General features: G+C 45.9%; 2 protein-coding genes across 2 annotated transcripts in view; one reads left to right on the forward strand and one right to left on the reverse strand.

The window, feature by feature from the left end:
• The window catches only part of DHCR24 (24-dehydrocholesterol reductase), a 36,038-nt gene extending 23,911 nt beyond the window's left edge, over positions 1-12,127 (forward strand). The window contains exons 6-9 of the mRNA XM_036755239.1: positions 4,771-4,914; positions 6,187-6,384; positions 8,168-8,346; positions 8,916-12,127. Coding sequence (XP_036611134.1) covers positions 4,771-4,914; positions 6,187-6,384; positions 8,168-8,346; positions 8,916-9,069 — 675 coding nt within the window. The 3' untranslated portion in view covers positions 9,070-12,127. The remainder of the gene's footprint in view (positions 1-4,770; positions 4,915-6,186; positions 6,385-8,167; positions 8,347-8,915) is intronic.
• Positions 12,128-18,499: 6,372 nt separating this feature from the next.
• LEXM (lymphocyte expansion molecule) lies at positions 18,500-60,311 on the reverse strand. The gene is made up of 10 exons (XM_036753277.1): positions 60,259-60,311; positions 56,055-56,145; positions 54,630-54,794; positions 49,306-49,427; positions 41,048-41,192; positions 35,941-36,084; positions 26,921-27,082; positions 23,938-24,066; positions 22,786-22,919; positions 18,500-20,740 (listed from the first exon to the last, which is right to left on the reverse strand). The coding sequence occupies exons 1-10, from the start codon at positions 60,309-60,311 to the stop codon at positions 20,602-20,604; spliced, it is 1,284 nt and encodes a 427-aa protein (XP_036609172.1). The 3' UTR covers positions 18,500-20,601.
• Between the last annotated feature and the right edge of the window lie 637 nt (positions 60,312-60,948).

Raw genomic sequence — 60,948 nt, forward strand, 5'->3', positions numbered from 1 at the left:
CAGTGTTCTGTGAGGATGATGTGAGGTCATACACAGAGGCCTTTGGGGGGTCACGTCACCAGCAGCCATCACTAGTAACTTTATCTGGGGGGCAGTGGGGAGCCCCGGATGATGCCTGAGCACCAGAGTGACATGGCTGCCTCTGCATGGAGAGAGGGAGGTTCTCAATGGCAGACAAGAGGCGTGGGCTAAGGGGGCTACGAAGCATTTATTAAGCACCTACTGTGTGCCTGGCACTGTGCTAAGCACTTTATTGCATTTGAGAAGTGCCGCGAGAGATGTTACTGAAATGGAGTGCAGGACCTGGTGGACTGATGGAGGATTTGGGAAACTGAGTGAATGGTGGTGACTACAGGCAGAGTGATGCCAGGAGGAGGGGCAGCAGCTGGAGGCTCAGGAAATGGGACAGGGCTGTCAGGAGCATGCAGGCGGTACTCAGAGGCCCAGGAGGGCAGGGGAGGGGATCAGGGATGGGGGGGGCCTGAGGACAGCTGGAGTCTGGGTGTGTTCTCCTGGCTTCTTCTCTCCCTCCACAGCAGGAGAGAGAAGGAGGTGAGTGGGGGCAGGGATGGAGAGTGTGTGTGTGTCTGTGTGTGTCTGTGTCTGTATGTGTGTGTGTGTGTGTGTCTGTGATGCTGTGTGATGCTGTGTGAGAGTGAGCAGGGACCATTGGAGGGCCTTAACTCACATGTCTCTGACTTAGTGACAGGGCCAGGCCTTGGACCAAGGTCTCCTGGCTCCCAGCAGTCTCCAGGGCCACCAGTTTGGATCCCTGTCCTCCTCCCTTCAGCCTCCCTGGGGACGGAGCCTCGGCCTTCCCAGCCCCCTCTGACCTCGCTCCACCAGCCCCAACTCCAGCCAGTGGGACAAACAAGCTGGGCATTCTTTGCTGCTGACTTGGCAGCTGGCGGTGATTGCCTGGGATGTGTTAACAGACAGCTCAGCGCAGGGTGTGTGAATGCCGGGGGAGGCAGGGGTCACTGCAGGGAGGGGGCAGCAGTTCCCCTGGGCTCTGGCTGGGGCTGCAGCTATGAGGAATCCTTCCTGTCTTTTGTTTCACTTCTTGTATTCAGAAGTGGGGGCAGGCTTGGCACCCTGGCTCTCTGGATGGAACCTTGGAAGTTAGAATGTCAGGGCTTAGAAGGACCTGAGAATGGGGAGTGTCAGGGCTGGGAGAGCACGGAGAAGGAGGAATGATGAAGCATGAAAAGCTAGACTGTTGGATTTGGACCTTAGAGGCCTCCCTCTAGCTCAGAACTGACCCAGAGGATGATACCTGCCCAGAAGCCACCAGACAAACACTGTCAGCTCCTTGGCCCCGGGACCTCCCTTGGAGAGTCTTGGTGCATGAATAAATGAGCATCCAGACAGGCTTGTTGCCTGTGAAGTGGTGGCTCGCTGCCAGCTCCAGTGGGCGCCGCCCAGCCCAGGGGGAGGGGGTCAGCACAGTGCTGAGTGGGGGAGGGGGGGTAGGCCAGCCCCCAGGCTTCCTGCAGACTGAGCTGAGGTCAGAGGGGCCCCGCACCCAGCCGGCACAGCCCGCATTTTATAATTGGGAAAGCAGGTAGGGGTGTGAATTAGCAGGCGCTCCAACAATCTAGCCTTTGTAGTCAGAGTTGGGGCCTCTGTTTCTCCCTCTCCATCCATGAGCATTTATGTTTTTTTTTACCATGAGCCAAGCACTGTGCTAAGCCCCGGGGACCCAAAAAAAGGTCAGAGCGGGCCCTGTCCTCCAGGAACTTCAGTCTAATGGGAAGACAGCCTGCAAACAGCTATGGACAGTCAAGGAGTAAGACAGGGTGATCTTAGAGGAGAAACGGTGGCAGGAGGTGGGGAGGAGAGGAAAGCCCCCCACCCCCAAGCTGCAGACGACAGACTGGGGAGCCTGTGAGCGATGGTCTGAGCTCCACTTCAGTCCATCTCTTCTGACCCCCAGTTCTGAGTGCTTCCCACTCTGCAGTAACTCAGCCGGCAGTCTCATCTCTAGAACCGAGTGGTATTTATAGATACCTTTCCTTTGTAATGGTGGCTGGTGGGTGCTGTGGGGCACAGAGCTCAGGACTGGAAACCAGGAAGATTCATTTCCCTGAGTCCAAATCTGGCCTCAGACACTTCCTAGCTGTGTGACCCTGGGCAAGTCACTAACGCTGTTTGCCTCAGTTTCTTCATCTGTAAAATGAGCTGGAGAAGGAAGAGGCATACAACTCCAGTATTTCTGCCAAGAAAATCCCCAGATGGGGTCATGGAGAGTTGAACATGACTGAAATGACTGAACAGCATTCCTTTGTAATGACAGTAATTATAATTTGTAATAGTGGTCATATTAACTGACATGTTGCATTTGGAGGTTTGCAAAGTTCTGTGTGTGTGCTTTAAAAATCTGATTCCGACCTAAAGATTGCTCCTGGCAGGGCCTGAGGGCCGCCTGTCTGGGTTCTTGGTGGGCTCAGACACCTGTCCCTGCCATCATGTCCCCCCACCTCAGAGCTGTGGTGCTTCTGGAGCTCATCTACTGTAGTGATTAGCGGTTAAGCCTGGACTGTTCCTGGGGGTTTGTGCTGGGGCTCGTGGGTGACACAGAGAACAAAGCCAGGTCTGATCAACATGTAAGGTGTGAAGCGCAAAGGGGCCTGAGAAGCCCTGGCCAGACTCTGGGTTCCGTGGACACGAGTCAGGACCTCAGGGCTCGGTGTTCCCGCTTTGCTCATGCCCCCCTCTCTCTGTATTGGCTTACGTGGATCCTGCCTCTTGTGCCCACTCTGTATTCAGTCCATTCCCCTGTCAGGCAACTGTGGCCTGAGTGACCCCTGATACTACTGTCTGTGGCCTGAGTGACCCCTGATACTACTTCCTGATGTACCGACATACCCTGCCCAGAATTACAGGCAGGGTTATGCTGACTGTCTCCCTTCACCCCTCCCCCATCCTCACAATGTCCCAAATTCTAGACAGATACAGACCCGGTGTTACTGGGGGCATGATGGACAGTGTTGGGTTTGGGGGTCAAGAAACCTTGAATTTGAATCCTTTCTCATACTGTTACTAGCTGTATGACCCTGGGAACGTCCCTTAAGCCCTTTGAGCCTGGTCCCCATAATCACAATGACCTCTCACTGTTGTTGAGGGGAGCAAGGCCTTAAAGTAGGCCCAGCACTTTATAAGCCCACTTTTATCACTGGGGTTGGGAGGAAAGAAAGCTTCCTTCTAGCTGGGGGAAGCGGCCTGGCTGCCTGAAGTGGGGGGCTTCACGGAGCGCCTTCCATTTCTTCTGAGCTGGGTAATGCCTCCCTAAGGCTTGGCTCTCTCAGTTCAGAAACAGGGACCCTCCCATTCTACTTCCTGCTTCTTGGGACTCTGCTGAGGAGAGGTTCATCTGTAGACAGGCAAGCTGGTCAGAGCCAGGAGAGTGTCGGGTCAGCTCCTGGAGGGCGGGGTCTGCTTTCCCTTCGTCTTTGCATGGCCATGCACCTTGAACAGATAGAGGCCGAGCCATGGCCCTACTTGTTCGTGCTATGCTCCAGCCAGCCAGGGTGAGCGACTCTGCATTGGCCACTTCCAGCTGTGCCCCCTTCCCCTTTGTGCACACAGGGTGGGCTCTCTTTCTCCTTTGGCTCTAGGCACAGGAAGGCGGAGCTCCGACTCTTTACTTTGTTGTGTACATGCTTCCCATGTAGGACCTTGGCTCCTTGAGGATCCAGCGTCTGGCCGAGGTCCCTGTCACACAGTTGGCCCATAATGCAGCCTCATTAAATTGACATGTTTGGGAAATGGGCAAAGGACAGAGTTGGCCTGATACTTCTCCCTTTAGAATCCCCTAGCAGTTCTGGCAAGTAGGGCAGGGCATGTGTGATTCAGCTCTGGGGTTCATTGTAAATGTGCATTATTTCGAAATTTAGCCTTCAGCATCTGCCAAGCAGTCCTCTTGTGAACACGGGGAGGATTCAGTCAAGCAGCCAGGGTCACCAGGCCCTTAAGCGTCTAGTAGGGATATGGATGATGAAAATGTTCTGACTCCTAATGACAGGCGGGAGATAAGGAGTGTGGGAGACTGGGAATCCTGCCGCTCCTCTCCTACTCAGGAATGATCAAAGAAATTAAGAGAAATGAATGAAATTAAGAGAAGTGAATGTCCGAACAAGGAATGTCAGGGCTGGGAGCGGCCTTAGAACAGGGGATGTCAGGGCTGGGAGGGGCCTTAGAACAGGGGATGTCAGAGCTGGGAGGGACTTTAGAACAGGGAATGTCAGAGCTGGGAAGGGCCTTAGAACAGGGGGTGTCAGAGCTGGAAGGGGCCTTAGAACAGGGAATATCAGAGCTGGGAGGGGCCTTAGAACAGGGGATGTCAGAGCTGGAAGGGGCCTTAGAACAGGGAATATCAGAGCTGGGAGGGGCCTTAGAACAGAGGTTATTGGAGCTGGGAGGGGACTGAGAATAGGGAATTTCAGAGTTGGGAGGGACCTTAGAACAGGTGATATCAGCTGGGAGGGGCCTTAGAAGAGGGAATGTCAGCTAAAGCTGGTCTAATGCATCTTTTCCTTCATTTCGTGGTTAGAGCAGCAGGCCCAGAGACAGTGAGTGACTCGGCTTTGGTCACACAATATGGTGGGAAGGCCAGAGCTAGCCCCCTCCTCTGATCCCAGGCTCTTTCCACTTTGAAAGGATGTCAGGTGCCCAGAAGATACAAGTCTATGTGTCCCATTTTAACCTTCCCCACCCCTGTCCTCAGAAATCTGAGGAACCTCCTAGACTCCTGTTTTTCCCTCCCTTTAGCTGAACCGAATTGGTGACTACTACAAACCCTGGTTCTTCAAGCATGTGGAGGAGTATCTGAAGAAAGACCAGAAGGGGCTGGAGTACATCCCCTTGCGACACTATTACCACCGGCACACACGCAGCATCTTCTGGGAACTCCAGGTAGGATTAGGACCATGCAGTAGATTTCGCCCACCCCCCATCTTTTTACAGAACAGTTTTTTGCATCTTGTGAAGAGGTGGGATTCTCGAATTCATCCTCATCTTGGGGTTTTCTTCTTAGGTGGAGGGGGCCTTCCTTCTGAGGAAGGGATTCAATGAGAGCACTTTCCTTGGGCGCTTTGTCTTTAGGGTGACCTAAAACTTTAATTTTTATGTTTCTTTTTTTTTTGGAGGGGGGAAGGCAGGACAGTTGGGGTTAAGTGACTCGCCCAAGGTCACACAGCTAGTAAGTGTGTCAAGTGTCTGAGGCTGGATTTGAACTCAGGTCTTCCTGACTCCAGGGCCGGTGCTCTACTCTCTGTGCCACCTAGCTGCCCCAAAGCTTTAATTTTTAATAGCTTAAAACTGCACGAAGATTTTTGGGACACCCTGTATAATTATCTTGGAAGAAATGAATAGCCTGGGATTAGTCTATTACCTATGAGAGATACCTCAACAGACTGGAATGATGGAGTGAATTTACCAGGATCAGATTTGTTGAGGATAAGAAAATGTAAAGTCTAGCACCAAAGTTCAAAAAGTCAATTGTTTACTAGGTACAGGATGGGGAGAAAGGGAGAGGGCACGGGCTCGCTAGTGTGACTGAGCAGCCCCCAAAACATGGGAGTCTTCCTCTGTTAAGACAGGCATCGTGTCCAGAGGGAGGGCGGCAGCGAGGCAATCACCCTGGTGCGTTTTGCCCCAGCCAGATTGTGTGTGGCACATGGTGTGCACTAGAAGTCTCCACTTTTTAGGAGACGTGTTGATGAGGGAAGGGACCATAACCATGTGAAGATTAGTTGAAGGAACTCTTTCAGTTATCCCACATTTTTAAAAGGCCTACTATGTGCCAGAAACTGTAAGAGGCACTAGAACAACAGTTAGAAACTGGAGAGGTTGAGCCTGGTGAAGAGAAGCCTTTTGGGGTGTGGCCACATCTTCAGTTAGCCTAAGGGCCGTCCCTAGCAGAGAGCCAGGACATGGGGCACGAGTCAGAGAGCTGCTTCCCTTTGGTATGATGAAGACTTTCTCAGAATCAGGAAGTGGAGTTGGGACTTGATGGGGGGTGGCTGGCTCCCTGCTTGGGATGTCTCTGAGCAGACCGAATCTCCTCTGCTCTGAGATAGCATCCCAGGAAGGCCTTCACCCCATGGGAGGGTGGGCTGGCTGATCCTTGGGGTCCCTCCCAGCACTGAAGGTCTTCCCCTACCCCACCCATCTTTCCTGTTCCAGGATATCATCCCCTTTGGCAACAATCCCATCTTCCGCTACCTCTTCGGCTGGCTGGTGCCTCCCAAGATCTCTCTGCTGAAGCTGACCCAGGGCGAGACCCTGCGCAAACTGTACGAACAACACCACGTGGTACAAGACATGCTGGTCCCCATGAAGGTGCTGGAGCGGGCCATCCAGACCTTCCACAACGACCTCCACGTAAGCAGTCTTCCCCTGATACCCGCCTTCAGCTCCATGGGGGGCCCGGTGCCCTCAGGCAAGGCTCCTTGCCAGGTCCTGTGAAGGGACAGACTAGAAGTGATAGATAACCATGAGCAGCCATGCAAAGTGTGTGGTGGAAAGGGCCTGGGAGGAGAGGAGGGGTCTAGCTCCAGCCTTCCCACCATTTCCAGTTGCACGGTTACCTGCCATTCCCACGCCATCCCAGGGAGGAGCACAGGCTGGGCCAGGGATCTCAGCTAGAGAGAGGCTAGGCAGTGGCTTGTGGGAGAGCTGGATGCTTCTTACTGGCTCTTCTGGTGCCATATTCTGGGCTCCGTTCACTGACACAGCACGCAGATGATTTCTGCGTCTCTTGCGGCTCAAACGTCCCAGGAATCCAGTGTCACAGGAGCAGAGGCTCCTGAAGCTTCAGCTGGAAGGGACCGCGAGGCCATCTTGGTCAAACTCCTTATTTTACAATTGGGAAAACCTGGACCCAAAAAGGTTAACTTAGTTGCCCAAAGTCATACAGTCAGTCAATAAGCAGTGACTAAGCTCCTACTGTGTGCCAGACTCCAGATCTATTCCTGCACATGCCAAGAAAGGCAGAGACAGTGCCTGCTCTCAAAGACCTCACATTCTAATGAGGGAGACAACGTGCGAGCGACTTTGTCCAAACAAGGGAGATGGAGGAGAAATGGGAGATTCTCAGCAACAGAGGGAAGGCAGCAGCATTGGGGGATCAGGAGAGAGTCCTTATCAATGGTGGGGTACTGGCTCTGACTTGAAGGAATCCGGGGAGCAGAGATGAGGAGGGAGTGCTCCAAGCAGGGGGCAGCCAGGGAAGATGCCCCACGTTGGAGGCCCCAGCAGGGAGGCCGGTGTCCTGGGATTGCCGAGTGTGTCACAGGGTCAGGGGGAGGGGCGTGGAATAAGCTATAGGAAGGGACCAGATTATGCAGGGCTGGGAAAACCAAACAGGGTTTGATATTTGATCCTGGAGAGGATGGGAAGCGCCTGGAGTATATTGAATAAGGAGGTAACAAGGTCAGTTTGACAGCTTGAGCGGAGAATGGCCTGGAATGGAGAGAGATTTGAGGCAGAGAGGCCAACCATGAGGCTGTTGCAAAAGTCTGGGTGTGATGTGGAGACCGTATCACCTCGAGGGGAGGAGGGCCTGCCTCAGGGTGACAGCTGTGTCAGAGGAGAGAAGTGTGTAAAGGGAGACTCACCGGGCCTTGGCCATAGATCGGCTGAGAGGGGTGGAGAGTCTGGGGGACTGGGAGGATAGCGTTGCCTTGACATTAACAGGGGAGGTAAGCAGGAAGGTAGGGAGTTCCGTCTTGGACATACTGAGTTTAAAATGCCAGTGGGTCACCATGCTCCAGATGTCCACTAGGCAGTTGAAGATGCCAGACTGGAGCCCAGAAGAGGTCACTTTGAGAATCGTCTGCTTAGAGTCATTGTCAAATCCGTGGTTGCTGACGAGGTCGCCAAATGAGATAGTATAGAGGGAGAAGAGGGACCAAGACAGCCTTGGGGGCACCCACAGTTAGTGATCATGACCCGAATGAAGATCCAGCCTAGGGAACCAAGAAGGAGCTGATCTGGTGGGCCGATGAAGAGCCACAACAGGACAGTGTCTCAGAAACATAAAGAGAAGATTGTCAGGCTAAATAGACACCAGGTTTGGCAGGGCTCGGGTCCCCTCCTCTCTCCCACTCCCCAGTGAGCAACACCCGGCCTTGCCTGCCTTGACACCTTCCCCTCTCCTCTGCAGGTGTATCCCATCTGGCTGTGCCCATTCATCTTGCCCAGCCAGCCAGGCATGGTCCACCCCAAGGGCGATGAGACGGAGCTCTACGTTGACATTGGGGCCTACGGAGAGCCCCAGGTGAAACACTTTGAAGCCCGGTCTTGCATGAGGCAGATGGAGAAGTTTGTCCGAAGCGTGCATGGGTGAGTAGGTGGGTGTCCTGTCTGGGGCAGAGCTGGGTGTGAGGAGGCCAAGAGTTGGATGGAGAAGTCCAGTAGGGGACAGTTGGCAGATGGGCTATGTGCCAGCTGCTTGCTGTCCTCTGCCCTGCTCAGATGGAACCCGAGTGCTGGGTAAATAAATACTCTTGGAGTGCCGTCCTTTAGTGAAGAAGCCACACCCTCTGGTAGGGTTAGAGCAGGCTTTCTGGAAGGGAGGCAGCACCAGCCCCTTAATGGATAGCTCCTCTCCGGTTGAGGCTCTATAGAGTTCCACCAGGTGGAAATGGAAGGCCAACCCTGAATTTTCTGGGTGGTGCAGTGGCTAGAGCACCAGGCCTAGAGTCAGGAAGACCTGAGTTGAAATTCAGCCTCAAGCCATGGGACCCTGGGCCAGCCACTAACCCTGTCTGTCTCAGGTTATGATAGCAGCACCTCCCCCCCAGGATTGTTGGGAGGGTCAAGTGACATAATGATTGCAAAGCCTTCGCTCAGGGCCTGGCACTTAGTAGGAGCCATGTAAATGCTTATACTTGTCTCCATCCCCCCTCTAGGTTCCAGATGCTGTATGCTGACTGCTATATGAACCGGGAGGAGTTCTGGGAGATGTTTGATGGCTCCCTGTACCACAAGCTTCGGAAGGAGCTGAACTGCCAGGATGCCTTCCCCGAGGTGTTTGATAAGATCTGTAAGGCCGCCAGGCACTGAGCCTCCCCCTCCCCGAGCCCCAGCCCATGCCCTGGAACACACACCGGGCATTTCCCTGCCTGGGTCAGGTTCAGCTGCTCTGCCCACCTGCTCCGCCTTCTTTTAAACAGCCTTTCTCTTAGAACAAAGAGGATCCGCCTTTTCCTCTCAGCCCCTGCCAGCAGACTTATGGAAAGTCCCCAAAGCCAGAGTTCCATGGAAGCACTTTGGATTGCTCCTGACCGTGCTTACGAGGCTCAGGAAGGTGCCTTCAGGAGCTGCCCCTGCACATGCCTGGTGGCCTCTGGGCAAGTGGCATTTCCAGGAAAGGGAGGAGCTCCTTTGGGGCGTACACGGGTCTTTGCCAAAGTCCGTATCTCTCGGCTAGCTTCCTCCCCCCACCTTTCCAAGTCCTCTCTCACCCAGGCAGCATCGAATGAATGACCTTTCCACAGACCCCACTGCGGCCATGCCCGGCCCCATTAGGTAGAGCCGGCCATCAGTGCCTTGCACGTAGTGGGCACTTCATAAATGCTTTGCGAATCTCCAGTGGCTCTGGCTTAAGGGGACTGGGTGCTGAAGCCATTTCCCTCAGGGAGTGGGAGGCTCCAGATGCTGCCAGAGCATGCTGGAGTGTGGTGGTACTGCTCCCCACCGCCATCAGCCTGGCAAGGCCTTATGGGTCTGTGCTAGCCTTGCCTGTGGAGTCAAGAAGATGGCCTGGGGGCCTGAGTGACCACGATGCTTCACTGGGCTTGGGTGAGATGCGGTGTGACCCCAGCATGAAATCGACCAACAGTATTATCTTGCAGCTTCTCCCACCTTAAGTTGTCCCTCCTCCTGCCCACCTCCTCCTGCCCACCTCTTAAAAATGGCTGACCACGGTTCACTTCAGTGCCTTACAAAAATCCTACGCCTGGCGAGAGTTTGGAATGGTTCGTGTCTCCCCTTCCCTGGGGAGAGGACCCCTCCCAAAGGGGACCTGCCATTTGTCCTGATTGATGACTTCATCCTGATTTATGCAGAGCTCATTTTGGGAGCTCCCTGGTACAAACAGACTCCAGACTGGAGGAGGCTGAACTGGACTGCAAGATCGACTGGGGGTGCCCGAGCTGTGCCCAGGCCCTGGCTGTGGTCACACGGCCTCTCCGGGGCACAGTGTCTGTGTCTGCCAAACAAGGGCATCGGACCAGAGGACCCTCTTCACTGCTCAGCTTTTCAGAATTTCCTCTTCCTTAGGGTTGGGAAGGCTGCAAGAATCACCTCATTGTGTGTTGGCAGACCAGCCTGGCAGGATCCACTCGCTTTTTCTTAGCTTAAGTCATCCCCAAAAGGGCTTGTGGTGAAGAAGCCCAGACGCGTCGGCCCCCTCTAGTGGTCATAGCCAGAGGCTGCTGGCAGGCGGCTCCTTCCCAGCTCTGGTCCGATGCACTCTGCCATGTGTCTTAACCATACGTGCTATGCATTGCTTAGGGTATTGTTAGCTCTCTGGCGGGAAGGGATGACCCTGGCCCCTGGGAGGACTTCTGCCTCATGTTCCCTGCACGAGCCCATGATTCTACTTGGTGTAGAGGAGAGGTCATCAGCAGGAACTGAGCCCAGCCTAGTGATCCGGCCTCGGCCCAGCACCATCTGCAGCCTGGAGTGCATACAGGAAGAGGCCCGAGGTCTATGCGGAAGCCTCCAAGAGCCCTCAGATTTTGAATCCATGTAGCATCTAGAATCAGAAAGCAGTTTGTTTTAGAATTTGCCTCAGGTTTCTGCTTCATCTCAGTGTAACTCCTGGATGTCCTTGGACAAGTCACTTAGAGCATCTTCTGTAGCATGAGCGAATCAGACTTGGTGACCACCAAAGGCTTCTCCAGCACCAGTGTTTTGCAATGGAGTTTTCTCCCAGCTCTGACATCCCCTTTTCTCAGGCCCCTTCCAGCCCTGACATTCCCAGCTCTAAGGCCCCTCCCAGCTCTGACATCCCCTGTTCTCAGGCCTCTTCCAGCCCTGACATTCCCAGCTCTAAGGCCCCTCCCAGCTCTGACATCCCCTTTTCTCAGGCCCCTTCCAGCCCTGACATTCCCAGCTCTAAGGCCCCTCCCAGCTCTGACATCCCCTGTTCTCAGGCCTCTCCCAGCCCTGACATTCCCAGCTCTAAGGCCCCTCCCAGCTCTGACATCCCCTTTTCTCAGGCCCCTTCCAGCCCTGACATTCCCAGCTCTGACATCCCCTGTTCTCAGGCCCTTCCAGCCCTGACATTCCCAGCTCTAAGGCCCCTCCCAGCTCTGACATTTCCCTGTTCTAAGCCCTGCCTCCAACTCTGACATCCCCTGTATAAGGACCTTCCAGCTTTGGTGCATTCTATACTGTGAGGTAGAGATGTCAGTGCTTGAGGCAAATTAATGGAAAACTGGGTAGGGCCCAAACCAGATTAAAATGGAATTGGGAAATATTTAACAAAAGTAATACAAATACAACAAAGATGATGTTAATTTGTGTTTTTCTAAGTCTGTAATGCAGCTTGCTGAGTTTGAGGCTGCTGTCCTAAGGTCCCTCCCAGCTTTGACATTCGGTCTTTGTTTGAGCTCTGATATTTTATGCTCTGAAGGCCCTTTTAGCTCACATCCTGGTCTAATGTTTTGTGTTTCTAAGTTCCCTTTCAACTGTGACATTATATTTTCTGATATGTTACCTGGGAAGAAAACACTGCAGCATATTTGGTCCACCATAAGCCGCCCCTGGTTGGGGAGTTGCCTCCTATGACTTCAGCTGGAGTCCAGACCCAGGGCAGAAAGTGTGCATGTGAAGAGTGAAGCCGTGGCAGCCACAAGAGTGGTCTGGGTACCCTGTATCTTGTGACTGGTGTAAGAATTTTGATTTCTTTTGTGATGAACAATGAGTAACTGAATTGTGGGGGTGAGTGGGGGTAGGTACTGCTTAGACTACGGAGAGGAGGCAGGAGAGCTCGGGGGAGAACCCCTGGGCCCTCAGAGCCTGGGCAGCCCTGGTGAAGAAGCCATGACTGTTCTTTCCATCTCCTCAATGTGTTTGTGTGGCTGTTGTCAAAATAAAGTAACCCAGGAACCATTTGGTGTCGTTCCCATCTTTTCTGTACTGGGGAGCAGGGCGGACGATGGATGATGCATGGGAGAGTTTTCATGTCTTCCAGGCCCCGGCCCTGTTGCTACTATGACAGAAGGCAGTTTCCTCTGGTAGCTTGTCCTTGTCACCTGACCAAAGCAATTCAGCTCCCGGGATCATCTCCCCGGTACTAACAGATAGGGGACAGTGGGTCCCTTTCCAAGGAATCCCTGTTCTCCTAAGAGTACACAGATGTGAACAATATGGCTTCTTGGAGCAAAGGCCAAATTTCTTTAAGGGGGCCATGCAGACTCCTACAATCCATGGGGGGATCTCTTTCCCTGGGATGCTTGAGGGGATCTGGATTCTCTGGAACCTGCTGAAGCAGGCCAGCCCGTGGCTCAGATCCCCAGGATCAGGCGCTCTCAGTGCTGGGGCTTGCTCTCAGTCTCAAGGGCAGGGAGGGCAGCTCTGTGCATCACCTGTCTGTCCCAGCTGCTTCCTTTCTGCTAATTCCTGTCTGGGCCACATTCCGTCTCCAGGCTTTGACAGTCAATTTGGGTGGCTTCTTCAAACAAAGGGCACTTGATGAAAGCCAAACTGGCTGGTTAAACAACTTATCAAAGGCCTCACAGATACTTGGGGATGCAGTTGCTGACAATGGGCCAGTCAGCCCAACTATTTGGTAGGCAAGAGCTCATGCCATGACTAACAAAGCAGTGTTCCAGACCAGGACCTCATGCTATCACTAACAAAGCAGTGTTCCAGACCAAGACTTCCTTCCATGACTAACAAAGCAGTGTTCCAGACCAGGGCCTCCTGCCATGACTAACAAAGCAGTGTTCCAGACCAGGACCTCATGCTATCACTAACAAAGCAGTGTTCTAGACCAGGACTTCATGCCATGACTAACAAAGCAGTGTTCTAGACCAGGATCTCCTGCCATGACTAACAAAGCAGAGTTCCAGACCAAGGATTCCTTCCATGACTAACAAAGCAGTGTTCCAGACCAGGACCTCATGCTATCACTAACAAAGCAGTGTTCCAGACCAAGACTTCCTTCCATGACTAACAAAGCAGTGTTCCAGACCAGGGCCTCCTGCCATGACTAACAAAGCAGTGTTCCAGACCAAGACTTCCTTCCATGACTAACAAAGCAGTGTTCCAGACCAGGACCTCATGCTATCACTAACAAAGCAGTGTTCCAGACCAGGGCCTCCTGCCATGACTAACAAAGCAGTGTTCCAGACCAAGGCTTCCTTCCATGACTAACAAAGCAGTGTTCTAGACCAGGATCTCCTGCCATGACTAACAAAGCAGAGTTCCAGACCAAGGATTCCTTTCATGACTAACAAAGCAGTGTTCCAGACCAGGGCCTCCTGCCATGACTAACAAAGCAGTGTTCCAGACCAGGACCTCCTGCCATGACTAACAAAGCAGCATTCCAGACTGCCAAGCTGCTGAAGCCCACCTTCTCCCCCTCTAATCTGGTCCTCAGGCCTTGGGGCTGTGCCCATTCTGCCCTCCCTTCTTTCCTCCTGCTCTGGGAGCAGCCACTGCCTCATTTTGGGAGAGAGTGTGCCAGGCAGCTGTCCTGTGGGTCCATTCACTGTGCCCACGATTTCCCAGACAAACATCCGGCCTGGCCACCGCTCCCTGGGCAGCCCTGGCATTTTGTGTTTGTGTCCCCAGGACTCAAATGCGTAGTTCCTGTATCCTTATCCCAACTCCCATTCACCCGGAAGGGTCAGGCCCCCCCAGGCGTGTCTGCATTTCCCCTTCAGGGTTCAGGGGTACTTCCTGAAGGGTCAAGCCCCCATTTTGGTGTGTTCTCTCCAGTATCAATTGTTCTCAGTCACTTTTCAGTTGTGTCCAGCTCTTATGACCCCATTGGAGGTTTTCTTGGCAAAGATGATGGAGTGGTTGGCCATTTCCTTCTCCAGCTCGTTTTACAGATGAGGAAACGAAGACAAAGAGGGTGAAGTGACTTTCCCAGGGTCATCCAGCTAGTAAGTGTTTGAGGCCACATTTGAACTCATGAAAATGAGTCTTCCTGACACCAGGCCCGGTGCTCTGTGCACTCTGGCACCCCCTAGCCGCCTCGTGGAACACAGGGATTTCTCCAATTCTGAGGAGCCTCTCCCTTTCACCATAATCTTTCCAGGATCATGACGGGGCAGGCAGCATCACATCTGCTAAGTTAGCCAGAAATTCTAACATCCACACCCTCCCCAAGACATTGCTGCTAATTGCAATTTAGTTAGAGCACCATATTTGCAAGAGGCTGGAGAACTCGCTTTGTCCAACCCCTCCATTTTACAGATGTGGAAACTGAGACTGAGAGGGGTGAAAGAGAGCTTCAGCCTGCCAGGCCCAGCCTTAATGGGCAGAACTAAGACCAAGAACCTGTGAGGAAGCAGACCCTGGCTCTGTGTTCGGAAGGAGGGTCAGGGCCATCCACAAGAGGACCAAGGAGTTCCTCATCACTGGATGTCTCTGTGCTAGTCCATCATCAGGAACCCCAAGAGGACTTTGAAGGAGGATCAGATCAGTTATGAATACAAAGCTCTAAGCTAGGGGTTCTTGACCTGGGTTCCGTGGACCTCTAAGGACTCTGTGGAGAGATTTCAGTGGCATCCAGAACATTGATGGAGAAAAGAAATACATTTTCACTAACTTTTGGTTTCCTTCTTACTGCTGCGTATTTTGTTTTATATATTTAGAAATCTCATTCCAAGAAGGGGTCTCTGGGCTGTGTCGCCTGACTGCCAACAGAGTCCAGGACACAAAAACGATTAATAACCCTGTGGGAAGACAAGAATAAAACCAGAATCCTGGAGCGGGGCAAGACCCACCAGGTTTGGGATTTGGGCATCATCCTCCATCTGCTAGGGTCCTTTCTGCTAAATAAATGACCTTGGATTCATTTTGCATGAATCTTTTATATATTAATGTAGGCATACAAGCTCACTGAGGAAGGTGGTGTTTCACTTTTAGCATTATATATCTAGGGTTTGTTGATTGACTGATGGATAGGGTGTGTCTTCAGCTTCTTCAGTGGTATCTTCAGGGATCTTCAAAGCACATCACAGGGTTGAGGAGTCAAAGGACCTTAGAGTCTGCACATCAGTTGGCATTCTTTAAGTATCTTAGAGTTTCCAGAGCATTTTGGATATTTGAATTTTAGACTTCATAAAACATTTGTATTTTAAAAGACTTTAGAATTTCTAGAGCACTTGGGATTTTTCAAAATCTTTCATTTGTTTAATGTATTTTAAAGAGTAACTTAGAGCATATAGAGCCTTTTACATTTTTAAAGCACTTCAGAGTTTATGGACATCTTTGGATTTTCCAAATATTTGAGAGTTTACAGGGCACTTTACATTTTCTGGGAACTTGGCACTTTTAACTCAGTTTATTTTTTCCAAGCTCTTGAGTTTACCAAACACTTTGCTCGTTCAAGCTACCTTGTGTTTTACAGAGAACTTTGTTTCTTAGAGCACACGGGTATTTACATAATCCTTCGAATTCTGAGTTTACCAGATACTTTTCCAAGTACTTTGGAGTACCTCCAATGCATACAGTATTGGGCCTAGAGTCAGGAGGACCTGAGTTCAAATCCAGCCTCAAACACTTACTAGCAGTATGACCCTGGACAAGTCACTTAATCCCGTTTGACTCAGTTTTCTCATCTGTAAAATGAGCTGGAGAAGGAAATGACGAACCCCTCCAGTATCTCTGCAAAGAGAACCCCACATGGGGTCATGGAGAGCCAGACATGTCTGAAATGATACAGTAGCAACCACAAAGCATCCTCCAAGTACTCCAGAGATTATCCGGCACTGTTCATCGGGTTCTGAAGCAGGTACAACGTCAGCGTCTTCAATTTCCAAAGTGCTTTTCTTTATGCAAAGCTTTGGCAGCATCCCATGAGACCACAAATGGAAAATTGGGAGCCTGACATTTTACAAACGAGAAAACTCACCTGAAGAGGAGGAGCAAAGCCCCAGGGCACACGGGTAGTGACGGGAGAGCTGAGACGATCTCCAAGCCAAGCCCTGAGCGTTTTCCTAAGGGCACAGAGCTAGTTAAGAGGTCCAGCCCAGGGGCTTGGGATCCAAGCCTCCTAACTGCCTCCTGAGCATGTGGGCGTCCTCTGGAACCAAGATCGCAAGACTCGAAATTAGAAGACCTGAGTTTAAATCCAGGCTCTTCTGCCTACCCCCTCTCTGTTACTTTAGGTCTCACCCTTCTCTGGGCCTCAGCCTTCTCACCTACAAAAGGTGGTGGGCGGATTAGGCTAAATCCAAATAGCTACCCAACCCCCATCAGGAGATGGCAGCTGAGCTTGGTGTTGAAGGACACTTAGTATTGTTCAGCCTATGACATTTGTGTGGCCCCTGCAACATTCTCAAGCCTGGGGGAGGGAGGGACAGAGACAGAGAACATACACACACATAGAGAATATAGACATATATACATATGGAGAGAAAGATGTTTTATAGGCACTAACATATATATAGAGAGAGAGTATATATAGAGAGAATATCTACATATGGGGAGAGAGATGTTTTATGGGGACTAACACACACATATATAGAGAGAATATACATATGGAGAGAAAGATGCTTTATGGGGACTATCACACACACACAAATATATATAGAGAGAATATACATATTATATATACATATGGGGAGAGAGAGAGAGATGTTTTATAGGGACTATAAAGCAGACAGCTAGATGGATTGAGAGCTATACCTGAGGCAGGAAGAGCTGAGTTCAAATCTAGCCTCAGACTCTTAGTAGTTGTGTGTCCCTGGGCAAGTCACTTAACATCTAACTGGGCATAGTTATTGTGGAGCAGAGAGGGCCCAGGGCGGGTGGGGGGGGGAGGGAGGGACAACTGTCTTCCAGTACTTGACTTGATGGATGATGACACAGAAAAGGGATAGGATTTCTGTTTGGGGATTGTGAGAATCAGCGGCTAGTGTGTGGGTGGGTGTTGTCCCTGCCATGAGGAGGTACTGCCTGAGTTCTCTGAGGGTTGAAGGCTGGAGAGGAAGCTAACAAAGGTTGCCACATGTGTGTTGGATTGAGGAATATTTAATTTCCCTCAAAACCAAGCTGAGGTTCCACCTCCTACAGGGACCCTTCCTGATCCGCCTCCCTACCCCCCACTCCAACAATTTTCTCGTACTGCAGTATCTAGTCCGTTTTCACTGTACATGTATGTGTTGTCTGCCTCAACAGAATGACAGAAACAATTTCATTTTTCTCTTTGTACCCCCAGTGACTGGCATGGTTCCTGGCATATAGTAGGTGTTTTCAGAAAACCATGGCAAGACCTGTATGAACTGATGCAAAGTGAAGTGAGAAGAACTCCGAGCAGATTGTTCACAGTAACAGCAATATTGTAATGATGGTCAGCTGTGAAAAACTTAGCTACTCTGATCGATACAATGATTGTTTCCACAATCCGGCTAGCAGCTTCTGTGGGGGTGTAAGATCCACCCACAGCCAGCACCCAGAAAGCTGCCAGCATGCTGGGAAAGCACAGGTTCTTTTGATCTGCTTTAATAAGGAAAGCAAGGTGAAGGGGTTGACAAGTTTACTTTAATCCAGCATACAGACAGCATTCACTTAGTTCAGGGGAAAAATCCAGCACCCTGAAGTTCAGAACAAAATACAAACAAATTACAAACATCAACAGACAGACCCAATACAATTCATAGTTACCAACATCTAGGTTTAGCCAGGGAGCTCAGAACGAGGGCTGGCCCAGAGTCACATTTGCCACCATGGCTGTGGGTAAGAGCTCCAAAGAACAGACAGCCAACTCCTGGTTTTTATATCTTTTTCAGCATCAGGGGTGAGTCACACATGCGACTCACCCATGTGACCTAGAATCGTCACAAACAGGTGGACTTAAACCTGCATGGTCCAAAAGCCTCTGCTCTCCCGGACATGTAAACTGGGCCCTCCCTGGAGTTAGCCCCACCTTGGGCCCCACCTTAGTTGCCAATCCACACCCACTAAGGTTTTACACCTAATAGGGGTTTGGGCCTGGGTCTTAGCACCTAGTAAAACTCAATCAAAGGCACTGAATTAATCAAAGGAAACAAAGGCCAAACTCTGCAAGGGCACTTGTTGAACTAAGTGCTAAGGAGCCCATTTTGATTGCCAACACACTGATCCGAGACAATTCCAGAGGACACGTGGTAAAAAATACTATCCGCCTCTAGGGAGACAACTGATGAACTGAGTAGAAACCGCAGTATAGTCTTTTCACTTTATTTTTCTTGCTGTTTTGTGATATGGCTAATATGGAAATGTTTTACATGATTTCACAGTATAATTAATACATTGTTTGCCTTCTCAGTGGGTGGGAGAGGGACGGGATAAGAAAATAAAAGCATCCTGTCCCACTTTAGGACAATTATTAATCACTGAAGTTTTTCCGGCCATCAAATTGAAATTGGCCTCTTTGTGGCTTCCCCCTTGCTCCTGGTTCTGCTCTCAAACAAAATAAGTTCCAGTCCTTCAAGTTTTTGAAAACAGTTGTGTCCCTCCAGAGCCTTCTCTGCCCCAATCTAAATATACCCAGCTAGACAGAGGTTAAGTGACTTATTCAGGATCATACAGCTAGTACCTGAGGTTAGATGTGAACCCAGCTTTTTCTGCCTCCAAGGGTGGCTCTCTATCCACTCACCACCTACCTGTCTGCCTGATAACCTCTACAAAACGTCCCTCTTGCTCTCTGTCTACGTCTGTCTTATCTCTCTTTCTCTGTCTCTCTTGCAGCCCAGGTAGGTTGAACCCCAATAAATAAAAATAATCAATTTGTGTGTGTTTTTATCTAGGAACAAAAGAAGATCCCTAAGAGAACTGGTTCTTAGTTGATGTGGAGAGTTGCAGCCTTGATAACAATTTCTGGAAGAAGGATATAGATAGTGAGAAAATCAAATTGATATCATCTCCATTTTTAAAATTGAGTTTATTTTGTATCACTGTCAACATTTTGTATACTTCCTAAGTCAGGTTTCTTTGTCTCTGAGTTAAGTTCAGAAGTTCAGCTTTCCTCTCTGAGTTAATTGAGTTTAGAGGTTCAATTTTCCTGCTAATAACTACTCTATTTTTGTGTCAAGGAAATCTGTTATCCTTGAAGGATGCAGGTAGATGCCAGGGAGTCTGCTCTGTTAATCTCTGTGACACTGATTATGCTTCAAGAAAGTCTGGTCTGTTATCACTGTGACACGGTTAACTAGCCACGCAGGTGGACACCACCAATGAGCTTTCCATACTGAAAGATGGAAGAAGGGATTGTTGCTAGCCCTACATTTCAAATCTCTAGCCAGTCATATAGTTTTACTATTGGTGATGCTACAAGCTTTGTAGCCAGTCATACTGTTTTCCCCATTAATGGTGCTGCCTTTTCGCTTTTGGATGCTTCTCCTTTTGTCTGTTAAAAAATGATCTGTCTGCCCTCATTCTATGTCTTTTGGCTTGCTGAGGGGCTAAAGACCCTTTTATTGGGAATTGCTGTCCTTATGAATAGATTGCACTTGCTTGGAACTCTGTGCCTCAGTTTGCCTTAATTTCAATTGTGACAGTAGTCAGTCAGAAAATTGGTAGAGAGAATAGGAGAATATCATTTAAGAGACAGTATTAAGTCTCCACCCCTTCCTCCAGGCATCCCAGCTTGAAAATGGAGCAGCTGAATCAACTTGGACAGCTCTCTTGATTTCTCCAGGCCTTTTTCCAGATCTCCAGTTACTCATTTCTAGATAGCATCCTAAGGCTTACCAAGCACTTTGCTCACATGAGGTAGAGAGCATTAATATTACCAATTCCCCACTTTTCAGATGCAGATGCTGAGGCTCAGAGACAAAGAGATGACTTACTTGTAAGCCACAGAATCAGACTCAAACCCAGAGCTCTGACTCTAATTCAGCACAGGTTGCCTCTTGACACCTACCTGTGAAACTCTCTACCTCCTGTCTAGCCCACCCTTATCTACCTTTCTTCCTTACTTCCTTATCCCTCCCAGCCCCACTTTGGTCACAAGGCCCTAGCTAGGGGGTAGCATCTTAGGTTGAAAGCATCTCCAGACCACACTCATGAATTGCACACACCCACACACCCACACACCCAGAGCTTTGCCCGATGCTCTACTCACTTCCTGATACACCTGGCTCAGTCCTGACAGAGGCTCTATGTATTCCCCTTAATCTATACTTTAATGCACCAAAACCCAGAAAATCTTTTTTGAAAAGGTATAGCTAGGAGGCCTCTTCCCAAATGCCACCCACCTGCAGTTTGCTTGGGTTGGTTGACTCTTGAAGCAAAAGTGTGCCCCAGCCAATTTCTGGGGCTCACACCATGCTGATGTGCTGAGCTGAAATCCCAGCTTTATGGTGTCTTCTCTCCCAAATTCTACCCCACCCCGTGTTCCCCACATCCCTTGCTTCCCTTCTACTTTTAATTACTAGGCTTCTCTGGAGGGCATGGCTCATGCCATATTCTCGGACATCTTTGTGAGGAACTGGAGGGAGGGGGGTCCGAACTGTGATCAAAAGGCCGATAATCCTTCCCTTTGTTGAAGGGGGTGAGCCGCTGCCTAAAATAAATGAAAACAAAATATAGTGAGGGGGAAGAAAACATTGGCAGATTAAAACACTAAGTGATCATTATAATATCAATTATGTCACAGCTTTAGAGCTGGACAGGACCTTAGAGAAGTCCTTTTTCATGGTGTTGCAACAATTTGCTAGCAGCTGCCGTAGGGGTATAAGACCCACCAACAACCAGCACACAGAAAGTAGCCAACACAGGTTCTTTTGATCTGCTTTACTAAGGAAAGCAATGTTAAGGGGTTAACAATCTTACTTTAATCCAACATACAAATGTCATTCACTCAGCTCAGGGGGAAAAGCCAGCACCCTGAGCTTTGGAGCAAATACAAATTACAAACATCAACAGACAGACCTTGTCTGATTCAAATCTCAATTCATAGTTACCAGAGTTTAACACAGTCCGAGCATCCGGGTTTACAAGCTGGAGGGCTCTTAACTACAGCTGCCCAGAGTCTCTACTTCAACCCGCCTCCAAGAGTGAGAGCCCTTGCAAATAGCTCTGTTCTAGCTTTTTATACGCTCTTTAGTCATCATCAAATGTCATCTGAGCGACCAGAACTTAGGCTGCTACCATTGGCTCTGGTCTTAGGAACTCTGTTTAAGACCCTGAGGGCTTCCCCCCACATAGGCTTATCACCTAGTAGATAGGGATTTGGGCCCGGGGTTTAGCACCTAGTAAGACTCAATCAAAGACACTCAACTTAATTGACATTACACATGGATATTGAAACTGAGGCCAAAGAGAGATTAGCAGTGGTTCCCAAGTCAAACACCATAGCAAAAGGCTGAGCCAGGATTTGAACTGCATCCATTGTACCAAAGTAACTTCTAGCTCTGTCCATCCACAGTGCTTTATAGAAGGATATTGAGGATAATTATCCTCTTAGGAAAGGAGGAAAACAGAGATGATGAAGGCTGGAGAGAATGCTAGACTCAAAGAATGACAAGACCTGTGTGGCTTCAAGTTACTGTCCTTCCCGGAGCCTGTTTCTCCCTGTCAAATATAATTCAACAAATATTCATTAAGTGTCCATTAAAAGCTGCTAGGTGGTGCCATAGCACACAGAGTGACTGGGTTGCCAAGGGAAAAAGCAAGAAAGCAAGATGAAACTTCTCTGTGGCAGAGTGTGAGGCTCTGGGTAGTCTAGTCAGCTGGGTAGCTTCCTATCTATGTCTGTGTCTATGTCTGTGTCTGTGTCTGAGTCTGAGTCTATGTCTATGTCTATGATCCCCTCTGCTCTGTGTATGTTACTGGGGAAGCCTTCTGAGTTAAGCTGCTCTGTAATCTGAAGTATTATGCAGAAGGACCCTCAAAGCTGAATATTTGACATCTTCTGAGCTCTTCCTTATTCTCCCATTTGTAGGACCCTTGCAGTCAGAGGTCAGGGGACCCTGACGCTGCAAGTGCTGTAGATCCTCACCTTTAACCAAGAACAACTTTAGGCAGAGAATTCAAAAGAAAGCAAAAGCTAAGGTGAGAACTAGAAAAACATAGAGGTACCTAAGCCACTCAATTAGATGCTACAAAACTAAGGTACATCATAAAGTTTGCTAGACTGACTCATAGACTTTCGTTTAGACCTACCGACTTTTAGTTTCTATACAGTCTTAAGGACTTCAATGTTCTGTTTTCTCAGTCTGTAGGGAAAAGAAATGAGACACTTTCCAGTGCCCACAAAAACACCCAGATCTCTCACTCATCAATGTCTGCACCACCTAGAGGTGTGCCGAGAGCAATAGCCTGGGAGTCAGGAGACCTGAGTCTTAGGGTCTCTCTGCTTAAGTTGTTCAACCTCTCTGGGTCTCAGTGCTTCAGATATAAAATAAGGAGGTTAGACTGGGTGACCTTTTGACTTAACAGCTCTGATGTTCTATGTTCTTCCCTTGCTAGTCTAACATTCTATGACTTCAACCATCCTACCTAAAAGCTGATCTTGGGAACCTAGACCTCCCAATCTCCCCATCCATCCTCAGTATACCTGCCCTATCACCTGGGCCCTAATTCCCAGGGACTCTGGGCTTTACTTACTGTAGGAATGATTCCTTCTTTTGGTTTTCACACGGATAGCGGTCAGGTTTGGACAGGTAGAGTGACCGGTACCGTTGCTGGTGGTCCCTCGCTTCATGTTTTGTGTGGTTGTAGCGTCCAACACCCACTGGGTTCTGAAGGGAGCAAGACAAAAACAGGCATTTGCAACATCATTGGTTGTCTAGACTCACCAGTGCAGAGCTCCCCAGAATGACAGATTCTGAGATTTTGAGAGAACTCAGAGGGAAGAACATCTCTTCTGGCTATTGTTTGGCCCCAGAGGCAGAACTGGGAGCAATAGCTGTTCCAGTGGGGCAGGGGGGATGGGATTGCACAGAGGCAGGGGTGTGGATGGACTTCCTAACCCAGTCCTCCCATGGCAGTTATTTCATCTGTGGGCATCAAGCTTAAGTCTAACTCTCTACAGGAAGCCTCCCCAGCCCCTCAATCCTAGGGCCTTTCCTCCCTTAATTATTTCTTACTTATCCTGTCTGTAGCTTGCTTTGTCTATATTTGTTTGCATGTTGTCTTTTCTTTTAGATTGTAAATTCCTTGAGAGCAGAGTTTACCTTTTGCCTCTTTTTGTATCCCTAGAACTTAGCACAGTGCCAGGAATACGGTGGGAGCTTAATAAATGTTTATTAACAGACTTAATCTCTGCAATTTTCATGCTTTTTTCTGGTGTGTCTGAGGCCAAGCAGGACAAATCCAAACCCTCTTCTGTATAACAGGTAATCAAGCAATCAATAAACATTTAGCGGACCGCAAACCCTAACTCAACAACCCGTGCAACTGCTTTATTTTTCCAAAGGACCCAGTATACCCTTATTTCCTGACCATTGTCAACTACTTTTCTCTCTGTTACTAACATAAGAAGATGAAGTGGTTGGTGTTTGGTCTCCATCAATAAGGCAATGTTGTTTGGTTTCCATTGTAGAAATAAGAGTGGGATGGTTGTGCTTTTATTCCCCTTAAAAGGACATGGGATGGCTTAACCACAGGTACCCAGATTTGAGATAGTGGGATGGCTTCAAACGTTCATGAAAAGAAGTGGGATGGCATCCTGTTGCCTCATCCCTCCTTATTTTTAGTACTAGTCATAGCAACTTTCCCTTCTCCTTATCCATCCTCCCCAAAGTGATCCCTACTTACTGTGTTTCCAACAAAGTTCTGGTAGGATTTCAGGTCCACCCTCTTAGAAGAAGAGCCAAATGGATACAGGTTGCTTAACTCATACCCTGGCATAGGTTTAGGGTTGTAGGAGCCTGGGCCCAGGTTACACTAGGAAGGAGAAATAATTGGGGAAGCCATGCAGAAGGTCCCAGGAGGACTCTTCCTCTCCCTCCTCCTTCTTCTCCTCCCTCTTCCCTCCTCCCTCCTCCCTCCAGGTAAGTTTCCTCACTCAGCCACCTTCTTCACTGGAGGACAACAGAAAAGTCCACCTCAGGGACCTGGGGCATGGGAGAAGATGGGGTATGAGCTAGACATACACAAGGTAAACTGATGATGGTAAGAAGAACCACTGCTTATAGACCATCCTAGGTGCATAATGCGCCATTCTGTAGAGAGGCTTGCTCACAACAGCTCTGTGAGGTGGATAGTACAAGTATGACGAAGACCATTTTATGGATGAAGAAACTGAGGCTCAAAGACAGTTGTCTCTACTTTGTAGATGAGAAACTGGGGTCTCAGCTTTCTGGGGCCCTTGATCCAGTGTGATATGGGCCCACCCTCAAGCTCTTTCTCGTGGTGCTTTCTTTCCAATGCACAGGCTACCAGGAGCTCAGAACTATGACCATCGGTTAGTTGCCAAGGCTTGGCATCATAGCCAAGGAAATGCCCATCTCTGTCATTGAGAAGGCCTGGGGACCCGGAGCACACCTTGTCTCCAGTCTCAAAGCACTAACACAGTGTATCTCAAAGGAGATGGGCAGAGGGACCGGGTTTGTGATTTCACTGATAATAGGAAACACCCCAATTTGGGTACTCCCTCTCCCATTGTGGGGTTGGCACATTCTCTGTAGGGTATACTCTCAGACAGCAGCTGTCTGGAGCAGCAGGAGCTAACATGACTTTCAGAGTCACAGCCAGGATATGTCTGAGAACACAGGTTTTCCTGACTCCAAAGACAGCTTCCTATACAAACACGGGACCCTGGCCTTCCACATTCCTGATTAAAACATAACTGGGAAATATTTAACAAAACAAATAAAAATACAATAACACATCAACAACATTACCGACAACTGAAGATCAGAGAGGAGGGAGGCGGAGGGAAAAGACAGAGAAGAGAGAAAGAGAAAGAAGAGAGGGGAGAAAGTGGGAGGGAGAAAAAGAAAAGAGAGAAGAAAAAGGAGAGAAGAGAGGGATAGACAGAGACAGAGAGAGAAAGAAAGAGAAGAGGAAGAAGGAGAGAGAGAGACAGACAGAGACAGGCAGAGACAGACAGAGACAGACAGAGACAGACAGAGACAGAGACCAAGACCCAGGTCCAGCTAGAGAAGTGGGTACTGACAGCAGTTACAACTAGGTAGACAGTGGAGTTTAGCATTTAGGTGTCAAGATTTACCTAGTTAGGTAAAAGGGGACACTAGCAGCTGGTGGACTGAGGGGAGCTCCTCCTAGCTTGGGGCTGCCATGTCCCCTCCCCATTTTTCTCCTGCTCCGTGGCTCATCCTCTCAGGGTGAGGCTCTGTCTGCCTTTCAAATTAACAGTGAGCTCTTCTGCTAAACCCAATCTACTAATGGAAAAAGGCCACAGAGGGCTCCCAGGGCCCTCCTTCCAGTCCCTGGACCAACGCGAATTTTAATCAGTCACTACAAGGTGCAAACAATAATAATTCTTTGGCTGACATAATGTCTAATGGGGGTGGAGGAAGGGATTAGAAGGGCAGGGCTGGAGGTCTGGATCTCTGATTTCACCAGCTTGGAGCACATCTTGTGTGGAAAATGGCTCCAGCGACGGAGAACACCAACTCCTCCATTAACTGACAAGTTTAGTGAGCAGCCCCCAGCACTGGGAAAATAAGGGGACTTGCCCACAGTCATTCAAATTCAGTCAGAAGGTATGAGAGGCTGGCCCTGGCTCGGTCCAAAGCCAGCCTCCCATCCATTAGGCCATGCTGTCCCTCAGTAGCATATTTGCTTGTATAAATTAGAGAACAAAATGTACAAACCAGCATAGATGAGATTGCTAGACAGCTAGGTGGTGCAGTCAGGAAAACCAGAATTCAAACCCAGCCTCAGGCACTCACTAGCTGTGTGACTCTGGCCAAGTCATTTAATCTTTGCCTGCCTCAGTTTCCTCAACTGTAAAATGGGGATAATATAGCAGCCACCTCCCAGGGTTGTTGTGAGGATCAGATGAGATGATGTTTGTAAAGTGCTTAACACAGTGCCTGGCACATAGTAGGTGCGTGCTCTCTCTCTCTGTGTATGTGTGTGTGTGTGTGTGTGTGTGTGTGTGTGTGTGTATGTGTGTGTGTGTGTGTATACATATATATATACACACATATACATATATATACACACATATACATATATATACACACATATATACATATATATACATATAGATGTTAGCTATTATTATTATTGCTATTAAATCTTTTGGAACCGATCGACAAATGTGTCTATATATACATATATAAAAACATACTATGTGTATGGCTCTTCAAAAAGTTTCATTTCAGAAAATGGATCTTAGTATCAAGACATCAGAAATTTAGAACCAGAAGGGGTTTTACAGGCCATCTGAAATTTACAAATGAGAAAATTTAGAAGTTAAGTGACTTGCCCAAGGTCACACAGGCGGTAAGTAGTAGTCCTTTGACTCTGAATTCAGTGATCCTTCAATCACACTACACTGCTTCCCTTGAAAAGCTGCTGCCCCCTGGTGCGATCCAATCCCTTCATTTCAGAGGAAGGAACTGAAGATCAGAGATGAGGTGCTGTGTTCCAGGTCATACAGCAAGTTTGTGGCAGATTTGGGACTAAAGCCCCTATTTCTCTCCCAGCTCTCACTATCCCTCCTAAGTCACTGCAGGGACCCTGAAGCATGGACTTAAGCAACGAGGGAGGGTGTGACCTCTCGAGTCTGGGAAGGAAGGAGAAAGGAGCAGCAGAGACCACTGACCTGTTTGATGGGCCACTGGCTAAGCGTGGAACAGTATATCCTCTCAGTGGGCACGGCTGGGCTCCGGGACAACTTTCCAAAGACTCCATGTTTCTTCCTAGAATGCGAATTCAGCTCGTCCACAAAGCTCTTGAATGAGAACAGCTCAAACGGCTTTTTTTTCTGGGGTCCAAGAACAACGCCGAGAAATTATAACAAAGAAATAAAGGACATCCTTCCCTATAGTGGGAATGTGACGGGAACCATAAATGGAGAAGATGAAAAACATAACTGGATAGAATTCAAAGCTCACGATTTTGGGGCTGTCCTGGGCTCCCCTCTTTCAACATTTTCCTTCTTGGAGGCTTCATCAGCTTTTGCAGGTAACAACTATCTCTAGGAATATGACCCCAGACCACAGTGCTCTTGCCAAAGTTCAAAGGTCTGACCATGACCTGTTCAATCAAGTCCAGTGACTCCCTGTCACCTCCAAGATCAAATATAAAATCCCATTTGGAGTTTAAAGTCCTTAGTTCCCTCCTACCTTTCCAGTCCTCTTATGCCTTAACTGTCCTCTATATAATCTGTGATCCAGAACATGCCTCCTGGCTGTTCCTCACCCATGGTACTTGGTCTCCCATTTCCTAGCACTTTCTTATTTATTTGTTTGTTTATTTGGGGTTCTTTGTTACACTTTGAGTTCTGAGTTGTCTCCTCTCCTTGCCAACATTTGACATAGATATATATGTGAAATCATGCACTATATACTTTCCCATATCAGTTCTTTCTCTAGAGGTGGATAGCATCTTCAGAGGTCCTTCATAGTTGATTTAAATGACCATATTACTCAGAATAGCTCAGTCACTCACAGTTACTCTTAAAACAATAGGGCTGTTACTGTATACAATGTTCTCTTGGTTCTGCTCATTTCACTCTTCATTATTCCTTGCAAGTCTTTCCACATTTTTCTAAAACCAACTTGTTCATCATTTCTTACAACACAGTAATATTCCATCACAATCATATACCACAACTTGTTTAGCCATTCCCCAATTGATGGGCATTCCAGCAATTTCCAGTTCTTTGCCATCACAAAGAGAGCTGCTATAAATATTTTAAAATATAAAGGTTCTTTTCCTTTTTCCCTTATCACCTTGGGAAACAGATCTAATAGTATTTCTGGTTCAAAGAGCATACATGATTTTATGACAATTTGGGCATAATTCCAGATTGCTCTCCAAAATGGTTGGATCAGTTCACAGTTCCACCAAGTGTATTTTTCACATCTTCTCCAGCATTTGTTATTTTCTCCTTCTATCATTTTAACCAATCTGGTAGGTGTGAGATGGTATTTCAAAATGTTGTTTTAATTTGCATTTCTCTAATCAATAATGATTTAGAGCATTTTTTTATATATCTATATATATAGTTCTGATTTTGTCTTCCAAATATTGCCTGTTTGTATTCTTTGGCCATTTATCAATTGGGGAATGACTCATATTCTTATGAATTTGACTCAGTTCTCTATACATTAGAGATCTAAGGCCTTTATCTGAGAAATTGTCTACTAACCTCTCCCCCCACACCCCATTTTGTACTTTCCTTCTAATCTTGGCTACATTGGTTTTGTTTATATAAAACCTTTTAAATCCGATGTAACGAAAATTGTCCATTTTACATCCCACAATTCTATCTCTTGTTCATAAATTCTTCTCCTATCCATAAATCTAGTAGGTAATATGTCCCATGTTCCTCTAATTTTCTTATGATATCTCCCCTTAAATCTAAGTCATGTATCCATTTTGACTTTACTTTGATAAATGGTGTAAGATTAATGTATACCTAGTTTTTGCCAGACTGCTTTCTAGTTTTTCCAGCAATTTTTACCAAATAGTGAGTGATTTTCCCCAAAACTTAAATCTTTATATTTATCAAATGCAAAGTTACTATAATCATCACTACTATGTATTGTATATCTCCTCTACTCATTGATCCACCATTCTGTTTCTTAGCTAGTACCAGATAGTTTAATAATTACTGCTGTATAGAACAATTTAACATATGGTACTGCTAGACCTTCTTCCTTTACATTTTTTTCATTAATTCCTTTGATATTCTGGACCTCTTGTTCTTCCAAATGAATTCTGTTATTATTTTTCCTTATTTTTTGGTAGTTTAATTGGGATGGCACTGAATAAATAGATTAGGGAGAATTGTCATTTTTATTGTATTGGCTCAGCCCACCCATGAACAATTAATATTTCTCCAGCTACTTGTATCTGACTTTATTTGTATAAAAATGTTTTGTAATTATGCTCATATAGTTCCTGAGTTTGGATTGGCAGGTATAATCCCAGGTATTTTATATTGTTTATACTTATTTTAAATGAAATCTCTCTTACTATCTCTTATTGCAGACCTTTATCGATGATACATAGAAATGCTGCTGACTTATATGGGTTTATTTTATATCCTCTTCTGTTGCTAAAATTATTATTTCAACTAATTCTTTAGTTGACTCTCTAAGATTTTCAAAGTATATCATCATATCATCTGCAAAAGGAGATAATTTTATTACCTCATTACCCATCCTGAGTCCTCCATTTTCTTTTTCTTCTCTTATTGCTATTGCTAGCGTTTCTAATACAATATTGAATAACATTGGTGATAACTGACCTCCTTGCTAGTATTTTATTTAAAATTTTTGCATCGATATTCATTAAGGAAATTGGTCTATAGTTTTCTTTCTATGTTTTTGTTCTTCCTGGTTTAGCACCATATTTGTTTCATGAAAGGAGTTTGATAGAACTCCTTCTTTACCTATTATTCCAAATTATTTAATATTGGAATGAATTGATCTTTAAATGTTTCCTAGAATTTACTTGTAAATCCATCTTGTCCTAATGCTTTTTTCTTGGAAAGCTCATTTATGGCTTGTTCACCTTCTTTTTCTAAAATAGGTTTATTTAGATATTCTATTTCCTCTTCTGTTGATCTAGGCAGTTTATATTTTTGTAAATGTTCTTCAATTTCACTTAAATTGTTAAATTCATTGACACATAATTGGGGAAAACAACTCCTAATAATTACTTTAATTTCATCTTCATTAGTGTTATATTCACCCTTTTCATTTTGGATACTAGTGATTTGGTTTTTTCCTTCTCTTTTCAAAAAATCATATTAACCAATAGCTTATTTATTTTATTTTTCACAAAACCAGCTCCTAATTTGATTTATTAATTCAATGGTTTTCTTACATTCAATTTTATTAATCTTATTTTTAATTTTCAGGATTTCCAATTATGTATTTAACTGGAAATTTTTACTTTGTTCTTTTTCTTTGCTGTTTTTTTAATTGCATACCCAATTTATCAGTCTGCTCTTTCTCTATTTTATTGATGTATGCATTTAGAGATATCAATTTTCTTCTGATTTTGCTACATCCCATAAGTTTTGGCATATTATCTTATTATTATCATCCTCTTTAATAAAATAATTTATCGTTTCTATGATTTGTTCTTTGACCCACTCATTCTTCAAGATTAGGTTATTTGGTCTCCAATTAACTTTTAATCTGTGTTTCCATGGTCCTTTATGAAATGCAATTTTTTTTTGCATTTTGATCTGAAAGGGATACACTTAACATTCCTGCATTTGATTATAAGATTTTATGCCCTGATATGTGATTGATTTTTGTAAAGGTGTCATATGCCATTGAGAAAAAGGTGTAATCCTTTCTATTTCCATTCAGTTCTCTCCAGATATTTATCACATCTAGCTTATCTAAGATTCTATTCATCTCCTTGACTTCTTTTTTATTTTTTGGTTAGATGTATCTAGTTCTGAAAGGGAAAGGTTAAAGTCCCTCACTATTATAGTTTTGCTGTTTCCATCTGTAATTCATTTAACTTTTTCTTCATAAATTTGGATGCTATAGCATTTGGTGCATGTATGTTTAATATTGATATTACTATGATACCTATAGTACATTTTTACCGTAATGTAATTTCCCTGCTTATCTCTTTTAATTAAATCTATTTTAGCTTTAACTCTGTTTGAAATCATGATTGCTACTACTGCCTTTTTAAAAATATCAGCTGAACCATAAAAATTCTACTCCAGTCCTTTATCTTTACTGTGTATCTTTCATTTTTAAATGTGTTTCTTGTAAACAACATATTGTCAAGTTGTGGGTATTGATCCATTCTGCTATCATTTCTGTTTTATAGGTGAGCTCATCCCATTCACATTCAAAGTTATAATTACTAGTAGTGTATTTCCCTCTACTCTATTTTCCCCACTGTTTATCCTTCTCTCTCTCTCTCTCTCTCTCTCTCTCTCTCTCTCTCTCTCCCCGCCTCCCCCTCTCCCCTCCCTTCCTCCTCCCCCTCCTCTTGCCCCTCATCCTCCCTCTTCCTTTGAAGTCTAACTTACTTCTGACCACTGCCTCCCTAATCTGCAAGCCCTTTTAAGAGTCTCTCTCTTAACTTATCCCCTTGTCCTCCTATATCTCTATAAGTTAAAAAGTTTTTTATACCTGAATAGATGTATTTATTCCCAGTTTAACTCAGTTCTGATGAGAATAAGGTTCCCATACTGCCCTCCATTGTAAAAGTTCTTCCATTCACACCTCTTTTGTATGAGATAACTTGCTCCATTTTACCTCTTCCTACCCAATTTTATTTTTTAGGATCATTCCATCATAATCAACTGAAACTCAAGCCTTCCATCTATGTATACTCTTTCTAACTACCCTAAGATGACAACATTCTTAAGAGCTATAAATATTAGCTCCCCATTTAAGACAGTAAACAGTTTAACTTTATTAAATCCCTTACAATTAGTCTTTCATGTTTATCTTCTTATGTTTCTTCTGATTCTTGTATTTTAAAGTCAAATTTTTCTGTTTAGTTCTGGTCTTTTCCTCAAGACTATTTGAAAGTCCTTTAATTCATTAAATATTTATTTTTTCTTTTGCAGGATTACACTCAGCTTTGTTGGGTAGGTTATTCTTGGTTCCAAATCCAACTCTTTCGCTCTTCAGAATATCATATCCCATGCCCTTCAGTCCTTTAATGTAAAAGCTAAATTTTGTGTTATCCTAACTGTAGCTCCACAATACTTGAACTGTTTATTTTGAGTTGCTCATATTTTCTCCTTGACTGGGAGCTTTGAAACTCACCTATCATGTTCCTGTCAGTTTTTATTTTGGGATCTCTTTCAGGTAGTGATTGGTGGATTTTTTCAATTTCTATTTTACCCTCTAGTTCTAAAACTTCAGGGCAATTTTCCTTAATAATTTTTTGAAGTATAATGTCTAGACGCTTCTTTTGATCATGACTTTCAAGTAGTCCAACAATTCTCATATCATCTCTCTCCTCAATCTGTTTTCCAGGTCAGTTGTTTTTCCAATGAGGTGTTTCATATTCTCTTCCATTTTTTCATTCTTTTGATTTTGTTTTATTATTTCTTGATGTCTTATGAAGTCATTAGCTTCCTCTTGCCCAATTCTAGTGGTTAGGGAGTTAATTTCTTCAGTAAGTTTTTAGAACCCCTTTTTTCCAATTGGTTGACTTTTCACAATTTTCTTGATTTTCTTTCATTACTCATTTCTTTTCCCAATTTTTCCTCTACTTCTATTATTTGATTCTTTTTAAGCTCTTCTAAGAGCTCTTTTTGGGCTCATGACCATTTAACATTTTACTTTGAAGCTTTATAAGTGGCTGTTTTGACTTCATTGTCTTTTTCTGAGTTTGAACCCTGATATTCTCTATCACTATGGTAACTATCTACGGTCAGGTTCTTTTTTCGTTCCTCACTCATTTTTAACTGTCTATTTTTTGGTTGTTAATTTTATGTTAGGGGTCAGATTCTGCTCCCAGGGTGTAGGAGATAATGTCTCAGGCTTCAGGTTTTTTGTGTTGCTGTTTTCAGAACTCTGTTTGGGGGTATCTTTGACTTTTTGATTCTTCCAATGTGCTATGATCCAAGGCCAGGTGTGGGCACTACTCTTCCAACTTACGCCTTGGTTTATGAGTGACCTCAAGTGCTCCTCTATACCCCTGAGCCATGACCAGGGCCCACCTCATTGCTGCCACCACATACACTCTCAGTTGCCCCATCAGCCTTCATTTTCCTGAGGCCACAAGGATAAATTTGTTTCTCTACCTTGGAACCAAAACCAGGGACTCAGCTCTCCTGAGTGACCACATCTAGTTCTCTCCATCCTGGAACCAGGAGCAGGGCCCCACCCCTTGGCAACCCTTACCTGGTGTGTGCTTGCTCCTCCTCACCTGTCAACAGACCTGAGCCCCAAGTCAAGTGCTAGTAGAGGCTCCCTACCAAGTCTTCCCCTGAATAGCCATCCACTCCCCCCTCAATCATCCTTGGGGTGAAAGTTTCAGAAGCTGAGGCTGCCACAGATACAGCAGCCCCCAAGCCTTACTGCTTGTTGACACTGTGATATCTCTACTTACTCCTGACCAAACCACCACCCCATAGGTCAGATCTTTCCTAAGTTATCCTAAGGCTGGGCAACTGTATTACCCCAACTTTTTATTATTTCTGCCCCTCTAAGATTCAAATTGAGGGTAAGATGTTTGGAAGGGAATTTGGGAGACCCAGGTAATTTCTCACCTTATTCCACTATCTTCCCACAATCCCCTTCCTCCTAGCATTTTCAAGGCTTGTTCCCCTGCCTGGAATGCTCTTCCTCCTCATCTCCATTTCCCATCTACAGTTGTAGCTGCTTTGTAAGCAGAAGGCAGGGATGAGGAAGGAGAACAGGGAGGGAAAGCCAGAGAAAATGCAGAGCTAGGGAATTCAGTGCTGTGTCTGCAGAACAGCCAGGAGGCCAGTGTCACCAGATCATAGATTATACAGGGGGGGATTTAAAGCATAAGCAGACTGGAAAGATAGGAAGGGCTTTAAAAGCCAAACAGGATTTTCTATGTGATCCTGGAGGTAATAGGAGATGCTGGAATTTATTGTGTAGGGGAGTTTATTGACTAGATGCATAAAAAGGCTTTGACAAAGGACAACCCTCATTTATGACCAAAACCTTACCAATACAGGCATAGAGGGACTTTTTTTGATAAAATTATAAGTATCTCTTAAAACCCAAAGCTAGCATTACATGTAATTTGGAAATACACCATCCCAATAAAAATAAAGGTAAAGCAATGAGCTCCCCTTTCCCCATTGCTACTGGCCATATAACCCAAAATGTTAACAACAGCCATAAGAAAAGGAAGAAATTAAAGGCATAAAGATAGGAAAGGAAGAGATGGTACTATCCGTCATTGCTGATAACATAACGGCTTACTTAGAATATCCTAGAGAATCAGAAAATAAACCAATTGAGGCAATTAATAGCTTTTCTAAAGTGGCAGGATACAAAATAAACCCACAAAACCCAACAACATTTCCATATTGCAGTAACAAATCCAGGAGGGAAGAAGAGAAAGGGAAGTGCCATTCAAAATAATTACAAAATTCCTTAAATATCTAGCAGTCAACCTACCAAGGGCAGCTAGGTGAGGCCATAGTAGATAGAGTGCCGGACCTGGAGTCAGGAAGACTCATCTTCCTGAGTTCAAATCTAGCCTCAGACACTTACTAGCTGCGTGATCTTGGGCAAGTCACTAAACCCTGTTTGCCTCAGTTATCTCATCTGTAAAATGAGCTGGAGAAGGAAATGGCAACCTACTCCACTATCTCTGCCAAGAAAACCCCAAATAGGGTCATGAAGAGTTGGACCCGACTGAATAACAAGAAGTCAACCTACCCAAGGCATAACCCAAACCTGAATAGATCCCATCATAAAAGACTTCCCAATGAAATAGAGGCTTGAACAATCAAAGGGATTTTCCATGCTTATACTTGAATTGTACCAATAGAATAAAAATCATAATGCTATCTAAATTAATTTACAGATTTAGTGCTATACCAATCCAATGATCAAGGACAGAAGTAATACCATCATTCCTTTGAAGAATCCAGAAACATTGTTTCAAGGAAAACAAAGACAAAAAAAGCAGAAATGAAAAGCGAATAGCTTTCTGGACCTCAAGTTATATTATCAAGCAGTAATCATCAAACCAATTTGATAATGGTTAAAAATTGAAAAGTAGATTGATGGAAGAAATCCTAGACAAGAAATAACTGAACTCCATAACCCAAGTGCAATAAATCCTAAACCAAAAATTACTTAGGGAAGAACTGTTAGCTGGTAAAAAAAAAGTTATGGGAAAACTAGAAAGCAGTCCGGCAGAAATTATTTTTAGACCAATATCTTACACCATATGTCATTAGGCAGCATAATGGATAGAGTGCTAGGTCTGGAGTGAGGAACACCTGGATTCAAATCCTGACTCCAACACTTACTAGCGGTGTGATCAGGGAAAGTCATCTCACCTTTCTCAGCCTCAGTTCCATTATCTGTTAAATGGGGATAATTACAGCACAGACTTCACAGGGTCCTTAGAAGGATGAGATAATTCATGTAAAGGGCTTTGCGATCCTTGACCTATCTGAAAAGCTGTCATCTAGTTGTTGCTTCATGACTTCCAATAAAGTTGTAACCCACTCACTCATCATTCAGTCCATGACCCCACGGACCATAGTTCGCCAATACCGTCCATAAGGTTTTCTTGGCTGAGGTCCTGGAGTGGTTTGCCATTTCCTCCTCTAGTGGATTAAGGCAAACAGGTTAAGTGACTTGCCCAGGGTCACACAGTGAGTAAATATTGAACCCAGGCCTCTTCTTGCTCCAGCATACCACCCCAATGCTAACATTCTATGCTCTGAGCTCTGGCTTTCTAATCGATTGTAGTTATCTGTTTAAGGCTCATAACAAAGCCCTAAAGAAGGGGCAGGAGGACCCATTAATCCCTCCTGACTCCTGTCAGAGCTTACAAACATTGGTGGGAGATGTATTTCTAGAGATAAACCCAACCATAATGAGTCAAGCCCCCCTCCTCTACCGTTCTCATGGATGCCCTAGACTGAGTTTCCCTCCCATTGAGGACTGGAGTACAGACCTGGGTGGCATAATGCCCATAGGCAATAGGCATGGACCGGTCTCCTGAGAAAACATCATAGGGCCCACGCTTGCTGATGGTCCGAGTCAGTAATTCTTCCATTCCGCTTTTGAAAGTGTAGGTCCCTGGTGATAAACCACTGCCCTAGAGTCAGAGGAATGACCAAGCATTAGGAGAGTCATAGCAAAGAAATGCACCATTCAGTCTCGCAAATTCAATGTCATTCAACAAGCATTGATTAAACACCTCCTGTAGGCAAAGCTCCATGCTTAAAGCTGAGGACAGAAAGTTGAAAATGGAAATGATTCTACCCTTCATGGAACTTCCAGTCTAGCCAATGCTGAGATCCCTCTGAACTCTGTGAGGGTGTTGGCTCCAGAGCTCTCCAGGTAAATGGGTTTGAGAAGGACCTGGAGGTTGGAGGCAGGCACATACAGCCAGGCTTAGAGGTCACATGAGCTGCTGCCCCTTGGAGGGAGACCACCTGTAAGCTCTCATCACTATGTGTCAGTTAATAAACAAGTATTTGTTAAGCACCTCTGTGTGCCAATCTCTGAACTAAGTACTGAGGATACAAAAACCAAGCAGAACTTGCCCTCGAGGAGCTTCCATTCTAACAGGACAGTACCACCCCCCCCATCTCTCTCTCTCTCTCTCTCTCTCTCTCTCTCTCTCTCTCTCTCTGTAACACACACACACACACACACACACACACACACACACACATAATTGTGCACCTCTGAAGCTAAGATGCAAAAAAGTATGGATCGAGTCTGCTTCTGCTTCTGCTTCTGCTAATTTTAGCCTAACAATTAACAGCAAGGAAAAAACATGTTCTCCATCAGCCAGCACCACACCATCCATAGGTGGAACCATCAGTTATAGCAAATGAAGAAATTTTGAATGCTGTGGATAAGTTCACTTACTTTCCAGGGCTGTACACATAGATGATGAGGTTAATGCATACACTGCCGGAGCTAGCTTAGTGTTTGGGAATGTCAGGAAAGGTTGGGACAGAAGAGGTATTAGGCTGCCTACCAAACTCAAGGTCTACAGAACCATTGTGCTGACCTCATTGTTGTATGCCTGTGAAGCCTGGATAGTCTACCAGCGCCATGCCAGGAAACTGAATCATTTTTATTTGAATTGTCTTAGGAAGATCCTGAAGATCACTTGGTAGGATAAGGTACCAGACACTGAGGTCCTTTCTCAGTCATTTAGACTCTGTGGCAGAGAATGCAACTCCTGTGGGCTGGCCACCTTGTTCAAATGCCAAATGTACACTTGCCTAAAAGATTATTTTTATGGAGAACTCACACAAAGACAGACACATGGTGGTCAGAAAAAGCAATACAAGGACACTCTCAAGGTCTCTCTGAAGAACTTTGGAATCAATTGTGAGACATGGGAGATGCTGGCAAAGGACCGCTCAACATGGCATGACCTCATCAAAGAAGGCTCTGTGCTCTAGGAGCAGACTTGTAGTGGCTCAAAAGAAATGTGAGATGTGTAAATTGAGACACCTCCACTCCCAATGTTCATGCAGACGATTTGTGTCCAACCTGTGCCAGAGCCTTCCGAGCTCACGTTAGTCTGATCAGCCACAGTTGGGCACACTGTACCTTGACCCCGACCAACATAGTGATATCAGTTAGGTCCTCTTTGAGAATGGACACCAACCAAGCACACACACATATACATATGTACATGGATAGTTCTGTATGTGACTACATACATGTACTTACACATTCACACATACATACACATGCATATGTACGTACACATACACCTATGCGTAAAGACACACATAATACGCACATGCGCAATACATATATGCCCATACATGTGTATATACATACATCTTTATATATCTATATATCTATATCTATATCTATATATGAAATTAAGAAAGTCTTCATGCAGAAGGTGGCATTTGAGCTAAGCACTGAAGGAAACTACATGTCCCAGACAGGGGTAGATGAATTAGTGAAGCTGAGCAGGAGATGGAGATGGAGGTTTCGATCTTAGACATTCTAAGAGGGAGAGGTGTAGACAGAGGGCATCCCTGCATGGAGACAGCCTGTGGAAAGTCACAGAGATGAGAGACAGAATGTTGTGGGTGAGGAACAGCAAGAAAGCCACTTTGGCCAGACTAATGACTATATTTACTCTGGTGTCGAGCTGCAGAAACAAATTGGAAAATTGAAAGTATTTCAGTAGAAAAAAATTAAATCTATTTCTAAAAAAGTGCACGGGGGATAATGTTGTATAATAAGGTTGATAAGGCTGGACAGGTAGGTTGAAGCCAAGATGGGAAGTGTCTCAAATGCCGAACAGAAGAATTTGTACTGGAGTCTAAGAGTTTTAACAGGCAGCCCCCGGAGTAGAGTGAGTGGGGCAACATGCTGAGATCTGGAGATTCTTACCAAAGCAGCAAAGTCTCAAAGCAACAGTGCTTACAAATGATGCCAAAGGGGATGTTCACTTGGTGCAAAACTCATGCTTCATGGCACAGCTTGAAACACTGATGGGCTTAACAGTGGGGCAGGGACAAGGGACATGGAGGGGTTTCCAGCTGGGCCCTCGGTTTGGGAACCTTTCTCAAGTCCAGGAGGAGGAAGAAGGAAACTGGTATCAGGCCTCCTCCTGGCCTGGCCCTCAGTTCGCTGGTACGGGACACCTGAGCCAGTCACACATCATGGGAGCCATACCACTGACTGGCAATGTGGAAGGGGACCAGGTGTTTTATAGGAAAAGGTGGGGTCTTACTCAGGTGCATCTGATTGATTTCCCGCCACTGATGTCAAAGGCAGGGATTTCCGAATTAGGAAAGCTGAGTGGGAGATGCAGATTTCCAAACAATAAGTATTTCTTAAGTATCTATTAAGTGCCAAGCACTGGGCTAGTTCAAAAAAAAAATGTACAACACCAACTGATTCGGAGCAGATAGTGTTCCACGCCGATGTTCCCTGCCTCTGCAAAGAACACAGACTTCTGGGGCCAGCCCCGTGGCCCTTCTAATCGCACATCATCCCAAACATCTTTTAACAAACCAAAATTGGAATCAAAGAGTGTGGGTGCCCAGAGGGATCCCTGAGAGCAGCTGGACTAATGTCCTCATTCAAAAGGTGAAGTGATTTGCCCAATGAGATTCAAGGTCAGATCTTCAGACTCCAAATCCAGGCGATTACCCCCTACCCACGCCCATCACCTCACAGTGCACTGCTATATCCCTCACCCCATCAGATGCGAAGAGGTGGACAGGATTGGGGGGTGAAGTGCAAGAGGTCAGGATGACCTCGGTGATAGGAGGGGTCCCATCTGGGGATGAAGAATAACGAGCAATGCAACAGTCAAAGCAAAAATGCTCACGTACCAGATTCAAGGCAAGAAGATGTGGTTTTCAAAGGAGAGAAATGGGGGGAAGACCCCCAGGGGGACGGAAGTCCTTGAAAGCTGTGGTGACTTCTTTTTGTCATCTACTAAGAGTATTGAATCATGAAGGTAGCGACATACAGCCTTCCATGCCCCAGACCTCTCCTCCTCTTTTCTTTATCTCCCTCCCCATCTCCACTTTCCAGGTGGATCCACCCTGCTGATAAGAGTATGGAGAGGGAACAGCTAGGGCCTACAAGGTGGCAAGGATGCCCAGCAACCAATTCTACCCACCCTAGGTTCACTTAAGATTTGGTAGTGTATTGTGTTTGTCCTTTGTTCTTGAAGAGGACCATGGCATCAGGGATATGATGACATGACTTGCAGTTGACTTTGATTTGAGGGACGGAGGGCTGTGCAAGATCACCAGCCTCACTTTCTCCTCCAGAGCCATCTGGGTCCAGTGGCCAGATATCCATCAAGATGACTGGAGATGACCCAGGATGCAATGGGAGACCCTGGCCCAGTGAGGTAATGCTCATTCACTGAATAGGCCTCTTCAAGAAGTGAGTCAAGGGATGGCCCCTTTAATTAGAAAAAAGAAAAAAAAATCAAGCTGGGAGGGAAAGACCCTCAGGGTTGCTGTTGCAAAGAGAAACTGTTTGAGGCATGGAGATTGGAACTAGCCTTGGACATGTGGAAGAAGTTTGAGAGTCAGGGAGGCTAGGTAGCGCCATAGTGCATAGAGTATTGGGCCTCGAGTCTGGAAGACTCATCTTCCTGAGTTCCAATCCAGCTTCAGACACTTCCTGGCTGTGTGACCCTGGGAAGTCACTGATCCTCTTTGCCTCAGTTTCCTCATCTGTAAAATGAGCTGGAGAAGGAAATGGCAAAACACTCCAGTGTCTCTGCCAAGAAAACCCCAAAAGGAACAACATTCCTATCCCATCCCTCAGGGCATGCTGACCTCCTCTTATCCCCAGCTCCCTCTCTACTTTTCTCTGCATAAGGAACAAGATAGTTCACCTGTGAGGTGGTGGAACATAATGGAGGAAAGCGCCCCTGGATTTGGAATGAGAAGACCCAAGTTCAAATCTCACCAACTACTTAACTTGGGAAGTCTTGGTGGAGTCAGCTCTGGTAGCTGCCATTTTTCGTTCCATCAGATAAGGAAGTGGGACTAGAGGCTGTAGAAGGTCCCTTTAGACACAAGCATTCTTCGATCCTCATCTTAGTTTGTAGAAAGCAGTTTGAGATGTTGTGTAATTACAATGACCAAGTTTGACCCCAGAGAAGAGATCACCATTCATAGAAGAGGTGAGAGACTATGGGTATGGAACACTATATATACTATCTAGACATTCCATGTGTCTTTTTTTTTAATTGCTTTTTTATTTGTTATTACAAGAATATATTGGGAAATTAAGGTAATTAAAAACAAAAGACATCAATAAGCAATTTTTTGATAATAATAAAAAACGAAGATATTTGAGCACTTATCTTCACCACCCACCCCCACCTCCTAAGCCTCATACAACAATTGAGGAAGGCATAACTCCCCTCACACTACAGGGGACTCTTTGCAAGGCCGGGCAGAGGGTATACCTTACTTAGGTTTTTGTTTGCCCCAGTCTGAGCCACTGGCCCCACACAGGGGAGACATTTGCAAATATTTGATGAAGGAATGGATGCCAAGGGAAAGAAAGGTGAGCCCAAAGCCCCCTGGACTCACCTCAGCAGAGACTTCAAAGGCCTTTTTAGCCTTGGTGCACATGATTCCTTTGGAGTGTGATCGCTCCCAGGCCTTCTCTTCCATCTCTGTGTAGGGGTTCCCTCCTTTCCCATAATTCCCAGGGCCAGGAAAATAATTCTGCCATGTGGAGAGAAGGAATAAGTGTCATCACAGGTAGCCCAGGATGCCACCATCGCCTGGCTAACTTGCGCCTATTGGTTTTATACCTTTTGCTTTACTAAATCAGTCATTTCCAGGTGTCATGTCCTACCTTGTGCCGAATTAAAACAGGTTAAGCAACACAAACTGTTACAGTGGGAAAAGGATGGTCTCCAGGGCTGGGGTTCTCCCCTCTGACTCCTAGGACCTGGGTGGTCTTGGCCAAGTCATTTCAACTCTGTGGTTCTCAGTTTCCCCCTGTATCAAACGAGGGGGTTGGACTCTAGGTGAGTGTAATACCAATTAAGTTGGGACTTTCTTACTGTTTCAAAACAATTAAGTGTCTTTGATTGAGTCTTACTAGGCACTAAGCCCCAGGCCCAAACCCTAATCTATCAGGTGCTAAGCCTATGTGAGTATGAATTGGTAACTAAGGTGGGGCCAGTGAAGGGAGGTGCTAACTCCAGAGCCAACAGTCAGAGCTTAAGTTCTGGTCACTCAGATGACATTTGATGAGGGCTAAAGAGTGCAGAAAAAGGGAAGACAGAGATATTTGCTTAGAGCTCTCCCTCTTGGTGGCCCGCTGATGTGGAAACTCCGGCAGCTACAGTTAAGAGCCCTCCAGCTTGCTGGATGTTTGAACTTGGTTAAACTCTGGTCACTATGCATTGAGATTTGAATCAGACAAGGTCTGTCTGTTGATTTTTTTCATTTGTTTGTGTTTGCTCTGAAGCTCAGGGTACTGGCTTTTCCCCCTAAGCTGAGTGAATGATATTTGTATGTTGGATGAAAGTAAGATTGTTAACCCCTTAACGTTGCTTTCCTTAGTAAAGCAGATCAAAAGAACCTGGGCTTGCAGCATTCTGTGAGCTGGTTGGTGGTGGTTTTTCACCCCCACAGCAGCTGCTAGCCAGATTGTTGAAACAGTGAGTCAGGAAGAAGCTGGGGTTCATCCAGCCTCAGATACACATTGGACATGTTACCTTGGGCCAGTCCCTTAACCTCGGTTAATAGCTGCAGGATCATAGTGGCAGGGTGGTTACGAGGGTCAAAAGAGGTGGTGTTGTTATCATTATCATCATCATTAACTATAACAAAGACAAAACATGAAACCATCCTTGCCCTCAGAGAGTTTTCATTCTGTCTTTAAGCATCGCCTTAATTCTCACTAGGGGCTCTAGGTGGCGCAATAGTGTATAGAATATCAGGCCTGGAGTCAGGAAGACTCATCTTCCTGAGTTCAAATCAGGCCTCAGACACTAACTAGCTGGATGACCCTGGGAAAGTCACTTCACCCTGTTGGCCTCAGTTTCCTCATCTGTAAAATGAGCTGGAGAAGGAAATGGCAAACCCCTCCAGTATCTTTCCCAGGAAAATCTCAAATGGCATCACGGAGAGTCAGACATGACTGAACGACAGCAAAAACACAAGCTAATCCCCCATCCCCTCTACTCATCTTCGGAAATCCAATCCTGGGATCCAGTCTTCTTAAGTTGACAATTGATCTAACTCTCCCTTCAAACTTCTCTCTGTACTTCAACCAATTAATCACCTACTAATTGTCTACTATGTGACAGCCACTGTATCAGGCACTAGAGACAATTACTTATTAAGTGCCTACTATGTGTCAGCCACTGTATCAGACACTAGAGACAAATACTTATTAAGTGCCTACTATGTGTCAGCCACTGTATCAGACACTAGAGACAAGTACTTATTAAGTGCCTACTATGTGTCAGCCACTGTATCAGACACTAGAGACAAATACTTATTAAGTGCCTACTATGTGTCAGCCACTGTATCAGACACTAGAGACAAGTACTTATTAAGTGCCTACTATGTGTCAGCCACTGTATCAGACACTAGAGACAAGTACTTATTAAGTGCCTACTATGTGTCAGCCACTGTATCAGACACTAGAGACAAGTACTTATTAAGTGCCTACTATGTGTCAGCCACTGTATCAGACACTAGAGACAAGTACTTATTAAGTGCTTACTATGTGACAACTACTGCATCAGGCACTAGAGACAATTACATATTAAATGCCTACTATGTGACAGCCATTGTATCAGGCATGAGAGATAAGTACTTATTAAATACCTCCTATGCGACAGCTACTGTATCAGGCACTAGAGACAATTACATATTAAATGCCTACTATGTGACAGCCATTGTATCAGGCATGAGAGATAAGTACTTATTAAATACCTCCTATGCGACAGCTACTGTATCAGGAACTAGAGACAATTACTTATTAAATGCCTACTACGTGACAGCCACTGTATCAGACACTAGAGACAAGTACTTATTAAGTGCTTACTATGTGACAACTACTGCATCAGGCACTAGAGACAATTACATATTAAATGCCTACTATGTGACAGCCATTGTATCAGGCATGAGAGATAAGTACTTATTAAATACCTCCTATGCGACAGCTACTGTATCAGGCACTAGAGACAATTACATATTAAATGCCTACTATGTGACAGCCATTGTATCAGGCATGAGAGATAAGTACTTATTAAATACCTCCTATGCGACAGCTACTGTATCAGGAACTAGAGACAATTACTTATTAAATGCCTACTACGTGACAGCCATTGTATCAGACACTAGAGACAATTCTTAAATGCCTACTATGTGACAGCCACTGTATCAGACACTAGAGACAATTACTTATTAAATATCTACTATGTGACAGTCACTATATCAGGCACTAGAGACAAGTACTTATTAAGTGCCTACTATGTGACAGCCACTGTAACAGGCACTAGGGATATTAAAGACAAAAATGAAGCCATCTCAGGGGAAAGACCATTGGACCATTGATTTCTCTAATTAAGCCTCTATTATTTGCCAGGCACTGGGGATACAGAAAAAACTGAACTTTGTCACCAATTCCCCAAGAGCTAGAATAAGGATTGGCATCTAGGTGGCACAATATATACAGTACTACCCATAGAATCAGGAAGACCTGAGTTCTAATTCTGCCTCGGAAATTTACCATGTGACCCTGTGCAAGTCACTTAACTTTTTGCTCTGTTCCCTCATCTGTCAAACGGGTCTATAATATCCTCTACCTTGAAGAGTTGTCACAAGGACAAAATGACACAATTTTGTAAAGTGCTTTGCAAACCTTGTAGCGCTGGGACCAGAAACGCTGGTTGTTCTTATTACTGAAACCAGTGGGTGGAAATCTAAAAGGGAGCAATTTCTCCTTGATGTCAGCAGAGGCTTCCTCACCAGAGGGCTCTCCCAAATGGGATGGGCTGCCTCGGGAAGTACTGAGCTCACTTTACCAGAGGCTTTTAACCCGAGGCTGAATGACCGCTCCTCAGGGATGCCAGAGGAAGGCTCTTTGTCGGGGACGTGCTGGAGCAGATGCTGCTGAGGCCCCTCCCAATGCGGCGATTCTGTGATCTTACCACTGGACCAAACTATGCCTGATCATCAGCATCTAAACCGTATTTTATAGCCTGGAGAGTAATTAACAATTACGGGCAGCTGCAAACCCCCTCTGCCTCCTGTGCACAGCTCTTTGCTTTGCAATTCTGGCGTGCCCAGAGACGAACAGCTCAATTTTCTCTTCCCCTCTGACTCTCCACACTTCCCAGCACCAGCTCACTCAGAACCAAACAGTGCCACTCCATCCTCCCCACAGTCCAGTTCTGCTCTCAGCACTCACTCCAAACACCTTGGCTTGAACAGGGACCGGCATTAGAAGAACAAACTGACCGCTCCTGGAATCCCAGAAATTAACTCACAACCATGGGGAGCTGTCAGCCCGATTCATGCTGGCTGCGGAGATGCTATCCTTTTGGAGCCTATGCATGTGTGACCTTGGATAAATCATTGTCTTCTTTGCACTTCCAGCACTTCCTGCTGGAAAACTGGAGGGGGTTAAGAGGTTCTGGATGATTTCCAAGGCCCCTCCCAGCTCTGACATTCCATGTGCTAAGGTCCCCTCTCTTGTTCTGACATTCTTCATTCTAAAGCCCTTCCATCTCTGATATTCCGTCTTAGGGTCCTTTTTCTCCCTGGGATTCTCTGTCTCTCCTCTCTTCCCCTCTTGCTTTCCTCCCATCCTTCCCCAGCTCTGCCACTGGCCACCATAGGTGCTCTGGGAAGACCTGGTGCTGACCAACACTCCATCTCAGGTTTGGGCTCAGGCATTTCTTTCCTAAGGAGGCAGAGCTAGAAGAAGCCTTTCATGATCCCCAAAGAAAGAAGCTGCTCATGGGAAAGGCAGCAGGTAGGAAGGGCAGGGCGTCAGGAGAGCAGCACGTCGGGAAGGAAGGCAGCTCGGGAGGGCAGCACGTAGGGGAGGGCAGGGCATGCTGAAGGCAGCCCATAGGGAAGGCAGCGCTGGCCCGAAGGGGCCTCCCCGGCCTCTGCCTGCCGCAGACCACCACCTTCCCCACACCTGCTGTTCCTGCCATCTCCACTGAAGGTCACTGCTGCCTCACAGAGGAGACAAAGCGGCATCGTGGGCTCCTGCCCGGCGTCTCTGAGCTTCAGGGAATCGCTGAGCTCAATTAGGGAGGAAGGGAGCCCAGCAAAGAAGGGGAGATGTAGAACAGAGACCGCTGGGTTTGGGGAGGGGGAACTGAGAACACGGAACTGAGAACATGGAATATCAGAGCAAAAGTGTGGTGCAGGGGAAAGACTTGTGGATTGGAAGGCAGAGGTCCTAAGTGAGAAAGCTGGCAGTGCTGTTTATGACCCCAGGGACAAGTCACCTGACCTTCAGGGGCCTTGGTTTCCTCACAGGAAAAATGGGAGTGTTGGCCTATATGGCCTTTAAGTTTCCTTCTAGCTCTAGATCTTTGGTCTTACTGGTTAGAACAAGGTATGCCAGAGCTGGGAGGGGCCTAGAACAGGGCAGGTCAGACCTGGGAGGAGGCTTAGAGCAGGGAATGCCAGAGCTGGGAGGGGCCTTAGAACAGGGAATGTCAGAGTTGGGAGGGAGCTTAGAACAGGGGATGTTGAAAATAGAATAGAGGAGATGAAAAGTGGACAAAACGTTAGACCATTGACCTTGAGAGTTTGCCAGACCCTCAGAGCTCCGTTATTTTGAAGGACTGCATGGGTCCCAGAGAGCTGAGCTAGAAGGCGCCGTAGCACTCCTTTAGTCTGACCTTTCCTTTTACAGATGAGGAAGCGGAGGTTCAGTGAGGTTACAGGACTTGGTCACATGGCTAGAACTAAGGACAAGATTTGAACCCAGGCCCACCGATGCCTTGTTCACAACCCATCCCTGTCTCAGAGCCCTGAATCAGAGACCATCTCTTACTAGAGAGAGGAAGGGGCTCATCCAACATTAGATGGGACCCTCCTGCCTCGGCCTCCTCGCCTCCCCCAAGCTTGAGCTCTCAAGAGAGCGCGCGCGCACACACACAGCCTGGGAAGAAAGGCTGACTTCTTGGCCCAGTTCAGAGGCTCCTGCCGAACAAGCCAGGCCCGGCTCCCCAGCCCTCATTAAGCCCAGGCACCATCCATCACCAGGCTGTTTCAGCCCCTGATGAACACGAGGCAGATTTGTGACTTCTCTCTATCACTATCAAGGTAGCAGAGGAAAGAAAACCCAACCCAACCCAATCTCAAAACAAAGACCTACAAATCCAGGCACGTTATCCCGATTGGGACCTTACCGTCAAAAGATCACGAGCAGAGAGAACCCTGCTGCCCCCAACCTAGTCAGACCACACCCGCCTAGAGTATGGGCTCAGTTCTAGGCACCACATCAGAAGGGATGTTTATAAGCTAGAGTGGGCCCAGAGGAGGATGACCAAGAGGGTCAGTCTGACAGTCAGTAAGCATTCATTAAGCGCTTACTGCATGTGAGATATTGTACTATGTGCTGGGAACGCAAAGAAAGGTAAAAAACCAGCAGACCCTGCCCTCAGGGAGCACCCAGTCTAAAGGGAGAGAAACCAGATGGAAATGGGAGGAAATCTCAGAAGGGCCTGAAAGTCATGCCCAGGAGGGAGAGAGAGGGGAAACTGGGATGTTTAAGCTGGAGAAAAGCCTCAGGGGAGACAGGCAAGCTCCCTTCTCAGTTCACAGCCCCCTGATGGGAAAAGGATCGGATCGGGGCTTTGGGGAGCACAGGGGAGGAGTTGGCAGGAGCCATATTTCTGCTTGACGTACAATCTACAGCTCATAATAGCTAACATAAAGTGTGTAACGCGTACTTTACATATGGTATCTTATTTGAGCCTCGCAGCAACGGTGGAGGAAAATGGAGCTGAGCGAAGTGATGTGACCTAGCCAGGGTCACACAGCTACTAAGTGTCTGGGGCAAGATTCAAATTCAGGTTTCTAGTTGAAATAAGGGAGAATTTCCTAACAAAGCTGTCTTTACAATAGGATGGACTGACCCAGGAGGTCAATGAGCTCTCCATCACTGGGGCTGGTTAAGCATAGGGCGGATGACTGCTTAAAAGGACAATGACAGAAAAGATGCTAGTTTAGTGCAAGGAATCGTGGGTCTAGGTAATCTCTGAGGTTTCTCCCAACCCTGAGATTCTGTTACCTTTCAAAAATTCCTCTTTCCTCTCCCTATAAATTTCCTCCCCCAGTGACCACGCCCATCCTAGCCTAGTTGCTCTTCACATGAGCTCATCATCTCAGAATTGGAAGAAACCTCAGAGACCACCTGGTCCAACCTAAGCCTGAACAAGCAATCCCACTACAATACCCTCTACAAGTGGGCATCCAGGCTTTGCTGGAACACCTCAGGTGACAGGGAGCTCACTACCTCCCAAGGTAGTCCTCGCCATTTTGCCAATACTCTGTCGGGAAGTGATTCCTTATATCAAGCTTAAATTGGCCTCCCCGCTATTTCTGTTCATTGGTTCACATTCTGCCCTGAGGGGCCAACCTGAATCAGTCTAATCTCCCTCTTCCACCTGTCTTCAAATACATGAAGACATCTTTCACTTCCCCCAGCCCTACCTTTCAACCTACTCCAAGTAAATATGTCTAGTTGCTTCAACCAACTAACCTTCTACTGGGTTGAATGGAATCAAAGTCCTTTACCCCTCCTCTGAACAATATCCAGATGAGCCACATCCTAAGTGGGGGTGCCCAGAATTCAATTCATATAACTGAAGTGAATAAAATACCCTAGATGTGGCTGGCCAGAACAAAATGCTAAAGGAATATAATCTTCTTATTCCTGGAAGCTATGCCCCTCTTAATCACATTGATGGGGGTGGGGTGCCCTATCTCTTACATTGAACTTTCAGTCTACTAGGACCCCCAGATCTTTTTCAGACAAACCTCTGTCTAGCCAAGCCTCCCCTACTTTGTACTTGTGGAACTGATTTTTTTTAAATCCAAGAATAAGGCTTTTACATGTCTCTCCTATTTTATGTTAGACAGCTGGTCCACTATCTTAGGCTATTGAAATTCTTTTGGATCCTGACTCTGTGGTCCAGTGCGTGAGCTATCCACATCCACAAATGTGATGAGCCTCCCATCCATAGCTTTACACAAGTCACTGACAAAATGTCCAACAGCAGAAATCTCTGAGACAGGCTGCTGGAGGCATCCTGCCAAGGGGTGCTCCCTTTGGTTTGGGAATGAGTGTGACATAATGGAAAACCTCCAGGAGGTGGAGTTTGGAGGCCTGGGATTGTATACAAGTCCAGTCACTTATCAGCTGCGCCCCAAAGGATCTTGGGCCTAGAGTCAGAAGGCACTTTAGAGAACATTGAGTCCAACCCTGTCATCTTACAGGTGAGGAAGAGGAAGCCCCCCCCCCAAGTTAGGAAACATGTATTCAGGGTCCCCCACAGCTGGGAAGGGCTCCAAGCAGGCTTTGGAGCCCAGGCTTCTTAACTCCGAAAATAGCACCCTATCCACTCCCCAGCACTGCCTCTTACACAAGTCATTCTCTCTGTCTAGTCTGTGGCTTCTTCCTCTGCAAAATGAGGGTAGGGGTGTAATGCCCAGCAGGGTGGGACTTTTTGCTGTTTTTTGTTTGAGTGCTTCTCTGCTCTGCCTAGAAATAAAGGATTGTTGCTTCACCTGAACCATTCCTTGAGGGAGCCACTGCAGGAAGGCAGACCCTGCCTGAAAGACCTACCCCCACCATCTTTGAGAAGCGCACTCCCCCAGAGCTGAGCATGCCCACAGTGCTGCATGGTTTTTCCTGGGCCAATTCAATGAAGTCTTTGTAGTTGTAGGATCCTGGACCGATCTTTCCTTCCTTGTAAAAGACACAAGAAAAGTAATTAAGGAAAATATAGGGAAGCTTCTGGGGTAAAGCTGGAAGCTGGGGCTCCCTGTTCCCAAGAGAAGCCAAAGTTTGGCCAAATCCAATGCTAGCCCCAACTTGGATCCCAGCTTTCCCCAAGGTTCTTTTGGTAGCAGCCAAATTGTCGAGCAAGAGCTCGGCACCAGAGGATGGGGCCGGATGTCATCGAATCAATGGGTTAATAAACATTTCCTACCAGGTGGTAAGCACTGTGCTAGGCACTGGGGATAGAAGTATAAAGAACAAAGTAATCCCTACTTACCTAATATCAGGAAAGACAAGTACATGTGAAAATATGTGCAACATAAATATAAAATAAATACAAATCTTTATAAGATGGCTAAATACGAGGCATTGGGGAGGGAGGGCCCAAGCAGCTGAGATTGGGAAAGGCTTTATTCAGAAGATGGTGCCTGACAGTTTTCAGAAGAAGAAATCAAAGCTTTGAAAGAATGCCCTACATCACTATGGATATGAGAAATGCAAATTATAATAACTCTGAGGCACCACCTCACACCTATCAGATTGGCTAATATGACAAAAAAAAAGGAAAATGATAAATGTTGGAGGGAATGTGGGGTAATTGAGACACTAATGCATTGTGGATAGAGTTGTGAACTGACCCAATCATTCTGGAGAAAATGCAGAAATTTACCCAAAAGCCTATAAAATTGTGCATACCCTTTGACCCAGCAATGCCACTACTAGGTCTGTATCCCAAAGAGATTATAAAAAAGGGAAAAGGACCCACACGTACAAAAATATTCATAGCAGCTCTTTCTGTGGTGGCAAAGAATTGGACATCGAGAGGATGCCCATCAATTGGGGAATGGCTAAACAAGTTGTGGTACATGATTGTGGTAGAACACTATCATACTAGAAGAAATGATGAGGAGGTAGTTTCAGAAAAACCTGGGAAGATTTCTAGGAACTGATGCAAAGTCAGACCAGGAGAACATTGTACACATTAACAGCAATGTTGTGTAACGATCTACTGTGAAAGACCTAGCTATTCTCACCAAGAATGATGATTCAGGACAATTCCAGAGGACCCATGATAAAAATGCTATCCACCAGTAAAGAGAAGACTAAGAACGTCTGCGCGCAGATTGAAGGCTAATAATTTCACTGTTTTTCTTCCTTTTTCTTTTAGCAAGATGACTAATAGGGAAGTATGTTTTGTATTATTTCTCGTGTACAACTGATGTCAATATCCATTTCTCAATGGATGGGGGAAGGGTGAGAGGGAAACAGAATCTGGAACTCAAAAAATTTTTAAATGAATGTTTAAATAAATAATAAATTAAAAGGTATATAATATGATGAAAATATTAATTAAAAAAAACAACAAACCATAGTGCCTGAGCCACATTTCAAAGGAAGAGAGGGACCCTACGAGACAGAGGTTAAGGAGAAAGTACATTCCACTGGAAGACAGTGGGCTATGCTCTATTAAAGTTGAGGGAAAGAACTGCCCTATTCTGTGCAGATTGAAGCATACTCTTTGTTCTCTTTTTGTTTTGTTTTGTTTCTTCTTTCTCAGGGTTCATTCCATTGGTCATAATTTTTCTTTACAACATGACTAATGTAAAAATATCTAATATGAATTATATGTAGAGCCTATATCAGATTGCATGCTGTCTTGGGGAGGGGAAGGAGGGAAAGAAAATTTAAAACTCAAAAGCTTGTGGAACTGGATGTTGTAAACTAAAATTAAATAAATTTTAAAAAATAAAACAATTCTATTCTGGAACCTGCTTGTTCTACTGATAACTCATTCTTTGCTTATCTAGAGTCTGTTCTCTGGATTTGGGAAGGTTTAGCCTTGAGATGTGAAGACTTAGTGGGAACGTCTGTCATCCATCAATTATCTGCAGGGCTGTCTTGTGGAAGAAGGGTTAGTCTTATTCTGCTTGGCCCCAAAAGGCAAAACAAGGAACATGATAAGGAAGTTAGATAAAGGCTGATCTCAATTCTATAGAAAGACATTCTCTGCAGAGGGAGAGGCTGTTTCACAAAGTGAGAAATCTAAGGAGAAAACGGGGGTCCTGGGCAATATTGAGTTCTCCCCCGCTGTAGGCATTCAGGGAGATGTCACAGAAGGTCCCTGGTAGAGAAGGCATATGTGGGGAGACGGTCTGAGGGGAGGGGAATCCCTTCCTGGGACAGGAGGAGGACACGCCCACAGAGTTCCCATCTTGTCTACAATTAGAATTTTTTAAACTTGCAAGAAACCTCCCAGATGGGAAAGCTCAAAACCCCTGGTAAACTTCACTAAACCTCTCCAAGCCTCAGTTTTCTCATGTGTAATATGAGGATGATAATAGCATCCGACTTACAGGGATTTTGTGAAGAGCGAGTGACATAACCTATATTAAGGGTTTTGCAGATTTTAAAGCAATATAGAAACATCTGCTATTACTATTATCATTCAAGACCTGGCTGGAGAGCTGGGCTTGAAGTCAGAAAGTCCTTGGCTCAAACCTTACCTCTGACGGTTTCTAGCTCTATGACCCTGAGCCAGTCATTTTACTGTTGTGTGCCTCAGTTTTGCCATCTGTAAAATGAGGGATTGGACTCCATGGCTTCTAAGGTCTCTTCCAGTTCTGGATCTACGATCCTATGGCCTCCTAGGAGAGGCTTTCCTGACTCCCACTGTTGTTAGTACCACCCCCTGAAATGACTTTTTCTATATATGTTGTATATTTGGAGTTACCAACATGTCAGTCCAATGACTTCTGATTGTCTCTAGGATAAAATGAAAACTCTTTTCTTTAACTTTTAAAGCTCTTCACAACCCAGTCCCGGACTACATTATTATAAATTACCATCTTCTCATAATACAGTGCAGCTAACTTGGTCATCTTGTTGTTCCTCACCTATGATACTGCATCTCCCACCTCCACACCTTTGCATGGGCTGTTCCTGTCTGGGATGCATCCTCAACTCACTTCTGCTTCTTAGAATCCATTGCTTCTTTCAAAACTGTTTAAATGATACCTTCCACAGGAAGCCTTTCTTGACCCCTCTAGCCCACCAACTGCTGAAGCCCTCCCTGTCAAAACCACCCCACCACTACTTTGAATTTATTTTGTATATAATTGTTTATATTCATGTTGTTTCCCCCTGATAAAATGAAGGCTTCTTGAGGGTAGAATCTATTTTTGGGGGAGGTGTCTCTGTATCCTTAGCACCTAACAGTGCCTGGCTAAACTTCATTGAACTGAACTAAAAGGCAATATTTATGCATTTCAAAATATCAAGTCTTTTTAATAAGCTTCATCTCTTTGAAAAGTTGTTTTTAAGATATTAGACTTACTTTGGATGCACACTTACCAAGAAAAGGCTTTTAGAAAAATTTAGAATGAATAGGCTGCCTTGTTAGTGAAGATCTCAATCACAGAACTGACATTTTGAGATAAACCACCCCCACCCTGCACTTGTCCAAAGGAAACTGGACTTTAGGATTGATTGTAGGGTCTGGGAGGGACCTTAGAAGTCTTTTCATCTTTTTCATTTTCCAGAGGGCGAAACTGAGGCCCATTTGTGGGCCAAAGAATGTGAATGGCTCGGTGCAGCCTTTCCTTGATAGTAGAAACATATTCAATTTTATATCCTTTGACTAGGACCTCAGAGCATCCACCTGAGAGATGGTGGGTGAAGGTCATCTTTGTACCTGATGAGTAGAAAGTATCTGAATACAGAATACGATGGGAGGGCCTTATGAATGAAAGAAAAGTTAAATGAGTTATAGGGAGAAACAATAAAACTATAATAATTTACCCCTTTCTGACCTAGATAAATCCAAACAAAAAATAAACAAAAAATTAAAAGACCCTAATCGGATTTTACAAAAACTAGATAAAGTAACTGGCAAAGCTGTAGAAAAACAGGCATGTTTATGTACTGTGGATGGAGCTGTGAACTAGTCCAGTTATTCTGGAGGGCAATTTGAAACTGTTAAAAATGTTATTAAACTGTGCATACCCTTTAACTCAGTAATGCCATTACTAGATCTATACCTCAAAGAGATCAAAGAAAGAGGAAAAAGAGCCGATATGTAAAAACCTATTTGTATTGGTTTTTTTTTTTTGCAGTAGCAGCAGCAAAAAAAAAAAAAATTAGAAAGTGAGGGTGTATCCATCAATTTTTGTTGTTTGAAGTTTTCTTGGCCAAGACACTGGAGTGGTTTGCCCTTTCCTTATCCATCTCATTTTACAGATGAGGAAACTGATACAAAGAGGGTTCAGTGACTTGCCCAGGGTCACACAACTAGTAAGTGTCTGAAGACAGATTTGAACTAGGGTCTTTCCTGACTCCAGGCCAGGCACTCTATCCACTTTGCCACCTAGCTGCCCATCTATCAATTAGGTAATAGATAATATAAGTTATGGTATATGAACGTGACAGAATACTGTTGTGCTATAAGAAATGATGAAAGGGGTAGTTTCAGAGAACTCTAGGAAGACTTGTATGAGCTAATACAAAATGATGTGAATAGAATCAGGAGAACAATTTATATGATAACAACAATGACAAAAGAAAGAAAATTCTGAAAGACTTAGGAACTCTGATCAATACAATGACCAGATGCAATTCTGGAGGATTCTCAACGAAACGTGCTACTCACCTCCTGTAAGAGAGATGATGGACTCAAGCATACTTTGGGGGACATGGTCAATGAGGGAAAATGTTTTGCATGACTACACCTGTGGGTAACAGAGGTTTCATTTTTCTTCTTTTCTCAGTGGGGAAAAAGGAAGGTGAGAGGGAGAGAAGGCAGATTTTTCAATGACGGTAAGAATAATTAAAAATAAAATTTAACCTTAAAAATTAAAAAAAGGAATGAAAGGGAAAATGCCAAGAGAATTGCAGAATCACAGAATTGTAAAACTGGGAGAACTGTTTTCACAACCAACTAGTCTAACCCATATCTGAATGAGAATCTCCATTACTACGTACCTGAGATTAGCTTCAGGGACAGAAGACACATTCATTTCACTCATGGTCAATTTTTGGGAAGATTTCTCAACATTAAATTGGGATTACATTTACATCCCTGCCGTTTAATATTATATTCTCAATGGATAATTAATCTAAGAGCATGGGTGAAGAGGAGAATCCTTATCAGGAAGGGGAAAACAAGGATCTTACAAGGAATCGCTTTTCTTTGATGACAGATTTATACTGGAAGTGAGGCAACTGGGTCAACCTGGTGGCCTCCTGAGCTTTGTCCCATCCAGTTCCAATGGCTTTCTTGACCTCTTCCTCATCGAAGGATCCATCACTGTAGTGGTACATTCCAGGTCCCATATGGGTCTAAAAGTCAGAACAGGGTTATAATTGGCTCTCTAGGGTCCTACTCTACTTCACTTGAGAAAGGCAGAATTATAGATACATAGAACATCAGGGCTGGGAGGGGCCTTAGAACAGGGATGTCCGAGCTGGGAAGGGCCTGAGAATTGAGAGGAACCCAGAGCTGTAATGTTTATACTTGAAGGAACGTTAGTGACCCTCTAGCTAAATCAACCCATTTTTCAGGTGAGGGCATGACCAAGGTCAGAGAAAGGAAATCTTTGGCAAGACTAGATTTGCATCTCAGGTATCACAGTCCTCTTTCCACCATAAAGTGTCTTCTCTCCACCTTTTTCCCCCTAAAAGTTTCTTCTACAATTCTCAGATGGGGATACAATTTACTGAGTTTAGGTTTAAAGTTCTAAGGCCCCTCCCATCCCTGACATTCCATGTTCTTAGCTTCCTCCCAGGTCAGACATTCTCTCTTCTAAGTTCCTTATCATCTCAAGCCTGGACTTGCATAGCCTGCTGGTGGGTCTGCCTGCCTTGAGTTCCTCCCGCACTCTAATTCATCCTCTACTCAGCTATCAACGTGATCTTCCTAAAGGGCACATCACCTCCCTACTCACTAAGCTCCATGGCTCCCTATTACCTCCAAAATCCAATCTAGAGAAGGTAGAGAGTCCTCTGTTTGTCTCTTCAAGTGCTCTTCAGAGCCTGGTGCCTTCTTTCCTTTCATCTTCTTACCCCTGGTTCTCCCCTCCTGTCCTCCTGGAGTCCTGCCTTGCTCTTCCTCACATTGGACAAACCTTTTCCCCACAGGTGCATTTTCACTGCCCACCCTCACCCCCCATGCCTGGAATCCTGTCCTTCCTCATGGCCATCTCCTGGCCTCCCAGGCAAAGTCCTCAATCTACAAAAAGCCTCCTCTTGGTCCTGTCTCTGTCTCATTTGTCCAGAAATGCCTCCACGTCGTCTCCTCCATTCAACTGGGAGCTCCTTAAGGGCAGGGACAGTCCCTTGCCTTTCTTTGCATCCCCAGTACTTAGCACAGTGCCTGGCACAGACTAGTCACTTGACTTAATTAGAACCACCCAAAAAAAAGGCTTTTCAGGAAGATAATTTAGGATGGTGTGGTAGGAAAATAGGGCTTTGATTTGGAGCAAGTCCAATGTTCCTTTTTGCTTTGGCTGTGCACCCTCTCCTCTTTGAGAGACATCCCTGGGCATCCCCTGCCCCATAATCCCCTCCTTCAGGACTTGATACTGGGATGGCACCACTCACCCTGCTTGGCAGATAGTGCTTGGAGTACAACACCTGAGGAAAGTTAGGAGTTGGCTTCTTTGGTGGCGGAACAACTGCGGCTACATCAAACCTAGCCCGGAAAGAGACAACAGAATCTCCAGGTGAAATACCCCTGCCGTGATGGACCTGCTGGGGGGTGCTGGACAAGCCTCCTGCCCTTTTCTGGGTCTCCGTGAATAAGTCAATAAGTCAAACTTTTTTGTCTCAGGACCTTTTCGTACTCTTAAAAATTATTAAAACAGCCTCCTCCACCCCCAAAGAGCTTTTCTTTATGTGGGTTACAGCTATTAAAAGCAACACGAGAAATTAAAATGTTATAGGATTGTTATGAAAATGGTTTTGACCTCATGGACCCCCTGAAATGGTCTTGGGGACCCAGGGAATCCTCTGACCACACTTTGAGAACCATAGAAGTGGCTGATCTCTAAGTTTCCTGTCCAGCACAAGCACTCTCAGATTCTTACATCACCACCTATTAAGGAAGGGGAAAGGGGACACTAAAAATAAACTGAAATTATAGAATGTTAGCATTTGAAGAGACCTCAGATGATGTCAGCTTCAGCACCTACCTGATGCCTGAAAAATCTGTTACAATACCACAGGGATGGGCATCCAGCCTCTTCTTGAATATCTCTGGTGCCGGGGAAGTCATCACTTCACAAAGGCAGCCTGTCCATCTTTGGACAGCTCTGATTGTTAGAAATGCTTCCTCTTATTGAGACAGTATCTGTCTCCCTGTAATGTCGTCCCATAAGTCCTAGTTCCGATCTCTAGGGCCAGGCTGACTAAACCTCATCCTTTGCTATCATACCAGTCTTTCAGAGAGGTGAAGAGAGTTGCAGGTCCAACATAAGAAGTATTGTGGCAGAGGTCACTGGGAATCCCCAGGAGACAACTGGAGGACAGAGAGGCAGAAAGGGTACCCACAGGACCAGATGTCTTTCTACCCATACAGGGAATATGGTTAATAAAATGAGTTGCAATTCAATTTAACTCCTCAGCACCAACTGAGCACCTACTGTGTACATCATCATACTCGATACAGACAATACAAAGAGAAAGACAAACCGATCCCTGACTTCGGGATCATTTTACATCCTACTGAGAGAAATAACATAAAAACCCATATGAGCAAATACAAGATCATTGAAGAAGGGAATCATTAACAACCACTAAGGGGATCAGGAAACACTTTGGCACCTGAATTCTTCCTTGGTAGAAGCCAAGTAGTCCACGAGGTGGAGGTGAGGAGGGAGTACTTTCCAGGCACAGCCTAGGAAAAGGTATTGAGGTGGGAGATAGAATTCTGAGTCCAGAGAACAGCAAACAGTCTCAAGCACCCTTAAACAGAGAGGGAAATGTACAGTAAGAAGAATAGGAAATCTTCCTGGAAAGGTAGAATGGAGCCAGTTGGGTGAAGGGCTTGAAATGCCAAGCCAAGGAAGAGCTTTGAGGCCCCAGAGAGACACTAAAGGAAGATTTACAATGAAAAAATCAGCATGTTCATTCTATAGCTTTGTGGCAAGTGGGTTGGAAAACGGAGAGACTAGAAGTCAGGAGATGTTGCAAAGAAAGAGATCTTATAGGAAGAAAAATACAAGCTTATCTTTCTTTCCTCTCTTCTAAACCAGCTAGATGGTACAGTGGGCAAAGTCCCTAGCCAAGAGTCAGGAAAAACTTGAGTTCAAATGTGGGCTCAGACACTTACTAGCTGTGTGACCGTGGGAAAGTCACTTAATTTCTGTCTGCCTCAGTTTCCTCATCTGTAGAATCGGGATAATGCCCATTAATGGGCACCTACCTCTCAGGGCTGTCGTGAGGATCAAATGAGATAATATCTGTGAAGTGCTTAGCACGGTGCCTGGCACATAGTAGGCACTATATAAATGCTAGCTCTTATTTGTATTAAAATCTTTGCAAGTCACCAGTACCACTTCACTTTCAAATTTGTTGGCCTTTTCTTTCTTCTTGAAAGAGTTATTTGATTTTTAAAAATAAACACACATTTATTTTCTCACTCTCCCACTTCTTCCCCTTCCCCCAGAACCTCTTTGAATCAATATGCGTAGTCACACACACACACACACACACACACACACACACACAAATTCTGGGTACCCCCTCCCAGGTTCAGGGCCCTCTTCTCTTTTCTCTCCAGACTATTTTACTTGGTGAGGTCATCAGCAGCCATGGATTTAATTGTCAGATCAATTAGCCCAACCCTAACCTCTGTGCTGACCCCTGTTCTCACAGCTCCAGCTTCCCGTTGGAAATCTCATAATGGCTGCCTTGTAGACATCATAAACTCAACTTGTCCAAAATGGAATTCCTGATTTTTCCCTCTTTTCCTTTCAAAACTTACTACTGTAGAAGGTAATACCATCCTCCCAGTCCTTTGTTCTCCCAACCTAGAGGTCATCTTGGACTCCTCACTATCTCTCATACACTCTCTCCCCCACCCCCAACATCCAAGAAGTTGCCAAGGATTTCAACTGTGCATCCTTCATGGATTTCACCTGTGCAGCATCTCTCAGGAGACTCCTCTTCCTGGGTTCAAATCTAGCCTCAGACTCTTCCTAGTTGTGTGACCGTGGGCAAGTCGCTTCACCTTGTTGGCTTCAGTTTCTTCCACTCCAGTATCTTTGCCAAGAAAACCCCAAATGGGGTCACAAAGATTCTCATACAAGTGAACAATGACAACTGTGTGTTAAGTTCAGGGATTCAAAGAGAGGCAAAAACAGTCTCTGCTCTCTAGGATCTCACATTTCAATGGGGCAGATAACATGCAAACAACGTTGTATAAACAAGATATATACAGGATAAATTGGGGTTAATCCCGGAAGGAAGGCACTAAGATGAACGGGACTGGCAAGAGGGATCCAGCTGAAGATGGGTATTTAGACGGGATGTGAAGGAAGCCAGGGAATCAAGGAGATGAAGATGAGGAGGGAGCCAATTCCAGGCATGGGCTGTCCCTGGAGCAGGGAGATGGAGTGCTTGGTGGGAGGAACAGCCAGGAGGCCAGTGCCATTAGATTGCAGAGTATGGAAAGGGGTGGGGGGAGGTAGGAGGGGACTAGGTTATGAAGGGTCTTGAATGACAAATAGATTTTATATTTGATCCTGGAAGTGATAGGGAGCCAATGGGTGGTGTTACTGAATCGAGAAGGGACATGGTCAGACTGACATCTAAGGAAGCTCAATCTGACAGCTGAGTGAACGATGGATTAAAGTGGGGAGAGGCAGAGAGACTACCGAAAGGCTAAGCATGAGGTGATGAGGCTGAACCAGGGTGGGGGCAGTCTCATAGGAAAGAAGTCCCCCCACCCACACTCACAAACGAGGTCATGTTGGTAGTTTGTACATATTTGATATATCCTCAGATGCTCACGGATCTGTGTGTCCCCCAGCCCTCCTAAGCTCCTCTAAGGCAGAAAGTTTCTTTGTGTCTTCGGATTCCCAGAGCCTGGCACATAGTAGGTGTTTAATAAGTGTTTGTGAATGTGAATGAAGATGCTAAAGCATGGGTGGAGGTGAGAGCAGGAAAAAGCTAAATCCCGCCATTCTGGGCTTTGCTGGGAGATGGGCTCCCTCCCACTCACCGGGAGGCTCCCCAGCTCAGAGGTGGGGTCTGACGGGGGTCGCCCCTGTTTCTGCAAGCTGGGAAGCAGCTGCAGATCCGTGAGCCCCCCAGCCTAAGGGAATGGAGATGGGAGGAATTAAGCGCTCCAAAGAGGGCGAGGAGGACAGGCCAAAGAATTCGAATCTGGATCTGGAAAGGATCGTCCATTAGGGTTCATTTCTCGGCTTCATCAGGGCTGCAAACTGAGGCCAGGGAGGGTAGGGGCCGTACTGGCTCAAGGTCACGACGGTAAGAAGTAGCAGAGCCGTAATCCCAGCCCGGTCCTCTCCCTCCAAATCCAGGGCTTTCCTTAGGGCTTGAGGCCTGCCCTTAGGGAAGGGCATTTACAAATCATGGAATCTAACTCCTTCAGGTTACAAGGAAGGGAATTGAGGCCGAGAAGGACAAAGGGCTAGCCCAAGGTAACCCAGCAAGTATTGGCTGGATTTGAACCCAGGGTCGAGGACGGCTGGGGGAAAATAAAGGGTAGAGCAGAGGAGCTGCCGCCCAGCCCCCGCCCCTCTGGGGAAAGACCGTCATCCCCTGGACTCCCCAGCCCCACCTTGCTGACTGCACCCCGAAGGGCGCTCCAATAAAAAGCTTAGTTGTAGCCATGGTGCAAGTTCCCGAGAAACGTTTCAAGACTGTGCAGGGAGTTCCCTGGATCCACTGTGAGCTTTCGAGAACTTAGGTGGGGCACCTGGGCTCGCCCCGCCCCGCAGCTGCCAGGCAACGCCCTCTAGGCCCTTGTGACCTGGAGTTGGGGGGGGCGGGTCGGGGTGGGGGGGAGTGAGAAGGGAGGAAAACGAGAATGGAAGAGAGTAGGTGGGGAAGAAGGGGAGAAGAGAGTAGGTGGGGAAGAAGGGGAGGGAGGAAAGAAGGAAATAGAGGAAAAGAAGGAAGGGAAGAAGGGGAGAGAAAGAAAGAGGCTGTGTGGAAGTATGGAAAAGAGAAGGGAAAGGAAGGAAGGAGAAGGGGAAAGAGAGAGGAGAGAAAAGCAACGAGGAGGAGAAAAAAGGAAGGGAATGAGGCTCAGGGAAGGATGGGGAAATAGGAAGGAGGGGGAAGAGGGAGAGGGAGGTCAGAAAGCGGGTGGGATAGAGAAGGGAATGGGGGAAAGAGAAGGGCAGACAAGGGAGAAGAGGGTGTCATAGATGAGAGGAAGGTGAAGAAGGGAGGGAAAAAGGAGTAGAGGGAAAATGGATGGGGGGCAAAGAAGGGAAGAGAGGAATGAAGGAGGAGGGTGGGAAAA

The sequence above is a fragment of the Trichosurus vulpecula genome, chromosome 4 (assembly GCF_011100635.1).
Source record: "Trichosurus vulpecula isolate mTriVul1 chromosome 4, mTriVul1.pri, whole genome shotgun sequence".
Lineage (NCBI taxonomy): Eukaryota > Metazoa > Chordata > Mammalia > Diprotodontia > Phalangeridae > Trichosurus > Trichosurus vulpecula.

Coding starts and splice junctions, on each gene's coding strand:
- LEXM (XM_036753277.1), bottom strand. CDS start 60,311: ATGGCTACAACTAAGCTTTTTATTGGAGCGCCCTTCGGGGTGCAGTCA. Junction 41,193..49,305: donor CGCTTCTCAAAGATGGTGGG/GGTAGGTCTTTC, acceptor CCTTCTCTCCAC/ATGGCAGAATTATTTTCCTG. Junction 36,085..41,047: donor CCTTTGAAGTCTCTGCTGAG/GTGAGTCCAGGG, acceptor CTCTGACTCTAG/GGCAGTGGTTTATCACCAGG.